Here is a 59,247-nt window from a genome sequence, read left to right on the forward strand (position 1 = left end):
CGCCCTAGGCTTCAGCCTATGTTGCCTGTACGATAAATCCGCCACTGACTTTTAGTATAGGCAAAAGGCTACGAATCAGCTGTTGATAAACATAATTTATCAGACTATCAAAAGTCAGCACAAAAGGACAATTAAAGTTGAAGAAATTACCGATTAAAACCTAGCAATTTACCAAAACCACCGAAATTGGTGTGAAGACCCCTAAAGTTTTCTTTTATTACATTAATTGGAAATGGATTATGAAACTCATAGAATAAAAATTACAATGAAAATTGGGAATTTACCCATTTAATAGCTCTGATCCATTACTTTTCGTGAAAATTCCCGTAAAACTTTCAAATAGCAAAATTACTCTCTGAAGTGAGAGTAAAAAGTGAGTAACAACAGAAAGTATGGGAACAAAAAAAGCATTTTTCCTGTAAAAACGTCAATCAGTGATCGCTTGACACTTTTCATGATTTTACCAGAAGTAAAAGTTCGGGTAAAATCTTGCAACTTCATTCTCTACACAACTCTCCATAAATTCCTCTCATTTACAGGATGTTGGAGAAATTTGGAGTACGGGATCATTTTTCCTGTAACTTCCTGCAAGTTCGTGTAGAAACCTGTAAGTTCATGGAGTACTGGGTCAGAGCCAATCTTTTCTTCTCGCACTAAGGACCGTTTTCACATGATAGTTAATTCACATTAACTTTAAATATTTGTGCTCAAAAAGTTTGTTCCTTTAACCGTCAGATTTACTGCATTTATACTGAAAAAGTCAGATTTAGTGCAGAAGATATTACTGAAGATCTTGTAAATGTGTGTATGGAGACGACGTCCGACTAAATCCTGTAAATCATATTGGTAAAGGAACTCGCTAATACTCAGAATCTCTAGCAACATAATTGTCGAACGTTAATTACCGCATAGACGGACATTTTTTTACATAAAATTTTTATACTAAAAACTCGTCTATAATCTATTATATTTAAAAAATAAATAATAAAAAAAAAACAAATTTAATACAATATATTCAATAAAAAAAAATTTTATTTTTTATTTAACAATTTTTATTGAGTTTGAAGCCGTTTTTAATGAAAAACTTATTGTGAAATAGCAACAATAATTTGAAAACTGGTAGAAGTGATAGCTATTTCAGAAATCACCACATTTCTTCATCAGACTTCTTTCAGTAGGAGTTGCCTACGCACTGTGCTAAGTTCGCCTTGTGAATTATTGCTGCTTTTTTCCCACTTTTTCATTTGTTAAGCCAACACAATCAAGCGCAGCTATTCCGCTGCAATTCACACTTGATCATGTGGTTGTTGATGAGGAAATGTGGTGATTTCAGAAATAACTATAACTTCTACCAATTCTCAAATTATTGTTGCTTTTCCACAATAAGTTTTTTTTATTAAAAACGGCCTCAAGCTCAATAAAAATTCTTGAATATAATTGTTATAGGCCACTTAACTCATAAATAACGGCTGTATAGAAAATCTTAAAATTAAAAACATTATATGTATTAAAGATGGGCACGTGAGTGATTTTGGCATTTTTTGTTTTTTTTTTCACTTTTATTTCAACATATTTTAATTAAAAGAAAAATACTGATAAAAATAAAATATTTCACACAAACAATAAAAAATATAATCGATAATCGCAAGAGGCTATTGCCTGAAAATTTGTAAATGCGCTTCGTGACATTGTGCTACTATGATAGCAAGGCCGAGTAATCATAGTCAACTTATGTACAGTAGTGGAACAAATTATAACCGCACCAAATTTTCACAAGTTTTAAAATATTATTTGTGCTGTTATTTAATTTTGGTAAGTTTTTTATAGTTCATTCTTTAAAAACATCCGTATAAATACAAGTTTAACCCTTCAGAGGGCGCGCTTTGAAAGTTACACGAGAGGGCGCACCGCGACAATTTAGCCGCACGGTGTATCTCAAAGGTTGACTGCATTTTAGCATTTAGTTTTTAAATTTTTATGCATCATCATCAACAGTGGTGTTGGTACATTCTACACATTGTGAAATTTGCTTACAATGTTTTCTGCAAACATTTTTGGTACAATTAATACAACAAATATTTGTCTTATGATTCCTGGTACATATTCCTGGTTTCAATTTCTGTTTCGTAGCTGGTTCGCTTCTATATTAGTTTAAAAACATCTAATTTTTTGTTATTGTTGTTTCCGAGAGAACGAGAAATGACACTGAAGATGGCACAAGGCCGAAACCGGTTTGTCTCCAAACCAAATTTGACAAAGGATGACGGAACTTAGTTCTAAAGTACATCGTTTAAAAACATCCTTTTTTCTCTTAAACGTAAGAAAATGAATATCATAATAGTTACAATGTGTAAGCAAAGTATGCGCAAAGTATAATTTTAAAATTACACATGCCAAATTACTTACACAAGAAATACTTTGATTTAGACCCTTATCATAAACTCACTTTTCCAACTATCTTAAAAAAAAATTTGCGAGATACATTGAAATTGTTTTGGTACACGGAAGGGCGCGACGCGGCAATTCAGCCGCATATATGAGACACCAAATTTCAAATACAAATATCAACTGAACGATACAACGCAGCAAGTAACAGCTAACTGTGAACCATGCTGCATCCATCTAAAAACTTACAAAGTTACTAGGTGGCAGTGGCCGGCTACTACAATTAGTATTTGAAAACCACAAATTAAAATTTTTGCAGCTAATTTGCTGCGGCGCGCCCTCCGAAGGATTAAAAGCTGTGTCACACGATTAGGTATTCGCCAAAATTTGGTGCAAATCGTATCCCAATTGTGTGAACACTAGGTTGGTCCAAAAATGCATGTGAAAAAGTAATGTCGGAATTTTTATGCTCTCACACCCTAGGATTGTTCTATACAAAAAAAAAATATACCCCTATTTTTATTTTGAAATCGAAAAATAGTTAGAGGTTGCCCAAAGCGCCCAAAGTTTTCCATATATTTTATATGGGAAAAAAACACTTTTCGTAGAAATTGTACATATATGTATAATTCCTAAAAATAAATATTTTTCTATCGGAAAACTCCGCAGGAGGTTCCCAGTAATAATACCCAATTGTTTATTTAACCATTTTTTCATCCAACTATAATTTATAGGTCCACCAAAAACCCAGAAAAACCCCAAAAAATGCAATAGGGGGACCAATAAAATTTCGTTAGTATTAAAAAATGGTTAAACAAACTATTGGGTATTATTATTGAAAGTTGAAGAGAACCAGAGTTTTCCGATCGAAAAATATTGATTTTCAAGAATTCTATACCATTTATACGAAAAATTGTTTTTTTTCTCCCATATAAAAATACATGGAAAACTTTGAGCGCTTTGAGCGTCCTTTAAATATTTTTTGATTTCAAAATTATTAAATTTATTTGTTGAAATGTTACAATATTGAGAACATTTTAAAATCGAATAAAATTGAGAGTAAAAAAAAAAGTTGTTCAAAGTTGTTGTTGTTTGAGATTAAAAATGAGAATGTGTGTGTGAGTTTGTGTGTAAAATTTTAAAATTAAATTGCTTTCAATCGTCAAGAATTTGAAAAATTCCTCTCAGCGGTTCTACCTTACTATTTTTTATCCTGGAATAAAGTATGAGTTTCAAATGGCTAAAAATTTCGATTAATTTTTTAGAATTTTTAAAAGGTTCGAAATTTACACGAACATTGTTTGATTTTTTTTAATATTGCACAAATTTGGAAACTTGGATTTACACAGGTTTTGTTAAAGAATGAATTACATTTTTAATAAAGAAAAAATAACAAAAGTGCAATGACAAAAAAAATAATATGCTAAAACTTGAAAAAAATTTGTTTCGGCTATAATTTTTTGACCACTGCATATGAGGTCATATGATTACTTTTTCTATGCGAAATTAATAGCAGCTAAAATATTGCACTATTTTAATGTAAAATGATGCGAACCGGTAATAAAATTGTAAAGCCAGTAAATAAAATGTGAAAACATGACTTAGCATTCGTAAGACAGACTTTTCCGCGCAATGTTTTTTATGTTCAAATGATGAGTATATACATATGTTTAAGTAGTACTCGAAAACATTGTCCAATTAGCTTGGTTTTGACACAAGTTATTTGCTTACCATACTCAACCCTCTACCCCTGAAATGAGCTACATAATAAAATATATATGTTCATATCGAGCCCTAACCGCCAAAATAACGTAAGCGACATTTTGTTCAAAATTTTCTTTTTGATGCAGAAATATTCCTAGATCATCTAGATACATTTCTGCATCAAAAAGAAAATTTTGAAAAAAATGTTGCTTACGTTATTTTGGCGGTTAGGGCTCGATATGTACATAAATGATTTCATCGTTATCGTTATCGAAATTCGTAAATTAAAAAAAAAAAATTACTACATGTCTCGCAGATATGCCTTGAAAAGAGATTCATAAGGCAGTTAGTCTTCATAAAACACTTCATTTTCACTTAAGGTTTCAGTATTCCCAAATTCTCCACCGATATTTATTATTTATACAGTACAGCGACACTTCTTTACTACTTCAATGAGGAAGGAATCCGAATCCCTATGAAACCAAATAATAGAGGAGCATTTACCATGTAGAAATTACTGCAAGTGAACTTTTTTCCCAATGGTATCTAATTATCTATATAAAAACAAATATAACTACATAAAATTATAGCCGTTTTCGTTGTTCTGCGAGATGAGCAAAATAAATAAAAACTTGTAAAATTAGGGTTAGTGTAGAGGCTGTGCAGATAAATGTAATACTTTCTTTGATAATTGATGATACATAGTTGCATAATTTTTTAGGCCCAAATTTACCAAAATCCGTTGGTAACCTCCTGAAAAGAATACGAACGTTTTTGAAACTAATTTGTGGGAAGAATGTTCAAAGCCCTAATCACCTTGGACAAGAAATTTCGAAATATCAATGCGTAGCTTCTCTCATAGAATTGCCTGTTTGCGAAGGTATTTCATCAAAAGTCTTTGCGAATAGGCGCGCGTGTCTTTGTAACTTAGCCATGGTTACGCTACAGGAGATGAAATGTAATCCATATTGATCCTGCTATTTTTTTGCTCCATTTTCACTTTTTTATTACCATTAAAATGGGCTATTTACCACCAACAATGCAAGCAAATTTTGACAGCTTGATCACGGAAGTTACGTGATTTTTCTCTCAAAACCGCTCACGCTCACGCGTGAAAAAGCGTGACACAACATGTTACGTAGAAAATCACGTATTTTGCCCATCTGTTTTGTTCGTCTTGACTTTCGTATAACTATTTTACTTATTGAACACTTTTACAGAACACCGTACATATACATATTTACATGTAAATAAAACTGGTTGCTCACTTTGGACTCTTTGCTAGGTCCTTTGGAAGCATTTCTTTAACCAGAAGTGTGCAATGTAGCTGCGTGCACCAATACCTCTTTATCTACAGTGCTTCCAATGCTTTTCGCTCTTCTGCGTTTACTTCTCTCTAAGGAGTCTAGAAACACTTTGGGGCAGGAGTCGATATATTTGGGAACCCCGTATTTATGATCCGATGTGGTTCATATTTACAACGTATAAATATTACTTGAATGGAAAGATATAACACTACACCGCTAAGTAGTGCGGGGTCGGTTTTTTCCTTTATATTAACCACTTGTCTTAAATTTTTTTTATTTAATTAGGAACTTGTTATTATTTATTTTTTAATAGCAAAAAATCGTTGAGCCATATAAATTAATATTTTTCCGACCTCAAGTTCAGTATGCTGCAAAGTGTTTCAACTATATATATGGAGACAGGTGGAAAAAGTCATGTTGATAGTTGATATAAAAAACCTTTTGGGCTTAGAGAGGGAAAAAAGTAAATGGCATAAATACAAAATTTCACATCATTTCACCATCGTTGACCACCAGACATAACCGGTTTGCATGCTTATTCAACTTGGAAAAGACAGAACAGACTCAGCTGTCGATGATGTCGAAGTCATCGTCATTCGGCATACGTCAGCAATTGTAAAAAATTGTTCCTGAGCGGTTCAGTTCTGCGGCTCGTGTGTTCTTCTCCAGTATCAGTTCTGATGGAGCTGGTGCTATTGATCGACGTCATTTTACAAAACCATATCAGTTTTGCGGGGAAACCAAATTCAGACATCGCGGCATATAGGCAACTCCTGTTGGTGCTGTCGAAAGCGGTTTTGAAGTCGACATATAGATGATGTAATGTGGAACGATTTTCCGTCATCCCTTGTCAAATTTGGTTTGGAGACAAACCGGTTTCGGCGTTGTGCCATCTTCAGTGTCATTTTTCGTTCGGCACAACGCCGAAACCGGTTTGTCTCCAAATCAAATTTGACAAGGGATGACGGAAAATCGTTCCACATTACATCACACTCCTACCCTGTCGGAAATACCATCGACATATAGATGGCTAGAGTAGATACTTTTCTCGCACGTCTTTTCCAAGATTTGGTGTAGCGAATACCTGGTCTATGGTAGACTTTCCACGTCACACTGATAAGGCCCAATCAGTTCGTTGACGGTGGGATTCAGTCTTTCTCACAATAGATACATTTGATAAGACCTTTTAACCTATGTTTAGAGGGCCGATCCCGCGGTAGTTCGCGCGAATGGCGGGTTCGCCTTTCTTGTACGGCGGTTGAATAGCTCATCTGGCAGGCTGTTAGCTCCAGCAGGTTTGTTGTTTTCAGTCGTGTAATTGCTATTCGTACTTCGTCATAGTCAGGCGGTGGACTCTCAACATCTTAGAGATATGCAAACAATTTGATAAATCTTACACAATGCCTCAAATGTGAAAGGAAAAATACATATACGAAAGGAAATATATATATATATATATACAAGAGTAAATCCCCAGGCAAAAAATGGTGCCACCTAAACTTTAGTTGAAAGTTAAAAAGTAAATTTACTATTTTATTTTGGTTAAAAGTACACATTTGTGAAAATTGCGTGATTGGCGGAAGTCCCGCTTACATCAGAAGAAAATTCAGTTACGCACGATCAGTTATCCTTTTGGCTGTAATTTATACAGTTGGTCTCTTCATTCCTGTACGGTACATACATGCATCCATATGTATGTACATTGCACTTATATAGTATGCATACTTACATATATACATCCATATATAATAAAAACACTGTAAATAAAAAACTAATACATCATTAGCTGCATTAATTGCATTATAAAGTGCGGGGGTGATGCTGTTAGCTGCCAAAAAAAGCAATAACAACTATTCATTCATGTACATACATACATATGTATGTATTTATGTAACTATGCATAATAAAATATTTTAGCGATTTGTGCTGCCGTCAATCAGCGTCGAATAGTTTGAGTTACAACAGATATAAAAATGGCAATAAAAAAATTCATCCGAACAGTAAGAATTGATCTTAATGCGGAGTGAACAACAAAAGTTCCATAAAACAAAAAACAAAAAAAAACAAAGTTGAAGTATAACAGCGATAAAATTGTGAACAGCTTTCGCTCACAAAAAATGAGTAGGAAATCAACAACACGAACAAGAAATATGTATATTAATATGTATATATCGCGAGAACTGCCTTTGGGCTCTTATAAAAGTTAATTTATGTGTATGTATATATTTATGCATGTAGGTGCATACTTATGTGTATATGTTCTCGTACAAACATATATATGTACATATGTACATACGTGTATAGGTATGTGTGTAGGCGCATAGCATGTAAATGAGCGTAGTTACAAAAATTAAAAAAAAAACACACAGATTACATAGCACATGCTTCTAGCAATAATGTTTGCAGAATTGAAAATATGCTCGCCTATCTGACCACTGTGCGCGCGCGCCGTTTTTATCACTCGTTTAACAACTTACAGGCGCTTTACTTTGCCGCTGCTTTTCTAATTAGCATTCGTTTTTCTCCTCCTTCGTGCAGCAATTCAAACAATGCAGACATTTCTCCTACTCTGCAGACCGTGTGGAGAATAGATAAGTGAATGTTGCGCGATACACTGAATGTAAGCCTACATTTGTCTGCAATACACGCTCGCACACACAGCCACACATTTTGACCGCTCTGTGCCACTCTTTTAGTTTAGTCTGCAAAGGGGATTGTAGCAGAAAGTAAAAATGGCCGCGGTCGCACGCCCTCCTTTCCATTTCAAAAAGCTGTTAGCACATGCAAGCATACATATGTATTTACATACATACATACATATACATACTTTCATAAATTTTCGCTGCTTTGTTACGACGCTGCACACTGCTCTGCCCGCAATTGTTGTTGTCCTAAAAACCACCCTCTGTCGGGCAGTCAGGCATGCAGAAAATTTTCCCCATTTTTTTTTCGGATTAAATACTTTTCGTCCTCCTTTTTCCTTTTTCCCTTCGGCCTCACGGATGTTACAGTGCGAACGTGCGCTTAGTTAGTGGGCCGCAACTAGGCTCTTCGTTCCTCCCCTCTGCGTGCGTGTAGCCAACATACTTACGTTTTTTTGCAAGTGGTTGTTTGCAACAATCAGCACGGCAATACATTCATCACATTGCTCTACAACACACACACACACAAACTTGAGTTGGACCGCGTGGTAGTCCTTCGCTTGGCGGTGTGCGCGTGTGTGTGTGTGTGTGGGTGAACGTTACGGTTATAGTTGTTGCTTAGTTGCTCTTGCAGGCGCTGTAGAGGGTGGCACATTCTGCAAACCCAAGTTGGTGTTCCATTTTTAAAAACGAACACATGGCCACAGGCACATTCACACACATGTGTGTGTGTATTAAAATAGAAATCGCACCACCACAGCCGGTGCAAATGCTGTTGTGTGTATAAGAGTGCACAAGTGCAAAAAATTGCTACCTTGCTTACTTGTGTGCTGCGAAAAACCTTGTTTGACTATTTTTAATTCTGATTTCAAAAAATGAAAAAGAGAATGCAGGAAAAAGCCACATATTTAGGGGAAAAGCTGTGCGGTCACGGCAATGCCGGAAAATGAGGCATAAATTATTTTTAAATGTATCTGTATGTATGTACCCAGTGGGAATTAGGAGCACGTAATAATACCTTATTAGCAACTTACTCTTCACCTGGCAGTCATTGCCATTTCCCTGCCGAACGTCCCTTACTTTTACAAAGGCATGGCCGCCTTATGTAATTAGGAATTTAGAATGTACATTTGGTATCAGACATACTTCTGAGCCGCTTTACAAAGTAAGTTACGTGTAATGCAGAGAAGTCGCTCGGAGTAGTTCGGCGCTTGGAGATAACTTCGGCTGCACGTTACTTTGCAACTGACAACGTAATGTGTCGTTGGAGGTGTTCATTTTGTGCTTTACTAGTAGATGACATTGGCCATGATGACAATTTTGGTACTAAAAACTGAAAGAAAACATGGCTTACCTCGTAAGGTGCTTACCTATTTTCCCAGTGGGTATGTATGTATGTATGTATGTATGTGTGTATGTATGTATGACTGAGTGATTGTTTACTATGATTCAGTGGCGGTGTGGTGGCGCGGTATTCACTACAAACGCATTCATTTCCACATGCAAATACCTATCAGTGGTGCTTGCGCCTTTGGCGGCTTGTTGCTGCCGTTGCTATAGTTGTTTTTGTTTTTTTTTTGTTGCTTCTGCCACATTTTGCGTATCGAATTTTTGTGGCCGCGTTTCGCGTGCCAGCCCAGCTTCGTGGCGCGTTCGCCTCAGTACTCTTTCGACTTTGGCATATTGTTGTCGCCTGCCACGCATTCGGTGCTTTCTTCGTCATCAAACTGCCGCTTTGGCGCAGCCGGAACAACCAACCTTCAACATTCATTTAAGCACATAAACGACGGCACTGCTCGCCTTTTCGCCTAGTCATAATAATTCCTCGTTTTGCCGCCTCTGATGCGGCTTTTGCGTCACTGTGCAAGCGGCTTGCTCCATTTTTTTTTCGCCAAATTGGTTTGAAACATTTCTTCCATCGGCACGGTGCGGCGTTTGTTTGTGGCGCTTTTGATTTATAAAAAAAAAATGAGTGGTTGTGAGGAATTGTGTGTGCGACTTTTTTTAATTTTTGGCGGCTTAAACTCCGCGTGCGCGGATACCGCCACTGACATCAATCGGCTGCAGCTCGGTTATCATTCGGTTGTTCGTTCTGCTCGCACGGTCGGCCGGCAAAGCACATACATACATACATATGTTACTTTTTGAGAGCGTGACTGTTGTTGTTATTGGCGCCGGTGCGCCGGTGCGCTGCTGCGCCACCACCCACCACATCAACACCTCAGCATCTATGCAGCGGGTAGATGCGTTGGACTGCTTGGCAGCCAGCCAGGCTCCGTGGCTTATCCTGCATCCTGGCGTCGTGCAGTTGTCCAACAGCAGCCGGTGTTGGCAGTAGTACATCAGCTTGTCGCCGTTGACACATTGATAAATAAATCTTAATCTACTTCAACAGTTACCAGCCAACAGTTACCAGCCAACAAACACCAAGGATTCACTAAGCATTCTGTGGTTACGCCGCAACCAGAACTCCTTTGAATTATACATACATACATACATACAAAGCCGAAATGTCGCTGCAAAATCTACATGTCCATACGAAATATGGAGTAAACCGAGTGACACTTGTGTGTTGTGTGCCCCGCGTTGTGCTTGACCGAAGTTCGCCTGACCAGAGTCTTATTTTCCTTCTGCAAATGATTTATGGCCAAGACAATGAAACAGAACCGGCAATTGCAAGACTGTCACTGGTTTGAATCTGGTGTGAACGTTGTCGCTGTTCGTTGCAGATAGTTTGTGCGTTTCTGTTTTTGGTTTTCGGCTGATTTTCCGTTTGTTGTGTTGCCGGTTTATTTGCATTCGCCTGTCCGTGTCGTAGAGTCAGCATACGCACTCATACATTGTGTATTATATGTACATACATATATGTCAATGTCGTGTTTAAAACTGTGCCGCTATTGTCGCCTTAGTGAAAAACTCAAGTGCATAAAATGGACTAGTGAATGGTGAATTTTTTTAATTCGAAATAATTTATGAAAAAGCAGACATTCAAGAGTTTCGGTTGCAATATGACTAATTTGAAAAGCGCTATTGGACAAACATTGCATCTGTACAGGTAAATCGCCAAAAAACAAAGCACATATTACTTGTTTCCATGCATGTATTTATAAAAATCGTTATCATTAAAAAAAAAATAACCATACCTATGTTCACGGTCTCAATGTTCAGCCAGCAGTTTCCAGTGAGGCAAATTTTAAATCGAGAAGAAACATCAATTAGGAATTGAAGAACACATGAGGCTGATTACTTTCGAAATTTATGGAGAATAATGGTTAAAGTCAAGTATTTGAACAATTTTAGCCTAAACATATTTATTTAGGCGGGAAAGTACCGAAATTAATATTTTTTTCGTTTTCACCCAAAAAAATCATAATTGTTTTTTTTTTTTAATAACTTTATAAAGGTTTCATATGGAATGTTCATATTGGAGGCAATGTGCGTTGGCATCAAATATAACAAAGCTGCGAAGTTTCAAGAGTTTCCCACGAAATCTAAAAAATGCCAGCATGCAGAGTATCTGTCGCAGCTATTTTAATTCTAATTTTCAAAATTTTACGATTTTTTTAATTTTAATAATGTGAAAATGTTCTTATTACCAAAACGAACGAATCTAGTGTAATAAATCGAGTGTTTCCCCAAATGAAAAAAAAAATTAAATTGAGTAAAAGAAACTAAAATTCCATTTTTACAATTGTTATTGGCACAGTCGAGATTCATTCTAAAATTCTTACTGTGTATAACTCTCCCACGCCAATATTTAATTACTTTTAAATAATATGACTTTTAAGCTAAGTCGTGCGAGTAAATGTGTTAGATGAATGCGCATGGTGCTACAACGCGTATACGTTACATTCGCAACTATGAGTATATGAGAACAAGTGGTTATTTCTACTTTTTTAGTTTAGTTTTTTTCAAGTTTTCATTTAAATACAGTTTCGCGAAGGAATCTTGTTCATTATACAGAATTGAAGATAATGCATTTTCTAAGATAGGCATAAAACCATTTTTGACCAAAAATACGTTTTTATCGAAAAATGTAACAACTCCTGAGATTCGCTCATATACATATTTTGGTATTTCATTTTCTTAAGCACCTCTCTGAAATTGTACGACGAATAATTTTGTTGAACCCCTTAACCCAAAAAAGTTGGTATCTAGAAGTCAATAAATATAGATAATAAATATAGTCACAAAGTACTCTAAAGTACTCAGAACCCACACAAAGAACTCGAAAGTACTCAGAGCTCGGAAGAACTCTATACTGAACAATACTCTAAACCAATCATAACTTTGATACATGTATTAGAGGGCTGCATGAATGCATTCAAAACGGCTTTTGAATTATTCATATACAAAACGAATGAATGATTTTGGCTTCAAATTTTTTTGAATTTGAGTGAATAGCTGTAATATTTTGTATGAATATTCATGCAGCCCTCATGTATTAAGGATTGATCCAAAGTATGAAGTGTCGAGTAGATAATGAGTTCTGATTACATTAACTGGTACTCAGAAATGATCTTACTCAATTTCAAGTTTCAATAATTTACAATAGTACAATTCTTGTACTAGGAATGTTAATCCCAGATAACGGGATCCCGGCTTTTTTAAGGTCCAGGATTTTCGAAATTTGTAATTTGCACTGATGACAATAATACAAACTCCTTTTCTTGACCAGTATGGGCTATATTTCTTTTTTTAATAATTAATATTCTTTTATAAATGTCTAGCTTATTATACATATAACACCGCGCGATAGTAAATTTTAAACACAAATATCAATATATTCGTGAAACCATGGGCCAAATATAGTAACATTGCGTTTTTAGTTTTTCACTCTGACGTTAGTGTTTCAAAAAAAAAATGTAAAACATTTTGAGAAATCTGCTTAGAGAAGAAGTATGTGTATCATATTAAAAGAGGAAATCCTGTACAATTTAAACAGATTCAAGTTTTTTGTGCAGAAGGACTGGTAAGTATTGAAAATGTCCTTTTCAATTTTATTTCGCAATATTTGTTTTTGAAAAAATTATATCGCACACCTAAATCTAAAGTGCGATCAACTCAAAAAAAATGTATGGCAATTTTTTTTTACATAAATCAATTCATAGGACTTATTTATATCAATATAATGCGAATATTTTTTTCTTCACGATTATATACATTAAATAAAAAACGTAACATGTTTTTGTATTAATTGAGCTGAATATGTACAATCCAAAAGAAGTTACATTTACCTCTATGAATTTTGAGTTAGCTCACTTTAGATCTAGGTGTGCGATATTTTAAGGACTTATATAAACTCGATAACATCTTTGAATTACCTATTCGTCCTTGTAAATCCAAAAACTTTTATTTTTTTTTATAATTCTAAAGAAATTTCCTCTTGCATTTGGTACCCATATTTTTATTCTACATACACTGCATTGAATTTTTGAAATAATTTTTGGAATCAATCATATCTTTGAAATTACGAAGTCCTTTAAAATAAATTTAGACTGTACTGTTTTTCCACTGGAATTATAAAATCTATTATATTTTAAGACTTGCACCAAAATATCTCGCAAAAACATTAAGATTTACGTGAGCTGGAACGATTTGAAAATACCTCCAAAAATTTAGTTCTTTTATTAATAAAAAGTTCCTTTTTTAATATTTTTCGAAAAAAAATACCTCAGATGACTAAACTGTTTAAGTTTAAAAAGTTTGTATAGAAATATTAAAAAAAATTGTCTACGGAATCATAATAATGAGATTTTTGATGTTGTTTTTGGACTTTTTTCAAAGACTGGTTTATGAAAAACTTAAGGGTCATTCCATTGAAAAGAGAGAAAACGACATAAATTTAAATATGCGCCAATTATCTCCAAAGTTACCAAATTGACTATGATGCTGGCATAAAAACTATTCAGTGCTTGTTGGCAGACGATAGTTTGCAGATGTATTTTTTTTTTTACATTTGAAGTGTGTTCATGTAAAAATTGTTCGTAAGTATTCTTGTGTAAAGTGTGCAATCTATAACGTATTCTCTCCGTTTTTTCCCCATTAATATTATAACAAAATTGTGTTTTGTTGGCTTTAAAAATATTTCAAGTACCAATAAGATGCATATTTTAAAAGAGAAAAATTTGGCATAAGTGCAAAAGGGAGGATTCGATAACCCCTTTCGACAATTTGTCGAAACCTCCCTTCTGTTTTTTTTTTTTGTACTTAGCAACTAATATTTTACATCTATCAAGATGCCAAATACTTCTAAAAAAAAAGGTTTTCGAAGAAAATCATCGACGAAGATAATATGAAAAAAGCCATCGAGGAGATAAAACAAAAGAAAGAAACACCAACAAGCGCTGCTCGAAAATATGGCTTGAAGCGTACAACACTATCATCTCGAATTTCAAAAGAGCAAACAAATGTGGGAACTGCTAAAGATTTTCAGTCGAAGTTTTCTTCGAACCAAGTACTTACAGCTATGCAAAAAAAGGAACTAACGCTTTACTTCAAAAAGTGTTCAAATCTACATCATGGATTGACGTATGACTTGGCTAGACGGCTCGTTTTCGAGTTTGTTTCTACATACAAAATAAAACATCCACCAAGTTGGGACAAAGAACAACAAGCTGGGATTGATTGGCTAAAATGATTTATGCATCGAAATAAAGAAATTAGTCTACGTAAACATGAAAACACTAGCATATCACGCATTTTTGGATTTTCTAACGAAGCTGTTTTTTTTTATTTTTTTCAAACCTGAAAAAAGTATACGAATTACACACTTTCCCTCTGACGGAATATACAACATAGATGAGCCTGGAAAGTTTTGAGAATATAAACCTACCACCTGAACCAATTTGTTTGTCTACAGAGGTTATACAGAGCTTACCATCTGAACCGAATTGCTTCTCTCCAAAGGTGATCCGTCCACTTCCAATAGTGAGGAAAAAGAGAACTATTACTAAAAATCAAGGCAAGTCAAGAATTTATACCGATTCTTCAGAAAAAGCACGCTTGGAGGAATTGAAAGAACAAAGCATAAAAAAATTGAAGCCACCAAAAAGGCAAAAATTTTGTAAAAAACAAAAAACATGGCAAAAACTAAGAACTAAAAAACAACGAAAGATAAGTTCCTCGTCATCAAGTGAAAACGGTTCTTATAGCCTGGCTGATTCTGATAAATCATATGACTTAGGTGATGATGAAAAGCACAACAATGAGCGACCAGCATTGGAGGTTACCAACGGAACACATATTGAGGAGAATAGATTTGTGTTAGTTAAATTTACTGACAAAACCGATTTCTTTTACGTTGGTGTAGTCGAAGAAGTTGAAAATTCTACGTGCGTCGTAAAATTTCTAAGACGCCAAAGTAAAACTCAGTATTTTTATGAACCTTTTGTTGAGGACACAAACTTGATATGAAAGCAGGACATAGGACGTATATTGCCCACACCTGAATATCCAACAGGAACTTCATGCGCGTAAAGCAAATTTGTTTTTAACTTCGATTTCTCAAATTGAAAGTTATGCTTCATTTTTATGCTTATGTTTTTGTTTGAGAAAATTGTTATTGCATTGAAATAAATAATATTTATGAATTGAAAATTCTACCCAATGTCGAAGCCACCCAGATGATTGGCGAAGCCTCCCTGAAAATGGGAGGTTTCGTCACATATTTTGTTCCTAATTATTTGATTAGAACTTTGAAATAAAATAAAGTAGTACATTAACGACTAATCGGAAGTGTCACAAACATACATGGCATCAATAATTGTGAAAGGAGATATTTGTTTCTTATTCTCTATTTCTCTAAAAAAAAAACGTTTTCTCTTAACCTGTCGAAGCCTCCCCCTTCTACCATACTTGGCTCTTTCCACGCATAAAAGATGACTTAAAGCTTAAACAGACGGCAGCGTTGATCCGGATTAACTGGGACTTAATCCGGATCAACTGCAGTTAATTCCCGAGTTGATCCGGATCAACGCTGCCGTCTGTTTAAGCTCTAATGGCGCTTTGCTTATGGTCTGATTATGGCAACTTAACGTAATTTACGGCTCTCTCTTAAAAATTCTGTTAAATGGGTGTTGCTTATAATTGAACAGCCGAAACTAAACCTAACTTAATGCCACGTCGAAATCTGTTTCATTTTGATTACTTAAGTTCTACGTTCCGTTAAGTTAAGTTAATTTGCCATAATCAGGCTTTAAAGTGGCTTTGTATGCGCCTACGTGCCTCACAGCACAAAGCGCATGGATCCCTTCGATCAGTAGAAAGTTGGATCTGGTTTCCATAGAATTAGCAAAGGACTAGAGGTGCGTAAAAAGGGAATGTCGAGTTGAGGGAGCTTCCCATCTCAATGTTGAAAAAGGTTGGACGTTCTCAGTTCATTTTCGAAAAATGGGGTGTTATTCATACCCGGTCGTAATTCAGATTCACATCATCGCAGTAACATCTCTTATAATTGCTCATTTTTTACGAATATGTGCATTCATTTTTTTATGTGCATATGCACATATTCATGTTTGTTTGTGTGAATCTTCCCTTTTAATTTAAGATTGTATGGCGGCGATAAAAGTCGTCAGGTAAGAAACTCAAAATTTATATGGTAAAATCATTTAATTTTCAACAGCACAGAGTCCCTTCCAAAAAAAAGAAAAAAACAACTACTAAAATTCAATAAAATGAAGTGAAACAATAAACTTATGTAGTATCTGCCCACTTCCATCTTCGCTGACCATCAACACTTTCAGCACGCATCAACATCAACAATTCGTCTGCAGACACATACAAAAGCAACAGCAATAACAATATCGTGAGTGACAGTACAATCTCCGTTGATACACAAATGATTATACATACATATGTATATATGTATATACGTATCTACGCAGAACATGCGTCCAAACGATTGTTATTGACGGAATTCTGCATTCAACAACCAGCAACAACATAATTTTTTAACCTCAACAAAGACATTACAATCAAATATGTATTGTAGTCTACGCGCTGTGACTTTTCGATCGTTTCATTGCTCATTTACTATTCTTTCATGAGATGCACTGGAATGTCCGTACCTACCCTGCAAAAAATTGTGCGACGAATCTGTAAATAATATATTCCAGGATTAGTCTCAATCGGTTACAATTCGGCATTAAATAAGCAGTCACAATAATTCGGTCTCATCTCAAGTCACTAAATTTGAGATTAGCAATTAGTGACTATTTTTGTGACTTGAGACGATTTGGGTAATCAGAAATAGAGAGTCACAAAAAGTTCATCAAAAATGTGTGATGAAAGCAAACACAGACAATCAACTGATAGTGTTTATGTATGCCATTTGCCCGCGCCGCTCAAAGAGTCGCAATGGCCGAGTGGTCAAAGCGTTAGGCTGGCAGCCGAGAGGGTCCGGGTTCAAGTCCTCCTCGGCCGTAGAGGATTTTTTATTTAGTATTTTTTTATTTCTTTATTAGTTTTATTTTTGTAAACAATCTTTAGATTTTCAATACATTTGTATGATATTAAAGCATTTTGGTTTATTTCCTAATGAAATTCTTGTTGAACAAATTTCCTCGCTTCATTTTCGCGTTTTTTTTTTTTTAATAAAATGAAAAGAAATAAGCTTTTCCTCCATACTTCTATTTTTGTGACCTGCTCTTAGCCAGCTGACAAATTAGTGACTTATTTTTGAGACTAGAGACGTGAGGCAGCGTACTGAATACCAAATAGTCTCAAAATTCAAGTTCACCACCAAAAGTCACTATTAGTGAATAAAAACCGCTTACTGAATGCCAGGGTTAGTCTCACATGGGTATTATTGGAGATCATTCGATACATGACAAAAAGAAAATAAATATATAGTAGGCAGAAGCAGCTCTTAAAATTTGGTCGAAAATATTCAAACATTTTGTGGCTAAATAAGCTTAAAGAAAAAATTTTTAAACTAACTATGTATGTATGTATAAGGACAACTGCATTAATTTTTAATTTACTTTAGAGAAATAGACTTTCATTACAAAGTGATGAGAATATAACGGGGCGTATTCATAATAAAAATAAAGTCGACACTGAAGGTAAGCTCAGCTTTTTGACATAATTTCTAACGAGTTTAACGTGGAATGTATCACATAATTTGACAATTAACGTAAATGATCGACACTTAATAGTTTTAAGTGTTTTCTGTGAAATCTGTACATAATATTTTTGCTCGTATTTGTACAATTATTAAAAGCAATAATTTATATCTTTTGTAATCACGAAAATTAGGATTACGAATATTTTAATATTATGATTACAATTAATCTAATCGTAATCAAGAAAATGTTGATTGCGATGTATTGATAGCCTGTAGCGGTATAGTAATTATCTAAATATATAAGCGGAAATTCGCCGAAAAGTATGTAAAATTGAGTGAAAGTCTAAGTAATACTGTTAATCAGAATCAAAATTTATTGAAAATACTATGACCACGATTCTGTGTAGACTATTAGAACAATTTCAAACGAATACGCGAATTCATAGCTTAGAATAATTTTGGTGTCAATATGTCAAAGTCAATATTTGCCCTAAGCAAAAATAATTCCTCGATTACTGTAATTGTAATCATGAAATGCATGATTGGGAATACTTTAATTGTAATTCTAAAAATTTTACTATTATTATCTACAACTGTAATTTTCATGATTACAATTACTGTAATGGTAATCTTAACATTTTTAGAATTACGATTACTGTTATCGCAATCATAAAAAGTACGATTACAGTAGATGTAATCGTCAAATTTTAAGGATCAGATTTAAAGTGTTATCAATCAATCATATTATAATCACAGTTACAGTAATCGGAATTCAACAATTTTTGTGGATTACAATTACAGTAATCGCAATCCTAACACTGTAGGACATTTTAGTTTTTTTTTCTTCTGGGGAATGAAGAGACTAAGGGCTGGTTTCTCCAACTCAACTTAACTTCTTTTAGCCAAATTTTTGGACTTAAGGTGCCCACACTCACCGACGTGTACGTATGCCGTGTCCGTTATACGTAGCAACATATGCAATTTACTGTTGATAGAGAGAAGCACGCGTAACCGTCGCACGTACACGGTGCTGAGTTTCCATTTACATGGCGTTTTCATAAAGCTCGGAAAACTTTGACGACTGCAACTTCACGACGTAACGACAGCGACATCATTTTGTCGACAAATGACGCCTTGAAGCCAGCTTCTTAAACATTTTGAAGACCTCAGCGACATAGCAAACAGCTGATTTTAAAGTTTGACATTTTGGTATATTTATTTCACAAATTGTGTATTTTTATTTAAGTAAATAAGAAAAACATGAACAATCAAGAATATGTGATTAATTTTGCGACAATTTAATTTTGCAGCACTACATCTACTCATTGTCGCCGGCAAAATTAGAAATAGATTTAATTTGGCGACGTCGACAATTGCAGTCCTGCAGCCAAGATGTCGTGCTGTCGTCAAAATAATTGTGTCCGTAAGAACGTGTGTATTTAAAATTTGACAGATGCTGCTTGTCGCTTGCTGTCGTCAAAATGTTCCGAGCTTAAGTTTGATCGTGTCAGCTGACACGTTAACGTACGTGAGAGCGCCATGTAAATGAAAACTCACCAGCGTGTACGTGCGACGGTTACGCATGCTTCTCTCTTTCCATTGTTAAAAGTCCTCATGCCCATACAATTTGCACGAAGCATACCCCAATAACGCGGCGCTAACGCCGAACAAATGGAATTTTCATTTTTGACAGGGCGTTACGTGTTGAAGTTGGATGCAGAAGATGTAAAGAAAGGGAAAGGACAAAAAAAAGTGAAAGAAGAAACGAGAATAAAAACGAGAGAAAATGAGAAAACGTCAAAACTTAGGAGGCGTTGATTTGGGGATAGCGCGCGCTGACACTCGTTGAAAATGGAAAACGCACCGCTTAGCGCTCTAATTTAGGGACGGTAGTAAAGGGCTCTCTGGAGGTTTGGGGGTCCGCTTTGATGCAAAAAACATGGAAGGAACATAACATTTGCTCCAAAGCGCACCCAGCGGCCGTTTTTGTTAAAAATAAAACAAAGGGCTTTTGATGGTATAAATATTTCAGAAGAACTTGGTTTCATCTATTACCCAGCCGACTGCTGAACAGTGTAAGCTAACAAAATGTAATCGAAATCCTAAATGCCAAGCTCTGATTTAAAAGCGATTATACTCATTCGGGTACAGAGCGAAACAATTAAGGCTGGTTTCTCCAAATCAACTTATCTTAGTTTAGCCATTTTTGGACTTAAGTCAAAAGTTAGCCTTCTTTTTACACAGCTTATCCTTGACTAAGTGTAAAAAATTGGCTAAACTAAGTTGAGTTGGAGAAACCAGCCCTCAGGCTCTCCATAGGACATGCTCGAACAAAAGCGATCAGTTACTCCATATAAAGAGATCAAAAGTGGTATTAGTCCAATGTGCCTTAGCGATTATTCCCGGAGCCGTCCCGGATTAGTCGCATTTTTTGCAGGGTAAGTATACATATACCTATGCATGTATGAATGTATGTATGTTGGTATATTTCCACATCCAAACAGCATTAGCGTCGGCAATGAATACAACAGTCGACTTGTCTGTAATAAAACAAAAGGAACATCAACTTCAAAACAGCTTCAACTTTGCGTTATTATTGTTGTTGATGGAGTTGAAGTTGAAGCGATATGGAGCCATAGATACAAAACCAGCCAGCCACATCTTTGTATTTAAAAGTGGCTTTGGTGCGTTTTTACCTTCTTTATGAGGAGGATTCTTTGGAACTAAAAATCAGAGGTGATGTGTGTGGGTATGTATGTAAGTACTTACATACGTAAATCCAGCGTAATCATACGTATACACATGATTCAGCTTGGTTGCTGCCATTCGAATCGGTTTGTTTACTCGTCTGCCCGTTTGTAATAATATTTCGTGCATCAGCTGACCCATTTAACGTGAGTTGAGTTGGGGTCTCGTTTGTTTACGATTTTATATTTATGCGTTTTATACCTGTTGTTGTTGCGGTCGTGGCTTGCACTCGTGTAAGAGAAGTGAACCGTAAAAGCATCACCACCCTCGATGGGAATTCACTAGTTTAAGTAAAACTGGTGCGCTTCCGATGTCAAAAAGAAATACATAGGACTAGTGTTTTAGTATATACATATGTACATAGATTTACTATTCGAGTCAATTATAAATTCGAGTTGCACTCTGAAAAGCACTTTAATTGGGTTCTTGGCATTTGACGATGATAATGTACATCGTATATCAGTATTGAATAATATTTACGGATAATAATTCATAAGAAACATTTTATTACACTGTAAGGAAAAATCATCCTATTTTCTGGGTATTGGGCCAAACCAATTTTTTTTAAGAGATTGAGTCATAGGTAAAAAAGCAATTTCTCCGTTTTTCGAAGTTAGCCTCCGAAATTGAGATATGGGCCTTCGAAGTTCGAAATAGGATCTTGGGTAAAAAATTATATCTAATTATTGCAAATAATTAAAAACCTAAAAATACAGACGTAGTCCTCTTTTTGCTCTTATTTAAGTGGTATATAACTTGTTTTTTGGAAGCTTATATTACAGGTGATATAAGCGGTCAAAGTTCAGATCTTCGAAAAATTTAATTCCTTATATTTCAAAAAATTTTGAACTGATTTTTAAAAAACTTATATCGTTGTAAAAGCGATTAAACCCCCTTTCTGTCGATATGCATATTTGCATACTGCGTATATAAAAATTAAAACAAAACACATTTAAATGAAAAAATCCTTTTTTTTATAAAAAAAAAAATTTTAAACAAAAAATACTTATATATGTATATAAATATACTTCGTATACAAAAATTTGAGAAAAAACACATTTAAAGAAGAAATACCTTTTTTATAAAAAAAAAAATTTAAACAAAAAAATACTAACCGATTTTTAAAAGGTTGGTATCGTTGTAAAGGCCAATAAACCCCCTTTCTTCCGATATGCATATTTGCATACTGCGTATATAAAAATTAAAAAGAAAACACATTTAAATTAAAAATAAATTTTTTTATAAAAAAAAAAAATATTTTAAACAAAAAAATTTTTACCGATTTTTAAAAGGTTGGTATCGTTGTAAACGCGACTAAACCCCTTTCTTCTGAAATGCATATTTGTAAACTTCGTATATAAAAATTTGAGAAAAACCACATTTAAAGGAAAAAATAACTTTTTTTTAATACATTTTAAACAAGAAAATTATCGACCGATGTTTAAATAATTGGAACCGTTGTAAAGGCGATTTAACCCCCTTTAGTCTAATATACTTCGTTTATAAAAATTTGAGAAAAACACTTAAAAGGAAAATATACCAATTTTTTCTTATAAAAATTATTTTAAACAAAAAAATTACTCATTAGTAATACAATTGAATACTTTATTTAAATAAAACAGAAAATTATCTTTAATTTCTTTATATAACTTGTTATATTCAACAATTTTCATTGAGCTTGAGGCCGTTTTTTTTAATGAAAAACTTATTTGGTAAAGCAACAATAATTTGAAGAAATGGTAGAAGTGATAGCTATTTCGGAAATCACCACATTTCCTCACCAGACTCTTTTCAGTAGGATACGCACTGTGCTAAGTTCGCCTTGTGAATTATTGTTGCTATTCACACTTGATCATGTGGTTGTTAGTTTTGTAGGTTTTTCTTAACAATTCTATTTTTAGAATGTTTAACTTTTAGGTGTGCTCGTCCTTAAGTTATTTGTTTTTGTTAACTTATGGCCTTATAACAATTATATTCAACAATTTTTATTGAGCTTAAGGCCGTTTTTTTAATGAAAAACTTATTGTGGCCTCAAGCTCAATAGAAATTGTTGAATATAATTGTTTTAAGGCCATAAAATAACAAAAACATATAACTTGTTATGTAAAAAATCAAAAACCGTGGTGTTTTTATATTTTTATATGCCTTAGACTTCTGCTACATATACTTTTGCTTTATTTTTAACAGAGCTGTGGGTGAACAAGAACGAATTAACGCTTAAAATACTATAAATTATTTGTTTTATTTAAATACGGTATTGTATTACTAATTAGTATTTTTTTGTCAACTTTTTTTATAAGAAAAAGTTGGTATTTTTCCCTTTTAAGCATTTGTTCTCAAATTTTAATATACGAAGTATACAAATATGCATACTAGACGAAATATTTTTTGTCAAAAAAAGTAATTTTTTCCTTTTAAGTGTTTTTTCTAAAATTTTTATTCACCGGATATACAAATATGCATACCAGAAGAACGGAGGTTTAATCGCCTTTAAAACGATAACAATTATAAAACAATCGATTTGTAATTTTTTTGTTTAAATTTTTTTTTTTTTTTTGTACAAAAAAAGGTATTTTTTCCTTTAAATGTGTTTTTTCTCAAGTTTTTATAAACGAAGTATACAAATCATATCTCAAGAAAGGGGGTTTAATCACCTTTGCAACGTTACGAATCTTTTAAAAATCAGTGCAAAATTATCTGAAATATTAAGTTTTTTAATTTTTCGAAGATCCGACCTTTGAACCGTTATCGCACCTGTAATATAAGTTTTCAAAAAAAAAGTTATCAGGCAGGTTCTGCAATTCACTTCCGAGTGAATTTCAACCCCTGACAATTTGAATTCTACGCGAATCCGATTCAAATTCACTCGGAAATGAATTGCAGAACCTGCCTGTATATACCATATAAATAAGAGAAAAAGACGGACTACATCTGTATTTTCACTTCTTTTGCTTTTTACATGCAATACAGCGTGGCGACGAATAACTGTTACCCAGGTTTTTTTGAGAAATAGAAGAGTCCTTTATAGATTTTGCGAAAAAAGTATGTTATTGTTAATTTTCCACAGATTTTACTTTAGTTGTATTAATTAGTTTTTAAATTTTAATCCTTATTTACATTTGCCAGCAGTGTAGACTTTGAGAGAAAAGTTCATTTGGCACGCAGGTCCTCGTCAGTTAATTTGTTCCATATCTTCTGTAACCATAGGCTAATTTTCTCCATTTTGAGTCCCTTATACTCCCCCTTCTGTCCAAAATAAGGCCTCATACTCAAAAATCTAACAGACTCGGGACTGGTGACTAGGACGGCCATTCATTCGACCAACCTTATACAGTTTTTTTCTTTTTTGTACTTTTTTTATACAAAGCCTAAGAAAAAATACACCTGAAAAAGACTTGCGTGCCAAATGAACTTTTCTCTCAAAGTTTACACTGCTGGCAAATGTAGATAAGGATTAAAATTTAAAAACTAACTAATACAACTAAAGTAAAATCTGTGGAAAATTAACAATAAAATACTTTTTTCGCAAAATTTATAAAGGACCGTTTTATTTCTCAAAAAAAACTGGGTAACAGTTATTCGTCGCCACGCTGTAATTAAAAAAAAATTTTTACCAAAGGTCCAATTTCGAACTTCCAATGTGGTGATCTCCGAAATAGCTTCTATAACTTCTACCGCTTCCTAACAAACAAATCGTGGTACAAAGCTCAATGACACTATTGAAACAAATTTTGTTGTTCAAGAGTGTTATTAGTGACAATGATAAGTTCGAGAATGCCTCCTGATCTTTCTATTTCTAGACAGGAAGAACGATGGCCTGTGTTATGTTGATCGCCCTCTATGCAAGGATTCAGTTGCTTTCATTTTGAAAAGCCAATTTCGTTGTTAAAACTATTGATATCGATAATGTTCCTGCGGAAGCAGAACAATGTATTTTTGTACCGGAGCACACTTGTGCACAAGGGTATTATAACTTTATTCACATAACCGTTATTTGTAATAGCCTAAAGGAAGTGAGACAGATATAGACAAATGTCATAAATGATCATATTGAAAAGAGAAATAGATTAAGCCGTAACAGTAACAGCCCGTCTATTCGTCCGTCTGTGCACACGAAACTCGTGTAAAATTTTAGATATATTAACGAAACCTGGTACATGTATTTCTTTTGAGCTAATGACGGATGGTATTGAAAATGGGCCTACCTACCATAACGGCGGTTTGCAGAAGTACGAAAACTGCGATATTTTAGTAACTAATGCAGCTTATTCACTAAAAATTTATATTTACAAGGATCTCTTGGAGCAAAATAAGAATATTATTAATTTTTTTAATTTTTTTGGCGTTGCCACGCCCACTTATGATTACATGTGTATATCTCCGAAACTTGGCACACTTGTTGGCCTTGGCACAACATACCAAATGGCTGAAAATTTTTGACTGAAATGAAATCGGGCATTAACCACGCCCACATCTCATATAACGGTAATTTAGAGAAATACGAAATCCACGATAAATCAGCAAATACTGAAACTAATTTATTAAAAATTTATGCCGGGAATAACTCTTTAGCAGGAAATATGATTATACAATTTTTTTTGGAAAGTGGGCGTGACACCTCCTTTTATGAATCCGTATGTGTTCTCGGCAATCGTTCCATCAATTTGTACCAAACTCGGTATACTTATTGTACTGGACCTAAGAAACCAACATGTTGAACATTTTTGAAATCGGACTTTATTACGCCCACTTCTCATATAGCAGTAAATTCCAGAAATGCGGAAACTTCGATATTTCGAAATTCAAGCACACCAATTTACTCAAAGTTGATACTCACAACAATCCCTTAAATTTAATAAGGTTATTATGAAATTTTGGTGCCGCCCACTTGTAATTATATAAGTGGATCTCATTAAGTCTAACTGCACATAGTGAAGAAATTGTTTGAAAAACACCCTGCGAAAGATAAAAAAAACTATATTTAATACGTGCGTCGGGTATTCAATGTTCGGATTCGCCCGAACTAGACTTTTTAACTTGTTTAATATAGAATAGCATATCCAAGTCATCTTAGTACTTTCACCATTCGTGTTTAGCGTTGAAACAAAGTTTTATTCAGTGGTCTTCCTGATTACTTGACTTTGTGATGGGTCTGACAAGTTGAGTCGGCCTCTGTGGTGTAGTGGTAAGCAGTGCGCACTTCCACTCCGCAGCACCTGCGTTCAAACCCTGGTCAAAGCAACATCGCAAAAAAATATAGAAAAAAGGTTTTTTCTTAACAGCGGTCATCCCTCGGCAGGCAATGGCAAACCTCCGAGTGTATTTCTGCAATGAAAAACAGTTTCTCATAAAAATACAATCGCCGTTCGGAGTCGGCGTAAAACTTTAGGTCCCTCCGCTTTGTGCGACAATATCAAGGCGCACGCCGCAAGTTTGAGGAGAAGCTCGGCCAAGCACTAACATATTTGTAAGCGCCAACCTATTATTATTATTATTATTATTATTATTACTGACAAGTTGAGTATGTATAAATAAATACACATTATTCGACTATTCTCAAAAAATCGGATTATATAAACAGAAGAATAAAATCTGCCACCTATAGGCGGGCAATTCTTGCTTGTAGTTGGCTTAGTAGTACTACACTTTTCGTGAGGCTATCACCTATCAAATCGTATGAGAAACTGTTTTTACCCTGACAGGTGAAGTAATGATTTTTTTGTATCTGTGGCAGCATAGCTTAGTTTTGCCATCGCTCGAGCAACATCTCTTTATGATTTGCTTTATTATCGATGCTCACAAACGGATATATGTATGATACACTTACTGATTAGCAGATACGAAATCCCAGCGGAGCTGAGCGACTTTGAATTGTCACAGGTGTGACATGTGACGGACGTGAGAAACATAATATTTTTTTTTTTGTTATTTGTGGCCTTATAAGAATTATATTCAACCATATTATGGAGCTTGAGGGCATTTTTGATAAAACAATTTACAAACAAGTAAGAAAGTCTAAGTTCGGGCGGAGCCGAACATTAAATACCCGGCGCAAGTATTAAATATATGTTTTCCACCTTTCCGAAAGCTACCGCTACATGATAAGCCGGGGTGTATACATTTTAAGTAAATTAGCGTCCTTAAATTTCGAAATATTGAAATTTCAAGCATTTCTGAAATTTACCGTTATATGAAAAGCGGCCTCAATTTTAGTCCGATTTCAATAATTTTCAACGTTTTTCTTCTATGTGGCAAGCACAATAACCACACCAAGTTTGGTACAAATTGGTAGAACGGTTACCGAGATACATATATGTGATCATAAGTGGGCGGTGCCACGCCCATTTTCCAAAACTTTATCATAACCGTATTTCTTGGTAAGGAATTGTTGCAACCATCAATTTTGAATAAATTAGCTGCAATATTTACTGATTTATCGAAGATTTTGTGTTTCTCGAAATTACCGTTATATGGGATGTGGGCGTGGTTATTGTCCGATTTTAGAAATTTTCGGCCATTTGGTATGTCGTACCAGGACCAACAACTGTGCCAAGTTTGGCAGAAATTGGTGGAGCGGTTACCAAGATATACACATGTAACCATAAGTGGGCGTGGCTACGCCCATTTTCCAAAAATTTATAAAATTCATATTTTCCGTCTAAAACTCATTGTAAGTATCACTTTTGAGTGAATTATCTTCAGTAGTTACTAAAATATCGCAGTTTTCGTATTTCTTAAAATTACCGTTATATGGGACGTAGGCGTGGTTATTGTCCGATTTCGCCAATTTTCAATACCATCCGTCCTACGCCCAAAAGAAGTTCACGTACCAAGTTTCGTTAAGATATCTAAATTTTTACTCGAGACGGACAGACGGACGGACGGACAGACAGTCACCGCTTAATCGATTTCTCTTTTCATTCTGATCATTTATGTATACATTTGTCTATATCTATCTCGATTCGTTTTGCCTGTTACAAACAACCGTTATGTGAACAAAGTTATAATACCCTTGTGCACAAGTGCGCTCGAGTATAAAAAAGACAGCAATTTATATTTGGGTAGATCACCACATTCATCAGACTTCTTCAACTGGGATTTGATCCAACGACCCCAGCCGCCTAAGCTAGTAGACTTTCCCACTGAGCAAAGTTGAAGAAATCCAATGAGGAGATGTGGTGGTCTCCGAAATAGCTTCTATAACTTCTGTCAAAATGTAAACTGCTGTTTTTTCCGCAAAAAATTTCATTCAAAACGGCCTAAAGCGCAATAAAATTGCTGAATCTTGTGAAAATTGTTCCGTATTTAAAATGTTTAAAAAATTTTAGCTTTTAAGCACGAAAAAAATATCTCAGGCAAACACATTAAAGCTATGACCGGATGCTTTGTACTTCACCATATTTACTGTTATTATATATGTAAATATTTATTGGGCATTTCAAAAGCACAGTACTGCAAATGACGTCTTATGCGCTGGATAAAAACTTTTCCATTTGCTAATCCATCATTTTGTGAATTTTGCCATTAAAAAACAAATTGCGCCATTCAACATTTGAGTGGATAAAAACGCAGCAATAACAAAGAGTGTGTATATGTACATACAAAGAATTTGTTTGTGTTTATCCTTGCCGGCAAATCTACTTCAATTCTTTTCAAGCTTTAATGCAAATTCATTGGCAAAGAAAAGGGTTAACGCACCCAAAAGGCATTGACGCGGCAGCGATAGCGGCGTCCCGGTCTAAGACAAGACAACCCGTACTGCAACAAATTCACAGTTTCTGGGGCGGATTTTTGTATTTTTGATTAATGATTCAAACTTTGCTTACTTTTAATTCAGCTACTTCGAAAGGATTCGTCTGGCAATATTTTCTTTTGTTTGCTTGCTTGTGCCAGAAGAAGAAGAAAACGGATGGATCTTAGCGTCCAAGCAATTTTCCCTTTTTTAATTAAAATTCAAAATTATACCCGTTTAGTCTTTGCGGCGCTGGAGTTGCTTAATAAATCGCGTCATTTGTGTGTATTTTTTTTTTTAATTTTGTCATTTATAAATTGGAAAAGTTTCTTAAGCAAAAATTTATCATTTCTTGGTACGAAATGAACGTTGCTCACCTACATACATACATACAAACATATGTAGTATGTATGTAAATATTTCCTGTTGGTGTCCAGCGCAGCAGCCCTTTCATGCCAGCGTGTAATAATTATAATTTTTCCTCTTTTACTTCTTTCTGGTTTGCGAACGCCGATCCAAACTGGCAGCAAAACCGTAATTTCCTTCTTTTGTCCAATTCATCAGCGATATGATACAGCGACAGCCAGGCACTCCAGCCAGAAACCCGGCGCAGGATCGGGGATGTCCTTGTTCCCTTGTTTCCGTTTTCGCCCAGTCACCGCACTGCGTCACCGATTTTGTTTATTTTTGCATTTTTTGTTTTCGATTTTTCCCTACAGTTGGTGTCGTAGTAGTTGTCGGTTGCGTTTCTGTTCTCTTGGCGCTACTGTCGAGGCAAACAAATTAAATGGTGATTATCATAGTCAGCAAAACATTTCTTATGGTCGAAGTTTCCACATTGTGTGTCTTTGCCTTTATTTAGTTTTTCTCCTGCAGATAAATATGTACATATGTACGTATGTATGTATGTAAATATGTATGTACTTGCTAATGTATGCGTACTTATTTCTGTATCTGGAGACGTCTGTTTTGGCTAGCGCTGTCTTACGCCTGATGGCTTTGTAGAGATTTTTAACTCTTTTGCCACGACTGTCTTTAACCCCGACGTCTTTCAACTCGATGCGGTTGTTTCTGTTTTTATTTTCCATCGTTGTACAGTGGGAGATTGTGGCCAAAAATCCAAATGAAATTTAAGTAAATCCCTTTGTTTTGTTGTTTTTGGCAGATCGTACCTAATATAAGAAAAAACAAACAAAAAAATTAATATTTTTCATGTTTAGCGGTACAATGAGCTCAAATACATATTTATTTGTAAGTAAAAATTCTGAATTTTTTTCGAAATTTATACCTTGCTTTGAGGAGCTCACACTAATTTTTTTATTAACTAATGTTCTTGTAAGTTAATAGAAAAGCTTTCGATTAGTATAGCAGCAAACAGATGGCAACCTGCGCGGCGCTCTTTTCTGTACCAGAAATTGTTTCAAAAATCTCTGATATACATATGTAAATGAGAGCCTGATAAAAAGAGTTCGATATATTTATTTTAAAAGCTTTATCCAGATGAGAGAAAATAGTTTTATTCGTTCAGCAGTATTGCTGGTACTAAACGCCTCCGTAGCAAAATAATAGAACAACTAGAAATCCCGATTGTATGGGTGGTTAATAGTGGGGATGTACATATTGCATCCTCTATTGATCTCTTCAGGCCTTCTCAGTATCAGTGTGCGATTCAGGCGAGAAAAAGTTTAAGGAATTGGCACCAGCAGCACAAGAAATGCTCCTCCTTTAGGATGAAAAAAGCACATAATTTTATTCGTATTGAAGCAAAAAAGGGAACATAGCGTTTCTGACCTTTGATAAAGATTTATTTTTGTAAATCTTTATTACGTTTAGTGAAATACCACAAAACGGATACAAAAAAAAAAGTATTTATAGAAAAGTAAATATATTTTTGTTTAATTTAAATAGAAATAACCGATAAGGGTGATAAATTTATGAATTTGTATGGACTTATAATTTTATCACGTTTATCAGCAGTTGATCATGTTAGATGAATACCCCTATTATAAATAAAATAAAAATATGCTTGTTCAGTAAACGCATTTGAAGAGGTCCATAACAAAATGAAACAATTCCAGTTTTAATTTTTTCCCGATTTTTATGGGAATCTTATTCCACATTTCATTATCTAAGTCTTAGTGATTAGAACTTGTGCGACCTTTTGGACTAGTGTATTTAAAAAGGCCTCTAAAGCTTTCATTTTCAACAAAAATTTCCAAGGCAACGTAGTTCGCTCTCTCATTCGTAATTCGCACTCCAATTACCCTTCGAATTACGTAATTCGCCATACAAAATTTTGAGGGCGAATTACCTCATTTGTTGGTAATTTAGATCCAATTATCGTGCGAATTACGAACAAATCAGTGTGGTCTCTAGTTTTTATCGGACATTTATCGAAATTAGCTCACAAATCAAAACTTAATTTTTTCCCGAGTACAAAAAGTAAAGTTTATAAATGTGCATATCCCTAATTTAATACGGAAACTAAGAAGAAGAGAAGAGGAAGAATCTATATTTTGCATCAATTTTGCGGCGAAAAAACAAAAACCAAAAAACACAGAGGCAGAGAACTGTCAAATCGAATTAAGATTGTGCTCGTGGGAATGGGGTAATTCGCGATCGTGATTGGGGGAGTGAACAAAGTAATTCAGGATGCCGTGAGAAAATGGTTTAAGAGCCTTTTCCATTGTCTTGGGGCTTGTTGGGACGTAGTTTTAAGGCGATATTAACCCTTTTCAGGAAATGGCCTTTGTTTGTCAAGGTAAATGCCCACGAATAGGGTTGATTTCAATTAACTGGTTTTGGAGTTTAAATATTTAATAAAATGCGGGCAGTGTCACGCCCCTTGCAAAATATGGCCCTATAACTCCGTAAGATTACTAGTTTAAAAATATTGAAATTTAAATTTTTTCCGAAATTCTCTTTATATGGCGAGTGGACGTATGTTTAGATGGATAAGGTTAATTTTACCGTAATTTTTAGTACACTCATCAATTAAGCTTTCTTACAAAATTTGCAATTTGCAACTGACCCACCCCACTGTGCGTTGGTGCGACTGAAATCCTCGACGCTGCGTCTTGCTGACCTGGCGTGGTTGATCCTCGTTAAGCGATCTTCACAACTATTATTTAACCGCAACAGCAACGAATTGTGAATGCTTCATGCGTTATTGAAGAGCACAACTGCCGCAACTCCTGCCGCGGCGTAGCGCGGCGCGCCCCGGCACAGTCACAGCCATTGCCACAGTCACTCAGACGCATACTGGAAATATATTCTGATTTGTTTTCCGGTAGCTCTGCTGATACCTTTTCATTCTCATGTTAGGGTAGGCAAGGGTTCTTCGCACAAATTGGCGGTTGCCTGATGGTGCCTGGCTTAAAACCACTGCATCTGCTCAACATTATGTATATGTATGTAGTTTTTTTTTTGTATTCCTTTGTTGTTGTCTTACGCCCTTCATCTGTTTGCATCGGTTGGTTTTTGTTATCCCCTTTTATTCACTATTGAGTATTCTTAGGGATTTGACTTTGTTTTGTTTTTGTTATCGCGTTTCTGTGCTGATATGTTTTTTTTTTTTACATCGACGATTTCCTGAATGAAAGGGAAACAATGGGAACTTAAGTGGGTTTGTAGGATCACTTTCGGTTTTTAACAGCCGTGTCTGAGCCAGAGAAGCAGAAGTTGGATGCATCTACAACAAGTGCGTTGATCTGTGCTAGCCGCAATGAGGCTGCCTTCGTTATCAGCTTACATGACCCAGCCACGACGACAGGTTCACAGAGGACCACAGATGTAGATGCAACACGGAGACATTCAGAGAGATTTGCAGTTGATAGGTACATATGTATGTATGTATGTGCATATCCTATGAGAAAATTGAACATGTGTTTCAGTGTTGTAAATTACATACAATGTTGTAAAAAAAGGTGAGAGGTGTTGCAAGAAAGGATTGATAAATTTGTGGCGGAAAATCAGGTGCGAACTGATGTTGGGAATGTATGTATGTATGAATATGTATATGTATGCACAATCTTACATATGTATAGAGGAAGGAACATTTGTCTATCCCTACTTTATTCTGGCTGTTGCCCAGTTAGTTGTATCTCTTTGTTTTCTCTCTGCGTTATGTGCGTGTAAATAATTGAATTCTTAAAGATGAAGATAAATTGAAGGCGGATGCGCTTCGGATAGGTAATGTATTTGGAGACTGTGGTATACTTGCAGCTACATAGAATTGGGTTTTGTACGTATGTTTTGTTCTTATGCATAAGCGGTTTAACATGCGAAATAGAGAAATCGATTTGTGATGCTGATCTGAAGTAATTAATAAGTGTGGAATGCTTATAGCCTTTTGTATGACGATAAATCACTTCAGTGCTTTGTTTGGAAAAGATCGTATTCACGACATTGATTGAGGCCTGCCATGGAAGAAGATTGTTTACCAAAAATTTATTCGGTCAAATTTAACACTTCCAAAAACAAAACATTGGCTAACTCATTTTTAAAAGGTGCATACACCTCTGGGCATAATAATAGGCTCACCCAATTTTGACGAGTTTTGATTTTTTTTCGTTTGTTTGTTTAATGTTAATTAATTTTTTATAAAAGTCTAGTCCATTATATAAAAACACAGAAAAATTTCACAACAGCATATTTTAGATTCGCAGTATTTAATAATATTTTTATAGCCCATTATACCTATTCTAGTTTGAAACCGTACAAGTTTTAAGTAGCTCATAAACTTCGTTGATTTTTGATCATTTCTTTTGCTGATAGTGCTATTACATACTATAAAATAAATAAAATGCGTTCTAACAGCCAGGCAGACACATGGACATGGCTAAATCGACTCAGGTCGACGTTCTGATTATTTCGGTTAACATATTTTTTTCCTGGGTCCATCTTTTGTTCATCTGGCACTTACAAAGTTGGATTGCCATTTCGGGATCATGAAAGGTATAAGCTCAAATTTTATCATACATTATCGATTTATGGGCGGTCTTATGTTTGATATGCCGACATACATACTTATGTATATACTTATAGAGATAGTACATGTGTATATATGCACATATATATATTTATGGTCTTATTCATAAAAAATAAAGTAGCTTTAAAAACGTTTATAAACTGAAAAATGTATGTAAACGTCACTTTATAAACCTCTTTAAACCTACTTTATTTTTTATGAATAAGGCCATTAAGGTTTAAATTCAAATAATAATCAGCTCTAATATTCGGTGTATATGAATAAAGTGAGGGTGGTATTTATACATCTTTTAATAATTGAATCATGTGTACAGCCAATATGGTTGATGGTGTTGCTTACAAGTGACCAGTGTGCGACCATAAATTTGTAGCTGTAGATAAGCCTTAGAAATTATGGTAGATTTCAAAATAATGTGATAGATTAAATACTTAGGCGTAGGTATTAAAATGCGTAATCTTTCAGTTTAACATGCTTTTAATTAGCCCATAACGATAAAATACTTTAAAAGCCCGTTTGCATTTCCCAAGAAAAATCATAAGAAATAGTTTTCGTTATTTCTGTTGCTACGAAAGGCACTTTGAAGTTGGTGTAAATTTTCTTGAAGAAATACCCGGCAGTGAAACCCCAAACAAGTCAGGAAAAATACTGGTTTACAACTAGAATTTCCTGACTGAAACCGAACTAGTTCGAAAATGGCCAGACTTGTACCAAGTACAAAATGATTTATTCATGCCCTGCTTTATTTGACTTCGACAGTTTAATACAATAAAGTATACAAAATATTATAACTTTTATTTGGGTATATTATAAACCATTAAGCCGAGTACGTATTCAATTATGCCAGACTTGTTAAATAATGATTATTAATTAAAGCATTTTTTATTTGATAAGCCTTTAATGATTAAACATCGATTTTGGTGATTAATAACTAATTACTTAAAAAAATGTTAATTAATTCATTCAATTTTGATGTAGTTTACACCTAGTACATTTGACTACAGGGTAAATAGACGAGCCTTCTTTTTTTAAGATCGATCTGCATACTGATTTAAGACATTTTGTTAGAGGAAACTTCTTTTTTATTCGCGTTCTTGAGTGTTGTTTTACATGAATTTTTCGTTTTTCTTGAGAGCTGCAGACAGGCCTGAAAAAATATATACATATCGTCGTTTAAAGGGTTCCGTAGAAAAGTCACCGGGGTTCCGCGAAATTAATTTTGTTAAGAATAAGCACGGTGGTCGGTTTGGGTTGCACACAGAAAGAAAAGTCAGATTGTTTTTCGGGTGGTAGTAATAATATCGGTTGGGTACAAAATCCATTTACGAAGCATTCATAGATCTCCAGAGTATTTCGACATTGTAACATACATTTGAATCTGTATCTCTGAAAGAGTTTTGGGTCAAAAGTGTTCGCATGAGGCGACTTTGCGTTCAACTCACGTAGGGTTGCACGAAAAAAAAAAATTGAATGGCTAAATGTTGGCTGGCGACCAACTTTGTTGAAAGCGATTAGTTGAAAGGCCGTTAAGCCAAAAGTAGAATGCAAAGTTGAACAATGCCAACGCCTTTTTATGGCTAATATTTTTATATTTTTTTATTTATTGATATTTTTAGCCATTTAATTTGTTTTTTGCGTGCAGCCCTGCGTGAGTTGAACGCAAAAGTTGCCTGAAAAATCGCCTCGTGCGAAAGGCCCATTAGTATTAAGAGTAAATATCATGAAGTCGCTAAAAAGACCATCTTAACTTTGCTTCCCTCTGTCAAATATATTTCAGAAATAGCTTAATAACACGTCTATTTCGCACGTCACCGAACATTTTGTAACCGGAAAATTTTATTACCAAAAAATATTACCGGTTCTTGTCACCGCGATTCTAGGTACGTTGGTAATGCCGTGAAAATATTCAGCGATTCGGCTATGAAGAATTGTGGAGATTCTGGCATTGCATATTTTCACAGTGCAATACTTTGTTACCAGCTTATGAAATGGTAACAAAATTCACCGGTTACAAGAGTGGATATAATGCGAAAAGGGTTTAAAATTTGATAAGAACTTTATTTATCCGTTACAAAATTTTTGTTACAAGCGCACAATACAGCTGTAAATGTACCTTCTTATCACAAATTGGTCTATTTTGTGCACAACCGCGTAAACCTATTGCTTTCGCAACCGATTTTCACCGATTCAGTGATTCCTACCGCTTAGCAAATGAAATATAAAATATATGCTAATAGGAATAAATTAGAAAATAAAATGCAAAAGTTAAAGCAAGTTTCACATTCACAATTGTCTAACTCACAACAGTACATAAAATCAATTGAAATTTATGGCCAAATCATCTACATTGCAAAATAAGCAAAATTGTAAAATGTTTGAGATTTTAAACAGACGGTGTGGTAGAAATGCAATTTAACAAAAAAAGTCGTAGATCTACCAAAAAGTGGTATAGTCGGCACAGTCCAAATGACTCAGAAAAAGTATAAAAGTCCAATAGCTAATTCATTATTTGATATTTTAGTAGCAATGTTGCAACTCAAACGCAGTGCCTAGAATTTCTAAATTGACTAATACACCTTACGAAAAAAAATTATAAGACCAATATTAAGGCTTCGTTAGCAACTCAGTTTACAAAAAATTGGGTTGTTTTATTTTTTAAATTTTTTTGGGAAATTTATTCCACAAATTACTCATGCGTATGTTTATGGCACCGCTGTGACGTAGTGGTTAACAGTGCGCACTACCATTCCAAAGGGCCTGGGTTCGCATGCATGTAAAAATTTACAAAAAATTTATGTTCAAAACATTGTGGGTTATGTACACTTGTCTGTTTATGTGAGTATACTATATTCTATATTGAGTTTTCAACAATAAAATACACAATTGGATAATAATTTTTAAACCGATAACAAGGCAGGTGAAACCTGTGAATGTATGTTTGAAAAGAGAGAAAAGAGTTTAGTTACGTCAACCAAATATGCTTCTATCAACACATGATTTGGTTACAGTTACATTATTTGGTTACAGTTACCAAATCATGTGTTGAAAGACATATATATATTTAGACGACGGTTTTCTTAGTGCAGTAGGTATGTTGTAACAATCGTTGCATTCCATGTGCATATTCATGTATTTTTAAGTAAAAAAACTTACATACAAATATTTTTATTGGTCTAATTGATTCCCGCGAAAAATATTGAACAAAACTGAGCAGTGTAACAAAATACTAATTCTTTGTAGAAACAATACGCCAGCCATGTTCACTCTTGTATGAGTGTCCTCTAGCCGCTTATTGCATTCGACAATTCCATAGTTTGCAACTTGCGAAATTTTTGCAACATACCGACATCGGCTTCCGATCGCACGTTCAGTGCTTACCTTTGCACTGTTGCTGCCGGTGTTGTTCCAGCGTGTATCCATCCAGCGAGAGTCAGACAACAAGCAGCTGTTTGGCAGTTAAAAACAACAACAGTTTTTTTTCACTTTATCTGCAACGTTGTCGAATGTCTTTGTTGTTTCCAATTTTTCATTTAATGCACCTTCTTCGTACTCCCCTTGCGTTCTCCAGTGAAAAAAAGAATAAAGCAATGAAGTAAACTTGTTAAAAATCTTGGTTGTGCGATTTCGATTTTTCCCACAGGGTACGCGATATTTGCCTTGGTTGGTCTAGATTGGTACAATCTATGTAGGTATGTGGTACATGTTTGTCGGACGAACTGACTGACTGATTGATTAAAATTTCGCAATCACTGGCAGATTCGTTAAATTGTAAGTGAAAATGTGACGGTCGATAGCAAAGTGTGGCCCATATAGTGGTTTTGTTTATTAATTAAGTTATTTTGACAGCTCTAACCAGTTGGAAATCTTAACAGAGAGTCAGTATCATATCACCCCGGAGCGCAATGAATCGCTTTATGTTTGAACAACATTAGCAAATAATGCAAACGAAATGAGAAAGGTAATTTCATGTCGGCGACCCTGTTAACCAGCAAAACTGCCGCTTCTGGAGAACGGAAACCCCGCGCGTAATCGACGAGAAGCCAATGCATTCTCAGAGAGTTACAGTTCGGTGCAGATCTGGGAGCCCATTTTTCTTTGAAGGCGGAAATTGGCTGCTGGAAACGCCCTTACGGTCATCGTTGAGCGCTGCCGAGGCGTGTTAACGATTTTTTAGTGGCCGAAAATTGAAGACAGGGACTCGGACGATCTTTGGTATCAGTAGAAAGGCGCCGTCTCGGAGATGTCAATTGGCCATTTCGGCGCTTCGAATTGACGCCGTAAGACCGTTTTTCGCGGTGCCGTGAAGAACCGATATTAGGCGCACAACCCATTTACAATTCAGACCCTTAAAGCAAATATCGAGCAAGCCATTCGAAACTTTCACCAAGGTCTTGGAAAACTGGATTAGCAGGATGCACTGCTGTGAAGCCAGCCGAGATAGCCACATGAATAAAGTCGTGTTCCATAAATAATGGGAATATTTGCTCTTTCGAATAAACCAATCATATACCGATGATGAGGATATACCAAGTGAGGCAATAAAAACGAAAATAACGATTTAACACTATCAAATAAAAATTCGCATTTACAAAGCTTCCTCGTTTTATTACTTAACTTGTTTATAATTTTATAATGAAGTTGTTCACACTTGCCTGATTATCTGGTTAAAAATTATTATTGTGCAGTGTATTTTATTGTTGTAAATTGAATAAAAAAATATAACGACATAACCACATAACCTAATAACCAGGCAATTGTGAACAACCTCAATGTTAATTTTTAGGAATTTTTTTAAAGAAGCCACTAAAATAGAATACCCTGTAGATATTTACACTGTAGTGCAGTGTAATGTACCGGTAGGCACCTAAAACTATGCATACCTCTATATATACGTATATTCATAAGTATAGTATATGTAGTTGCATATGTAGGTATATACTAAAAATACCATTTACGTCCAGCCACTGCCATCCATACGAATTTGTTCTCAAATGTTCAACTTGGAATCATATTTCTTACAGTGGGCTTATTCACCATGAACAAATCAAGCCATAACTTGGTTGAAAAAACCATTGTGCTTTTGGCACAAGTGTTTCATTTTTCTAATCATTTTATTATGCAAAAGTTCAATTTAAATGTAATGAAAATAGCGGGTTTCAACGAGTATTTTTTTTTTTAAGTTTTGTTGAACATTAAGGAATTTGTTGTGTCCCCGGGAGAGCAATAAATTTTTCGACAGGGTTTTTTTTGTTGTGTTAGAGATGTAATTCAAAATTTACGTTTTTTCAGATGTCATCATATAATTAATAAGCTTGATAAGGAGAATATGATCAGCCTAACAGATGACTAAACTACCCACAAATGGTGAAGATATGTGTCTTTCCATCTGTCTTTTTGTCTACCAACTGTATGAATTGATGAAACTTTGATTACGTTTTGCCATAAAATTGAAATTGTGAAATAATTCTATATATAATTAAGCATGGGATATGATTTATAAAAAGAATTAATAGCGAAAATGTTTAAAAACGTCGATTTTTGTGAAAGTATTAGCAAATTTCAGTGCATTTAAAGTTTCTGAGACACTGTTTACTTTAACCTGAGAATTGTCAAAATCGGCAAATCCGAAGTAGCGGTTTCTGGAACGTGCCACATTTGTTCGCTACATCGTGATGTGATAAAAAGAAAAGCTGGCAGCACTCCGCAAGGTTGCATGTCTCAAAATACGAACCTGCTTTATACTGTCATGGAAAAAATTGCCAAAAATCAACGCAGTTTTTAGCAACTTCAATCTTGCACTTCATTGTACTAAAATTAATTTTTTTAGAGTATTATTAGAAACTTTGCAATTTAAGTGAAACCTTGCAGATTGTTTTTTAATTTTTGTACAAATTTGATCCAAAACATGAGACCTTCCACATTTTTTTGAAATCTACCTCATTTTTTTCCACACAACATTTTTTTTAAGTCCGATCACTGCGAGCGCCTCGTTGCCTGCGAGGCATTGAGTAGGAGGGTTAAACCATTGAGATGCAGTCTGAAGTTTGCCAGCAATACAATTTAAAAATTCAAAACTCAAACTCGCACACACTTTCTCATTATCAATTTTATATGATTTTAAAGTGCTTGCAGACGTCAGAGAAAAATCATGGCCAACTAATTGAGAGAATGGATTTACCTTGTAATTCAGCTTTCGTAATTCTAACACATTCAAACGAATCAAAACTGCCCCGTAGCGATTGTCATGCATTAGTCACTTAAGAGTCATATAAATGGTAATTTCGTCGTTGATGTCATCTGCATGACTTGGCCGCACTTGCTGTGAATCCTAAACGACATATAGCTGACAATGACACTGGTGACAATGTTCTTACTTGGCGAAATTTTAAAGCGCCAGTTATTAAACGATTGAAAACGTCATAATCGGCCTATAAAACCCGGCATGTGTTTTGTATTGCGCAATGGTATTCTAAAGATTGTGTTTACCACATAGGTACTAAAAATTTCGAAACCCGTTTGTTTTTTAAACATTGATATCTTATAAAGGCGACTCGCTGCTTTCGGAAAGAATTCCAAATTTTAATGGGATTTTTTATTAAGCCTTAAAAGTTCTCTTCACACATTGAGAAAGGTATTTTTTAAGGAATTAAAAATATCGATTTATTTGAACAATCGACTGACATGTTAAAAATGGGACCCGTTTTTCCAAAAAGCGGATTTCCAATAAGGCAAATAATCGAACACCCTAACATATATGTATGCATGTATTTCACTTACATACATATGTATGTACATTTGTACACACGAAGACGCAAGTATGCTGGAGCAGTTTGTGATGTGGAGTTATTTTGCCACGGCGACAGCGCATACCTCCACTTGTGCATTTTATTTCTTCGCATGAATTGCTGCACTCCGATGCACTCCCTTCTGCCCGCCCCTTAAGCACCTGAAAAGCCTGCTCGATTAAGCACTTTTTTCTTGCATTGCATTGCCTACCATGTCGCCGGCATCGCTGTTTTGTGGTCCTTTTGGGACGCTGCGTATTTTGTTTTGTTGTTTTTGTCTTTTTTGTATTTTGGGTTGGTCTGCGTGCACATGTTGTCGCCGTCTGTCTGCTGCCTGGCTCCTCTGCTCCAAAGCCGTGTGCATTTCGGCTTACGAGCCGCTGTTTGCCCCGAGCTCGAGTTCATTAAATTGTGCGCCGCAGTGCTCCATGGCACTACTTTAATTTTTTTGCTTTTTATTGGATGTGTATTTGGCAAATTTGCCCATCTCGAGGCCGCCGCGGTGGTGCGCCCTCCGATTTGATGTGTTGCGTTGCACTTTATTTGGTTTCGCTTTTAGTTTGTTGTTGATTTCTTCAGCTCAGTTCAGCTGAGTTGTTTGCATTTCGTGCTCTTGTGTTTTTATTTATTTTTGTGAATTTTCTTTTTTTTAAACCATAAAATATACCTACATACATGCATAAATATTTTGCGTCCAAGGTTAAGCCCGTTTCACCGTCTTTTCTGCCGCAATCCCGGAATTTTTATAATTTCAGAATTTCGAAATAATTTGATTTTACTGCTATTTCATGTGTTTTGCGGTTTTTTTTGTATTTTGTGAAATTCTCAGGAAACTTCCCGAATACATATGTATGTATGTATGTACATGCGTACCTCAATGTACTTAAGCATGTGCTTGAGTGCTTTTGGGAGAATCATGGAGGTGCGTGTTGTGTGTTTCGAGTATGTCATCAAACAGGCTTCAACGAACTGGAATATATACATTCATACTCCGCATGCTCCGCAGACTTTAAAGCCCACAAATGCGAACTCCGTGCGTGTTATGTTTCTTATCCATGTATTCCTTAACATTATATTTTTTATTTTTTTTTGTCTGTTGTGGTTATCGTTTTTGTGATTTTTATTGTTGTCCCTGGCGTAGAGTAAAATTACCAAAAATGAAAGAAACAAATTGCTATGACAGCAATCGAAAATAATATCAAAGAACTGGTTTTTTCGGGTATCTTAATGTGGACTCATATTTACAACACGATCGCATACACATGATGTGGACCAGAATTGGGATGCATGCATGAAAATAACCGCAAACATACATACAAACGTACATATGTATGAGCTTGAAGATGTTTGGTGTTCCTCATGGCGTTTCCATGTTAATCGGGGCTGTTGTTGTTGTTGATGTGTCGCTTTTGAATATGAACCCATGCTCAGCGCAACTCAAGGGAGTGAGATTTATTACGGTTCAAACTAAAAGTGATCAAATTTCGTGGCCATCCTCGCGAGTGCACTTGGAAGGGGTTTAAGTTATATTTTGATATCAAGTGCAACATTGTATGGCATATTCATTTACTTACGAGTAGTTGTTGTTGTTGAAGCTGAAGTTGAAGATTTCAAGTCTGTGTTGGCATTTTCGGTATAATTGTACTTTTTTGATACAATTTCGTTTACAATATACTTTCCTACTACTTATGTAGTAATTTTAAGTACAATTTTTTGATGAATACTATAAATATATAGCTCCGAAAATTCACCGCAGGAAATTTTTTCATTCTCTTTTTGTCTTCGCCTTCACGTTTTTGCCTTTGTAAGTTTTGAAACAAGGTTTCAAACGAACCATTATAACATAGCACAAGGTGTGCTAGCAACCTCACATTCCTAGGCAGGTATTGAAAGAATATTTTTGATACTAAATCTAATTAAAACAAATTATCGAAATCTGTTTCATATAGAAACATTGTCATCGTTCTAAAATACCATAACTTTTCGACACTCACATATTGACTAGATTTGACTATTTATTTTATTATTTTTTTAATTTTTTTAATTTTAGTTATATTTTTATAAAAATATAGTTTATTCCTTATCAAAAACTGTACGAAAATAAGTTTAAATCTTTGAACAACATTAAAAAAATTGACAAACTTTCGCAAAAATTTCGAGCTTTCTATTTAAATTTTTTTTTGATATTTTGCAGTTTTTTAGCTCATTTAATTTTAGTATTATAAAGTGCAAGTTTAAAGTAGCAGGGATTTACCGTTGATTTTTTTTTTTCATGAATAAAATGAGCAACACCTACATCAAAAATATATATGTATATATATATATATTAGAAATCGACGTTAAGTCGCAGCTATTTTAAACAAGCACTTTACTTAAATTGATCGGGCTACAAAACTGCATACTTAAGATAGGCATTTCTAGGAAATCTAATTAAAAAGCTCGAAATTATTACGAAAGTTTGTTGATTTTTTTAATGTACGCAAAGATTGGACTTTGGATTTATACGGGTGTTGTTAAAGTATAAACTGTATTTAAAAAAAAAAAACAAATAATTAAAATTAAATAATTTTAAGATAAATGGCCAATCTTGCCAATATATGCGTGTCGTAAAGTTTTTATAAGCACTTGAAATACTATTAAAATGTCAAGTTTTCGTACTGAATTCAAAGAAAATGTCTCATTTATCCTTTCGTAATAACTTAAAAAAAAATTAAAATGTTAAAAGTATAAAATATGTAAATGTACCTACATAATCTTTTTCATGAATACCATCAAATCATTGGTCTTGAAGGGAATCTATGTATGCATGTACTAAGAAAATATATGAACAAATTAAAAAGTCGATACAATTAACAGTTGAAAAGTACAGTTTTTGTATAGATTTCGTACTGAAAGAACAAATTCATTTCCCAACATTGCGTGCGATACATACATACATATGTAAAATTGTTACAAGAAACATTGCCCCGTAGGTGTTCCCATAGATGAAAAAGCTTATTGTCGAATCCTCAGTAGTAATAATCAACACAATCATGAACCACCCATTGATTTTATTAAAAAACTTAAAATTGCGAGTATAAAAAAACTCGATGCGAAAACCCAAACGCACAAAGAGCTGGAATTTCCGCTATGTACAAAAACCCCGGAAGAAATGAAATAATTATTTTTTTAAATGAGCATATTTTGAATGAATTCGGAATGATTAAGGTTGAAAAGAAACCCTTCTATAAGGAAAAAATTATAGAATTATTTATGTCGCCAATAATTTGATATCCAAGGAGAATGGCACTATTTATTATTTGAAACACAAATTATATGTCCTTTTTGGTTATTGTTGTTTCCGACAGGGTATGATGTATTTTCGAACGGATTTACACACACAAATTATATGCTTACTTTTATAATTACAGGTATTTCATTTCGCGTATATGAGGCTATAAGACGGAACGCTTTGAAAATACCAAACTCTTCGATGACACTAAAGAACTCCGCAGCTTTGCAGAAATGGTATCGAACTTTTTGTATGCTTCCCTAGCCTATTCATATTAAGGAAATATTTATGAGGCTAAAAGCTGAAATCCAAGACAACGGCTATATTTCAAAAATATGCCTCTTACAATTTACATTGAATATTTCGATAAACAATGGTTTACAAAGGTATGTATGACATCCGCAATCACATCCATTTATGACGAAATAACCTACATGCATATGTATTTTAAAATTTTGTTTCAAGTTACACCGGCTGCTTTTATCGATTATATACAACGGTTGAGAACAACTATTTAGTGCTTTAGAAGGTTTTAATTGGACCTTAAATTCAAAGCTAATAAAACATTGCCGCGTTTACAATTCTTATTGAAGATTTTTCGAAGTCTATTTGCTTAAGAAACGTCTCTAAGGGTTAGGTCGATGGCTTGCAAGGGCGTAACCTTGGGGGCCGGCAGGAGTTTATATAAGCGGAAAAAACTTTTTAATTAAATTGTATTGTTTGTTTCTTATGTATAATAAATAGCAATGTTTAGGCTTAAGCAAGTATACACTCAGAGAAGGAGTCAAGTTTATCGTACTCGATCTTACCATTTCCGAACTTAAAATCGGACTAAGATTGAAAATATTAAAATAGAGAACACAAATCTTATATGATATTTTTGAGTACCAAATACTGGAATTAAGATCATGCAACCTTAAAAAAAAAGGCGTGAGTACTAGGTACTCATAAAATTTGATGTGTGAACATATGCGAACGGCAAAGCATAAAAGTACGTTTACATATAAATATAAGCTCAATCAAAGCTCGTTAGCTGTCAAATTGGTTGTGCTTGTTATTCACACAACCCGAGAAAAAGTTAAACTTCTTCTCTGTGCCAACTTGGTCACTTTTTTCTGCTACGCATATTCTGTTGTTTAAATATATTTTTACTGAATATTTTCTTAAACATACTTTTACACACGTATTTTCCTTACTAGCTTAAATTTTTGTTTACTTTTACATTTGACATTCCTCCTCTTCTTCGCAAGTATAATCGATAAAACTAGGTTGGACACCAAAAAGTTATCGGTCTAATCTGGGATAATTTTATAATCATAATTTTGTATGGCTTATCTATTTTTCTAATTACAGATTAGGGAGTTAAGCTCGAAAATGTCGATCATCTTTTTATATGTAAAGCTATTACTAGGCAATTCAATTACACATGTAGGCTAGGTTAGAAATTAAGCAAAAATTTCACTTAGTTTTATTCATTTTGCTGATTTAATTTGTTTTTATTTATTTACATTTTTAATTCTTTTAATACATGAAATTATCGGTATGATTGATAAAATATGATACTTGTACACATGCGGTATTTTCGCTATTTCACGTCTTAGCTTTTTCAGTAATACTTTTATATTTATTTTCCAAACGCATCTTATAGTATTTTCATGACAAAAAACCAACTTACTCATTTATAACAAAAGTCGACACTTCAACGGAGGAAAACTGGTTGCATCGAGTTGAGGCGTGGCTATATCTCTTATAAATTATATGGCTGCAAAATTGAGTCAATGTGTTAGTTTACAAAAATTGATGGAGTGCATATACGTTAGCGAAATTTGATATTTTTATGGTGGATTCTAGTGCTTTAAACTATACTCTTATATATATATATAAATGCATTACAATTTTGCCAAAGAACTACCGAAAAACGCATAAATTTTGATATTTTTATTATTGACTCAATTTTGCACCTAAATGTACCTCAATCGTATAAGTAGAGCCAAACTGTGATAAAATTAAACTGGATAAAATGCCAAAGAAACAAGTTTTCCGGACAACATAACACGTTAAAATATCTAGGTATGTACATATGTGATGCGCATATCCTGCATGCAAGTACATATGTATGTATCTACCCTGCAGGTAAACCGCGGACTGGTGAATCAAATTTCTAGTTCCGTACTAGGTCTTCATCGCCAAAAAGGAACTAGTCCGATAGGAACTAGATCCCCACCAGACCAAAATCGGCGAAAAGTGGTACTTTTAAGAAACTAATTTTTTCAGTTCGTTTCTTTGAAAATAATGTAAAATCGCACACGACAGAACTGAAAGGTTGAAAAATCATGATACTTTTTTCTTTCGTCTGTCGATTTTAGAACTGGTTCGGAACTATAGAATTTAGGACTAGTTCGGAACTATCGAGAAAGGGATGCAGCGGGGGGCAATTGACACTTCCTAGGACATCGCCATGTTAAATTCGCCAGTTGCTTGCATGCAAAAGAAATTTATCGCGAACCAGTACTGGGTCTAAATGTACTAGAAGCGCCCCAGTTCAGAACTAGAGATTTTCCCCACAGGGTACATATGTGAATACATACATACATATACTATATGTACATAATGAAATTTATTTTAACATGATTCGCAACTAAAAGTTTTACGAAACTCAGTTCGAGGTTATGGCATTGGCAGTCCTACTAAAATATTTGGGCTGTTTATTCGCATTACGGAAGGAAAAGTGGGTTCCGTGCCAGGGTTAGATTGCATTATGATTAAATAAACCTTAACTTTAGTGATTTGGACCACAGGAGTAAATTTGCCAACGCACCACAAAAGTGGTCGCAGTAAACTGAATATTAAACAAGTAAGAAAGTCTAAGTTCGGGCGGAGCCGAACATTAAATACCCGGCGCAAGTATTAAGTATATGTTTTCCACCTTTCCGAAAGCTACCGCTACATGATAAGCCGGGGTGTATAGATTTTAAGTAAATTAGCGTCCTTAAATTTCGAAATATTGCAGTTTCAAGCATATCTGAAATGTACCGTTATATGAAAAGCGGCCTCAATTTTAGTCCGATTTCAACAATTTTTAACGGTTTGCTTTTATGTGGCAAGCACAATAACCATACCGAGCTTGGTACAAATTGCTAGAACGGTTAGCGAGATACATATATGTGATCACAAGTGGGCGGTGCTACGCCCATTTTCCAAAATTTTGTCATAAACGTATTTCTTGGTAAAGAATTGTTGCAATCATCAATTTTGAATAAATTAGCTTCAATATTTACTGATTTATCGAAGATTTTGTATTTCTCGAAATTACCGTTATATGGGATGTGGGCGTGGTTATTGTCCGATTTTAGAAATTTTCGGCCATTTAGTAAGCTGTACTAAGGCCAACAACTGTGCCAAGTTTGGAAGAAATTGGTGTAGCGGTTACCAAGATATACACATGTAACCATAAGTGGGCGTGGCTACACCTATTTGCCAAAATTTTGTAATATTCTTATTTTTTGTCTAAAACTCATTGCAAATATCAATTTTGAGTGAATTATCTTCAGTAGTTACTAAAATATCGCAGTTTTCGTTTTTCTGAAAATTACCGTTATATGGGAGGTAGGCGTGGTTATTGTCCGATTTTTAAAATTTTCAGCCATTTAGTAAGCTGTACCAAGGCCAACAACTGTGCCAAGTTTGGAAGAAATTGGTGCAGCGGTTACCAAGATATACACATGTAACCATAAGTGGGCGTGGCTACGCCCATTTTCCAAAAATTTATAATATTCATATTTTCCGTCTGAAACTCATTGTAAGTATCAATTTTGAGTGAATTATCTTCAGTAGTTACTAAAATATCGCAGTTTTCGTATTTCTTAAAATTACCGTTATATGGGAGGTAGGCGTGGTTATTATCCGATTTCGCCCATTTTCAATACCATCCGTCCCACGCCCAAAAGAAGTTCGCGTACCAAGTTTCGTTAAGATATCTCAATTTTTACTCGAGTTATCGTGTGCACAGACGGACGGACGGACGGACGGACGGACGGACAGACAGTCACCGCTTAATCGATTTCTCTTTTCATTCTGATCATTTATGTATACATTTGTCTATATCTATCTCGATTCGTTTTGCCTGTTACAAACAACCGTTATGTGAACAAAGTTATAATACCCTTGTGCACAAGTGCGCTCGGGTATAAAAAGTGTTTACCAAACAAAACGCACAAACTTACAAACGTCCATTTATCTATTGTATATATATGTATTTACGTACGCGTATGTGTAAAACTATTTTCCCTTGGGTTCCTTAGTGTATTTGTATTCTGTTTCAAATGCGGTCATGTGAAAATATTTATGTAAATTTTTAAATTGCCTGTAGAGACAAATCTAGAGTTAGGTGGTACAAGATTCATAGGTTTGCATGCTTGTTCCAAATGTGCCGCACGTGTTTTAGAGTAAGAGTACATACATACATATGTACATAAACATGTATGTTTGCATACATTTACAAAAGTTTTCAATTTTCTATGTTGATTTTTGTAAGCCGCCTGTTGCCCTCAGTATTGTTGAATTCTGCGGTTGGCGCTGTTGGGTCGGTCGCCAACTCTGTCATCGCTCGAAAAAGCCACAAAAATTTCTAAGTGCTCCCATGCGTATGCATTTCGGCCAATTTGCATTTGGGTTTAGAGTGTTTTGAGAAGCATTAAATGTGAAAACAATAACAATGAGAATTGCATGAGGGTATCATAACTTTGTCATCGTTACGTTTCAAAGCCGGATGTATATATGTACATATGTATGTATGTACATATGCACATATTCATATGTAAAGGCAGCATGCTGCAATAATGAAAACGAGACGGATATACATATCATGATTACCACCTTCATCCGAACGCGGTTGCCATTTCCAATTTATTTTTCCGACCCAAAAATTGACCAAATGGTAAAAAATGGACCGGTTTTTATTACATCGGGAAATTGAGTGGAGTTTATTCCTCTTTATCAAGAAAATATGCCAATTCATTTTTTATAGTGGTTGTTTTTTTATTGCATCCAAAGTGCATTACTTGTATATTATTAACATTATATTAATTAAAGTTTTACATTACAATTTGTTTCTTAATTTCGATTTTATTAAGCTAAATCAAGAAATTTGCGCTCAGCTGCTGCGGAACTGTGAGGCAGACATAAAATGTTATGAACTAAATCACACAATTCTCCAACGGCCGTTTCGCCCAATCCATTTTTAATCAAACTTACTTGATCCCAAAAACGATCTATATTGATTTAGTTTTTGAAGTTACCTTCACTCAGCTTCAATTTGTGAAATTGAAATTCAATTATTTCTGCATCATTTACCAATGCAGGAAATTGGTCGAGTAGCGGCAAAATTGATACATCAGTCTCAGAAAGAACTTTATGGGCTGGTTTCTCCAACTCAACTTACCTTACTAGTTCACACACACATAAATTGATTTTTACCATTTTTCAACTAAACGATAAGGTTTATCATAACAATATGTTTGAACTGAAGTTAAACAGGTGGTTGTATAAAAATATTCAGTTGGTACGGCAGGTGCCATGTTCCCTTTTTCAAAAACCCCCATTTTTTTGCGGGCGGAAAAATATTTGTTTTGGTAAAAAAATAAGCTGAGCAAAATTTTATTCGAATATGATAACTTTTGAGTATTTGCAAGTAGCATATGCAAATTTAGAAAACCATATGCATTCAGGAAAAAACGTTGTATGTATACAAAACAAATGAAAATCATGAATTTTATACGACTTTATTATGTAAAATAACTCACAGAATCGTAATAATAAATCCAAAATATGAAAGATCTACTGGATTTTGAGATTTACTCAAATTAACATTTAACATATTAATTATTAACATATATACCACATTTAACGTTGCACGCAGAAAAGTGGCACGCACACGTTGCACCAATTGTGAATATGCAAATTTGTTTTAATGAAATAAGATTTGCATAAAGGCTGAACATTTTTATGAAAAAGCTAAAAATGGCTAGAGTTAGCCTAATATGCATATACGGTTACGTGCAATAGATAGGAAACCTAGCGAGATTGCTCGGCAAACCCATAAAAAACCCATGCAAAATTCGGGCAGCCACCGCTGTAATTAGTGACTACAATATTATTGATTGATCCACTCTTAGGTCATTCTGGCTGGCTAAACGTCCCACATAGACCAAAATGATGCGAGATGGTGGTAGAAGTTTTAGTTAAGTATCTATATTCGAAGTAGACATCATTTAGGATATCAAGGCTTTTTCAGAATTACAGAATGACTGCAGATCAAGCATGTCATGTCTTCAAGCTTACTAAACCCTGAAGCGCCAAGATATTTCAGTTTTGTATGTCTCCCTTGTTCCAGACCTCCAGCATTTCCTGCAAACTTCATTGACAGTGTCCTGTTAGCAGACCTATCATAGTTTTGCAGTCTTTTCGAGGTAGCGATAGTAGAAACCAGGTTTGTACCCATTTTCTAGTCTACACCTGACTTTAGAAATTTTGCGGTATTTTAGCGCATTCCATCTCGATATAGCCTGCATTTTGGAATGTTATTCTCTTGTCCAAGTGAATTATGCTATTGGCGATGGCATCTACAATTTCGTTACCTGTAATGCCGTTGGTGCGGAGAAGCCAATAAATATACAGTCACTTGTTTGCTGCTGCCCTATTTATGGTCTCCCTGCTTCTAAGGGTATTTTATGCCATAAATTGGTATGAGCTAATATTTAGCCTAAATGGCTGCTTTGTTATCTACTTATATGTGAACTTTATTGCGTATGCAAGCTCAGTGGCTTTTCTCACTGTGAAAACTTCTGTACGGACTATACTGCAGTGATCCAGCAGTCTAATGGGCTGACTAACATTCAGTTCTGCGCAATATACTCCCGCTCCTACACCCTACATCATCTTTCATTTTTGAGCCATCTATGAAGAAGTTAAATGTCTTCCGGCTAGGTCGCATTCCGCTACGCCATCCGATTTATCCGATAGTAACCTGAAACTCCCTGCATGAATATTCATATGCTTATGATTTGAGGATAATATTTTGGAATAGAGGCATCCACACACTTGTTCGATTCCGTCGGAACAAGTCCGCCCCGTTTTCGTTGCTGCAAAGCTTATTAATAATACGTACCCATCTGTGCTGCTATTGTATCGCAGTAAAAAATGTGATTTTAAAAACATTTGTTATTTTGTTTTCTTTCGTTAATGCCCGGATTGATTCTGAAAAATAATCGTTCCTTATGAGCTGCTCGAACTTAGTCAAATTCCAGATAAAGCAATCTACCGTGAATAACTAATACTTTTGAAGCAGGCGATTCAAATCCAACAACAGGAAAGGCTCTCCATGTGTACCGGACTATTTGATATCGCGGTGCCTTCTTGTGCTCACAAAGTCGCAACTCTAAATTCTGGCGGGTTTATTAATAGGATACTGTTTGCAACTACCGCAACTGTTTAGGGGACGAAGATGGAAGGGAGGATTAATCTTAATATTTTCTCTTAAGATGCCCAGCATTTGCGAAGCTACAATACAAATAGCTGGACTAGCTGACCAGAATGCACGTAATTTAAATCTTTCGTAAGGGAAATCAGTCTAAGTGAGATAAACTAAATTTTATAAACCTGAATGGTCGTACTACGAAGAATACAGTCAATTTATCTTTGCTATTATTAATATTGATATTAATGAATCGCAAAATGTTAACAATAAAAATTGTTGTTGTTTTCCTCAATCTAAACATAATTTGGCGCCTTTTGGAATGATGCTTTTATGGATTTATGGTCCAAAACCCAGAGCATTAAGTCCGTAAGCAAAAGTAAACAGATCGTACAACAGCACATCTCAATATTCGCTTAAAATAATTGCTCGGTACGCCCTCCATCATCCAATTCAATTTCGCCCAGGATAAAGTAACAAAAATTGCATGGCCAAGATGCCAGTAAATGCCAAATTTGTTTGCTTAAAGTTTTTGTAAACAACTGCAGACTATTTTACCACAACCAAAACATTTTCCGAATTCCGAGTCACATTGGCAAATGTGGCATGCAACAATTGAGCAGTGTTCCAACTGCGCAAACTCCAGCGCCAGCACCATTTCAACTCCAGTTTCGGCAGTTGCGACGCTAAAAATTCGCCAAACTAGCCGAAGACGGAATTTCACCACTTCAACTGGCTCGAGAGCACCTGTATGAGCCAAATTCCACAGCTAACCGGTTGTTAGAGGACAACAGCTTGCCACTTGTAGCTGCGTAGCGACGTCGCCTAAGACCAACCATCCCAATACTCGGACGGTCGGACGGGGGACTGGTTCTGCTGGCGCGCGTAAATTGTGGACGCAAGCGAACACAGAGCTCTCCGCAATTATGTACTGCGTGCGACTATATCTCCATGAATGCACTCATCCATTTCCATACATACATACATATGTGGATACGTATGTATGTATATAAATAGCTATCATATGTGTGGTGACTTTTCCACTGCTAAATGCTCATACGAAATTGTATGTACATATATGTGTACGTATATGTATGTATATATTTCAAAAAGTCAATAATCCCTGCAATCATGTTTGTGTGCTCATATTCGATTGTCTATGGGAAGACAAGGATGTGTAGAAAAAGTGTTATTTGTTTTATGTTGGAGATGGAGATGGATATTCGCATAAGTATATGATTACAACCATTGGTGTAAAAGAGACACGGGTGCCAAATTAATTTTGAGGGTTGATATTGTCTGTTGAGAATAAACAATTCTATTTTTGAGTTTTGAGGATAGTGTTCTATGCCTACGTTTTCGCTTTTTTTGTTTAAATAGACTGGATTTTAAGAATGTGTTTTGATTTCGTGTTACTTAATATATTAACATATTTCCATCTTATATGGATGTCCTCTTAGTCTGCAGAGTCCTGAAGGATACCTGTTAGTATTTAGAGTTTCTCCTTTGGAAGGTTAATTAAGTTTAGGAATCTCTTATTGTTGTACTCTCCTAGTAGACAATTTGCCTGCCGCAGTTCTACTGAGCCACGTGATTTTAGATCACTTCGTGCATTCCTCTGCTTTCTGAGCTCTTTCTTAAGAGTATTAGGACCTACTCCTAGGAACGTCTCTGTTCTCGATGTTGCTTTGCCTTCCAAGGGAATTACGTTTCTCGATGAACTCAAGGTGATGCAGCTTAACTATTGGATCAACGCAAAGCAACACAGCACTTCTATTACTTTGTGCTGATACAATAGAGTTTTCGCTAGGATTTGCAAAGCCCTTGCAGGGTGAAAGGATTGCACGGGTTGCACGGTAAAACCGGTTTCCTACGGGAAAGTTTAGCAAACCGTGTAATCGGGAACAGTGCAATGGTTGTGCAAGATTTCGAGAATACCCCTAATGTTTCTAGTCTCGCAACTAAGCTATTCTTTTCCCAGCGCATTTATTTATCAAAAATGTCCATTGGTAAACATCAAACGACAATAAAAACAAATCAACGCTTTAATCTTGTTACTGATGTGTCAATTGTTCTAGAGCACAATGTTCCACTTGTATGGAGCAACGATAACAACTTTTTTTTATTTGAATCTAAATGAAATTTCGAAATTTGGAACACATTTTCCTCTGCGGTACCGCAAGGTGAAGCGAAAAGTATAAAATTAACACCAAAATAAACGAGGTGTAAAAGTGTTATTTTTATCACTTCGAAATAATGCAGAACGAGAATTGACCCTCAGGTTGGCAATGAAAATGTTGTTAGCCCCACTCAAAAATTCATTTCAACTTTGAAATCGGACGATATTACGATATTTTCGAAATATACAAACTCCGCGATATTTTCCCATGTATATAGGTATGCTTAATTTCCCAGGTTTGTATTTAGAAAAAAATTCAGCAGCTTTAAAAAAAATGTATCAAAATGGCGTAGCTACGACATAGTTAAATTTTGAGCTTCATACATATGTATATTTTACTTAAAAACAATAGAGTGAGTTGATATAAACTTAGACAGTAACTCAAACAATTTGATTTTCTATTATATTTAATTGGCAATAAGTCTTGCATGCAATAGCATTCACACTACTCAACATAGACCTAAATTTCTCTGCGCAAATACAAATTTCAGGTCGATATACCCACATACATATATTTCTTTTCATATCAATTCAAGTTTATTACATTCCCCTACGATTTTAATTTTGAATTTCATAAACTATTAACCGACTTCACAAAAAAAAGTTTTCAATTCGTGGGAATTTTTTTTTATTCTTTGTAACCGCATAACTTTGGACCACGTTAACCGATTTCTATGATTCTTTTTTTAAAGGAAATTAACGATAATCTTAAATTTTTGTATTCGGATTGAAGTCTGTTTTGTTTTTTGCTTAAACATTACTTGATTAAAATAACTTTTACTGGAATTTTAAAATCAAACCTTATCGAGACAAATTATTTACAGTACAGGCTGAATTCTCCATGCTCTTCAAAATGTTACCTTAGATACAATACCATTTTCAGCGTAACCTGAGACTAAGGTATTTTTTTAAATTTGAACATATTTATTTTTTGGCTTTTAACTAATAAATTAAATGAAGTTTGTACTGGGTTTTAAGGCTTTTCATGTCCCTATAAAGTTGGTTTTCAAATTTTAAAAAGTAATATCCCTAACACGCCATCGTCATAAACTTAATACATACATACATACCTACGTAAATGCACATGCAGGCATGTTATCATATTGCAATTTTAATGAGCAGTCTGTTGCACTGCAACCATCACACATATGCCCAAGTATTGACGTTGAATACAATGTTTATACTTACATATGTACATGTATGTGAATTGACCTCCAATATCCGCCAATAATCCTTTTGCCTCAGGACACTGCTGTTCACGCTCTCTCATTTTACTCATTTGTTCGACTTTCGTATTGGCATTCCAGCGGGAGCAGACGATATCCTATTATGTACTCACCTGCAACACCAAACGAACAATGGAATTCCGCACTGCCACACAACTACGACTTCAACAGCGGCAACAAAGTGAGAACAGCTCAGTCATGCAGCCAATTGGTCTCATCAATCCTGAGCACCTTTTCGAATGAAGTGTGGTGTAATTTGCTGTACGTAGATATGTATGAATAAAGTAATGCCAGTTGTTGGTTTAATGGCGACGGCGGCGACGGAGGCGGTGGCACAAATTCGCGAGTGCATATCGGTCAACTATCCGATCAGATGTTTGATTCATTCATTTCAATTTGAACATTTCGACTGGCAACAGCCAAGCCGTACAAGCAGCTACAAAAACAACATAAAACAAAGTTTATAAACGGAAATATTTTTGGGTAGCCAAAGTTAAGCCATGTTTTGGCTGGAAAAATTCAACCACCCTCTGCAAACATTCCATTTGGCTCCCACACATAGTATTTACAACCCACTTTATGGGCCTTTGTAACTCCAGACACTGGTGGCAAGTGGTGGCGTGTTGGTCCGAAGGACGTCACAAGCTACAGTTAGGGAGTTGGTGTTTGGTAGCCAAACAACCAAAGCGAAACGGCTACAGTGTAACGATGAAGGCAACTGTAACAGCAAACTTAACTGCTCCAATGCATTCCATTCGGTGCCATGCAGCGTAACTCGCCAGCTCGTCAATTTTGTGCGCTGTCTTTGCCATTCAGTTTTTCGGTGGAAAATATTCGTTTGCAATTTCGATTGCAGACATTTTTCGCGAGCAGCTATGACTTTGGTGGAGCGCTTAGGAAATAGACTCACACAAATTGTTTGATATGGTTCGTATGGCATCTCAAATACTTCGCTGCAGAGCATTCATTGCACATGCGAGTTGCATGGATGAATGTTCATATGTGTTTGTATGTACATACATGCGTGTATGGAGATGCATACGTGTGATGTGGAGTGGAGCGAAGTGGAGTATAAGACAAAGTGGTCGGTCGCCAGGCGCGTTAGCTAGTGTCGCATTCGCAATTGGGCTTTCGCATTGAACGGCGGCGTCGGCAGCGGCACAACAGCTGCAGCTGCAACTGAAATTGCAATCGCTTTCGCCTTAATAATATACCAAACAGTCGCCAAGAAGCCATTCGCTTGGATCGACAGAACTCTATTCGTCCAGTTCCAGTTCAACGTTCATATTGCGTTATGTCGCCGTCAGTTAATGCAACATGCAACACGCCTCCGAATGCATATTACTTGGACAGCGTAAGTTCATATTTTGTGCTGCATAAAAGCGTTTAAGCATTTTAGCATCGAAACGGAATCAAATGTTATGCTCAAGCTGTAAAACGTTTAATAATGCATTGTACTTAGTGACAATTCACAGGCCATTAATTTCATAGTGAGAATACATAATTGTATTGTGCAAAAATTGATAAAACATAAATCGAGTGACGAATTGTTTAATTGTGAACTGCAGCGACGGTGCTTTTGTTCGACTCGCTTAATCGCGTAGAATGAAATTTGAACGCCGGCGGCACTTCAAAGTCAAAGCGTCCAAGCGATTGGTGAAAACAAAAGAAAATTAAAAACTTAATTAGTCCAAGTGCAAAACTATATAATTATGTATATACATAGTTATTATCGCAAGAGATTCTCTTAGTTATACTAATGAGGTGAGTTCTACTCCGACTAAGTAAATTTAAAATAAAACTTAAAAACAGTGGCCAAACAAATATTGAGACAGAACTGTTGAGAGCGTATGCCTATAGAATTATTTCCATAGAATTTCCATGTGCCTGCGAACTACTCAATTGGCTCAATTGTTGAGATATTGTGGCTAAATTCGCGAAATTCTGAAATTATTTTATGTGTGTTGTTTATTAGGGCTATTCGCGATTCGGTGCATAAGAGCTGACAAATTTATGCAATTGCAGAAATATGCCATGGATTGTGAGCGACCTTTATTAAACTGGCATGGTAAAGCTTTTGCAAAACACTTTTTGTGCATCAGCTTTGGTTTTGTTTATGAATGCAATGCATAGCATATTTATGCTATGGATTTTCGGTATTGCAAATTTGCCAAGCCATGACAAATGCAAATGCGTGTATTTTGTTTGTGTATTGCAAATAATTTGCAATACAAATTTGCAATGCAATGATGCTAGGCCATTTGCACCGGATCGCGAATAGCCCTATTGTTTATTATTTTTGCATCTTCGAAGAATTTTCCTTAGCAAAATTTTTTCGTATTCTACATTTTTCAAAAATTTTGCAGCCACTTTGTATGTATGCCATACGACAAAATGCGCGCCGTGTTGCGTACTTATGTACATTGAACTGCCCTTCGCTCTATTTACAGAAGTAAATCATACAATTTGATCAATTTCATATAGAACTTATATATATAAGATAACACTCACCAAACATTTTTATTTAAAATCAGAGTCATTGGTGTGATTGGCTGTGTTCAAAATACACTTAAAAATTGCATTTTTCATGAAAAAAGTTTATAAACTTTTTCCCACAACAAATGATACGAAAAGATAAATGTAAGAGAATTGCTTAAACTTTTTTTCAAAAAGTTCTGCCAAAATACTTGAAATTCGTAGTGCCCGTTTTACGAAAATGTGAATAATTTAACTCAGCCATTCCTTATCTAATTTTCAAATTCGAAGAATTAACGAGGGAGTATTTTCTCAAACGAATTGGTTAAAATTCAAAAATCGTGGTATGTGACTGCCCAAATTTATTTGGCCGAGCTTCTCCTCCGATTTGTGGCGTGCGCCTTGATGTTGTCACACAAAGTGGAGGGACCTACAGTTTTACGCCGACTCCGAACGGCGATTGTATTTTTATGAGAAGCGGGTTTTCATAGCAGAAATACACTCGGAGGTTTGCCATTGCCTGCCGAGGGCGACCGCTGTTAAGAAAAAACCTTTTTTTCTTAATTTTTTTGCCATGTTGCTTTGATATTTCAAGCCTCAATTTGTTGTTGCTAAGGTGAATAGGTGGTTCAACATGAATAGGTTCAACATGATAAAGCCGTTTGGTGCACATGCCGTTTTAAATCAGTTTAATTCACACGAAAATATCACCAAAAACAACCAAAAAGGCACTAATATCGAATACTTATTTTATTTCTTTTTTAGAAATGAATGAAAAAGTATAATGTATCATTTAAAAAAATAAGTCATTGCAATTAACTTCCGATTGAGGTGTTTTTTCTAACAAAGGCTTGCGATTTTATACAATTTTTATATTTTTCTCCCTCATAATTATTTGTGACTGAACTTCACAGAACTTGCTTTCTCAAGTATTAACTAGATTTAAGAACATATACAAAAGATAAAAGATATGCATTTAAGCTTGTCCCACCGCTAAAAGTGCCAGTGACTAAAATATAAAAATACAGTTTTTCGGAATTTTCAATTTGTTTTTATCTCTGTTAAAAATGTCTTTAACATTTAGATATTGGTGCTCATCTTACCATACATTTTTCAAATGAGTCTGCAATTAGTGCCTTCAATCTGTGGATTTCCTTGTGCTCATTTTTCAAATAAAACAGTTTAAAACTTCATACTGTTCAAAAAATATAAGACTTACATATTTCGGAACTGCCAAAAATCTCCCCAACAAGGAGACTTTTTGCACTGAACCTACTCTGGTGAACGAATAAGGTCCCCTTTTAAAATTATTTGCCCTTTAAAGATAAAATTTGTTCTCAAAAAGGTTAAGGGGAGGATAAGTTAACAAGCTTCTTGTGAAAACGGCTACAAATTTTGCTTGCCTTCTGATTCTTATCGAAAAACGTTGAAAAACAACCCATGGTAAAGCTAAGGTTGTGATTTTAGGTTCTTTCGAAGGAAGAAGCAATGATAACAGAAGCATATGTACATAAATAATTATATGTAGTAGCATGATTGACTCGGTGTTTCTAAATCGGGTTTCATCGGTTCTTTTGAATATTTATAAGCGGTCATTTTTGAAATCTAGATTTTGCGAATATCGAATGAAACGTTTTTTTTTTTGTAATTTCAAACACATCTTAACCTTTCAATAAAAGTTTTGAGTTGCTCGAAGTTTTCAATTTTTTTTTTCCAGTTTACGGGAAACCCCTAAATAGTCTTGAGAAACCCCTTCTTAGTATTGGAAATTATATCCTAGGTTATTTGGGAATTAACATATTAGACTCTAAATATAAATGAATGTTTGGCGCTTAAACGTTTTCTACGTGTTTGGTCGAGCTTCTCTTCCAATTCTGGTTCTGCTTCTTGAAGTTGTGACACAAATCGATAGATCTAAACTTTTACTACTCCTCCTAAGAATTTGTTTATGGCAAAAGTACACTCGGATATTTGCCATTATCTGCCAAGGAGAGACCGCTATTTGAATAAACTTTTTTTGATGTTGCTGGAGCCAGAAATTGAACCATGGACCTTCCGACAGGCAGTAGGCGCATCTCGGCCACGATGGCAAGGGCACTACTCGAATCCAGGAAAGTAAAAAAGGGGAAAAAGTATTAAAAAAGGTTAAATAACACCGGGCGAAAATTTTCACTGATTTTTATTTGTTTTACTTTTGATCTAAACTTTAAATTTATTTTGCCTTGCTCTTTTCTAAATAAAAGCTATCTTAACTATGTAAAATAAAACC

At 35.0% G+C, this 59,247-nt stretch overlaps 1 long non-coding RNA gene across 2 annotated transcripts; it reads right to left on the reverse strand.

The window, feature by feature from the left end:
- Positions 1–28,822: 28,822 nt before the first annotated feature.
- Positions 28,823–54,664, reverse strand: LOC118746089. 2 transcript variants are annotated; one of them, XR_004993775.1, is made up of 3 exons: positions 54,466–54,664; positions 29,527–29,756; positions 28,823–29,454 (listed from the first exon to the last, which is right to left on the reverse strand). It is a non-coding gene; the product is annotated as an uncharacterized LOC118746089 (long non-coding RNA). The 2 variants fall into 2 exon arrangements; XR_004993774.1 differs by lacking the exon at positions 28,823–29,454 and having other exon boundaries at positions 29,526–29,756.
- Positions 54,665–59,247: the final 4,583 nt, after the last annotated feature.

This window comes from Rhagoletis pomonella, unplaced genomic scaffold (assembly GCF_013731165.1).
Source record: "Rhagoletis pomonella isolate Grant_MI unplaced genomic scaffold, Rhpom_1.0 Rhpom_scaffold_00010, whole genome shotgun sequence".
NCBI classification, from domain to species: Eukaryota; Metazoa; Arthropoda; class Insecta; order Diptera; family Tephritidae; genus Rhagoletis; species Rhagoletis pomonella.